This window comes from Neovison vison, chromosome 4 (genome assembly GCF_020171115.1).
Source record: "Neovison vison isolate M4711 chromosome 4, ASM_NN_V1, whole genome shotgun sequence".
NCBI classification, from domain to species: domain Eukaryota; kingdom Metazoa; phylum Chordata; class Mammalia; order Carnivora; family Mustelidae; genus Neogale; species Neogale vison.
In genome coordinates this window covers 161,535,084-161,607,172 of record NC_058094.1, presented here as the reverse complement: position 1 = coordinate 161,607,172, position 72,089 = coordinate 161,535,084, and the positions used below count along the sequence as shown (strand labels likewise).

General features: G+C 37.4%; 1 long non-coding RNA gene and 1 pseudogene across 1 annotated transcript; one reads left to right on the top strand and one right to left on the bottom strand.

Annotated features, from left to right (window-relative positions):
- Positions 1–2,362: 2,362 nt before the first annotated feature.
- Positions 2,363–4,198, top strand: LOC122904825 (annotated as a pseudogene).
- Positions 4,199–29,075: 24,877 nt separating this feature from the next.
- On the bottom strand, positions 29,076–58,486 carry LOC122904826. Its single transcript, XR_006384266.1, has 3 exons — positions 58,363–58,486; positions 57,436–57,479; positions 29,076–30,209 (listed from the first exon to the last, which is right to left on the bottom strand). It is a non-coding gene; the product is annotated as an uncharacterized LOC122904826 (long non-coding RNA).
- Between the last annotated feature and the right edge of the window lie 13,603 nt (positions 58,487–72,089).

Genomic DNA, 72,089 nt, shown 5'->3' with positions numbered 1-72,089 from the left:
CATTTCATTTATTGTAAAATGGTAGATATATAGGCTTAATTAAAAAATTTTTACAAGAAAGTTGCATAAGGGATGTCGTGTACTTCCTGGCAAAATGACTGATTGTTCTGTTTAAGAGATGTTAAGATCCAGATGGATCCAGAAGATGTCAACATGATGCATGCTTCTCACTCATTGTTTTATATCTACATTGGTAATTATATAGATTCATTATTTCATTAGCAATGACAAAACTGTGATATTCTGTCATTCCCTTTGCATTTACTAGCTAGAATTATCTAAAGAACTTTCCCTTACCAGACTAATTGATTACACTGAAATAGATTTTGTACAGCAAAGACCAGCTCGATGCTGTCCCTTTTTTTGGTTATATTTTAGAATAACTGGTTGGTTTCCAAGAAGCCTCTAATGGTGACAATTGTGTGTGTAGTACTTACATCATTATTAACTTGTGGATTTTCCTATTCTCGATGTATTTCAACCTTTTGCAGGCATTATTCTTTTGATGCACTCAAATAGACTCTTTCATCTTCTTTAAAAAAAAAAAAAAAAAAGATGTGCTTTGGGGCACATCTAAATGTCCTGGGTTAGCTTTATATATTTCTAACCCTCGACTTAGATCCACCCATTTTCCCAAGGAGCTTTGGTATTTTGGAGGAGTGAGGATGGGAAATAGTATTTAAAGATAAGAATCTGGCCACCATGGAAGCTCAGTCCTCCTTCCTTATTATTGTTGTTGCTAGGGCTTTTCCATGGACACAGCTAGAAATTAGGCATTTTTAGAAAAGATAAAGAATATTGATATGTTCAGTTTAAGTTAAGCTTATGGGACATTACTTTTCTTTTTTATATTTGTATTCCTCTTCCACTGATAATCATGGTTCCTAATAATATTAATAAACTTATTTGCTCAGTCATATAATATGCCTATAATAGCTTCAAGGCAACAAAAATATTATTACAACTAACTGAGTATAGTTCAAGATCACTTTGCAATTCATTTTGTCTTTAGGCTACAATGATTAAGGATTTACAGTCAAAATATTCTATTTTGGAGTCACAGTAATTAATTTTCTGTATGGTTATATAAACAAATTAGCATATAATTAGATTTAATTTTTTGTGATTTTTTAACATTTTAATTTTTTATATAAAATATGTATATGGTTTGAAAGGAATATTATAAAACCAGGTATATTTTTAAGTCTAACTTTAATTCCGTCTTCTATGTCCTGTGTTTCCTCCATGCACTTACAGGTAATCATTTTTGTTAGGTTTTAGTTTGTTCTCTTAATTGCTTTCTTTTGAAAATATAAACAATATGTGTACATGTATCCTTCCACCTTTTATACATAAATCAGCATATAAATGCTTGGAGAAGAGCAATGAATTAGGAGTTGGAAGAACTGTGTCTTGGTTTTGCCTGAACTAGCTACTGAATATAAGATTTTGGAACACTTAAATCATCCTGTGGTTTGGTTCCCTCATCTGTAAAACAAGAGAAATCGCCCAGATTACTTTACAGTATTAGGGCTCTATATTAGACAATCCCTATTTCTTGGGATATACAAATGCAGAGATGTAAAATTTACCACACACACAAAAATACAACTTCACCTCTTGGCACAGTTAGCTCTGTTTATCCTAAACTAAATACAGGGGCACAGTGGGAAAAATCTGGGCAACCAGCGACCTTAAATTGAGTTGAGGTATCTGTGTTCTGAATTTAGCTTTTAATTATGCAAATGGTTGTGTTATTACTATGTTTTACTCATGCAAAAATGGTAAATCACAGTCCAGTTTTCATAATTAGCCTGTCCTCTTCTCCCCTTCTTCCAGATAACTATTTTATAGTTTTTTTTTCCTTCACATTAAATTCATATCTCCTTCCTCATCCACATATCAATGGATCATCTTGCTTTTTTACATTTTCTGCACCCCCCCAAATTTGAGGCAAATTTCCAAAAACTCCCACCACCACAACTTCTTACTCATTTGCATCTATGCTTATTAACTTTCTCTTTTCTCCGATGCCATGGAGGAAAGTCTCCCTCCCACTCGCTAGAGCTGGCCTCCACATATGTGCCTTACAGCTTATCCTTTCACCTATTCACTGATCTTGCTTTTCCTCAAGCACCATCAACTTCTCACTCTCTATTTTTTCCTTCCAGATAAAAAAATATGCAATTGGTCCTCCTTCAGTGCCATTTTGTGGAAGCGAGACCCGCAAATAAAGGGGAGCGCCAGGGCTGCGGCAGGAGGAGGGGGGGGGCTGGGGAGGGGGGAATGGGGAGTGCAGCCAGCGGGCAGCACGGCCTTGGCCTATGTGACTGGTTGGCACCAGCATGGCCTCCAGCTGGAGAGGATTCAAGATGACCAACGAGGAACCTCTTCCCAAAAAGGTTCGGCTGGGTGAAACAGACTTCAAAGTTAGGGCATGAGATGAGTTCATTCTAAGATGGAAACCATATGAAGCGTATGTCCAAGCTTTGGAGGGCAAGTACACAGATCTTAACTCTAATGATGTAACTGGATTAAGGGAATCTGAAGAAAAATTAAAGCAACAGCAGCAAGAGTCTGCACGCAGGGAAAACATCCTTGTAATGCGACTCGCAACCAAGGAGCAAGAGATGCAGGAGTGTACTAGGCAAATCCAGTACCTCAGGCAAGTCCAGCCGCCTAGTGTTGCCCAGCTGAGATCAACAATGGCAGACCCAGCAATCAACTTGTTTTTCCTAAAAATGAAAGGTGAACCGGAACAGACTGAAGACAAACTGGAACAAGCCCAAAATGAACTGAGTGCCTGGAAGTTTACACCTGAAAGGTAAACAATTCACACCCCCCCAATCAAGACTTCCCCGACAGCAACGCTTTGAGAAAGCTGTGGTGGGACAGCCAAGTACCAGTTTCCACATCAAGACTCAGACTTTTTGAGCCCCCAAGCCACCTTCTTATACTGTCCAGCTTATAATGGTTAATGTAAAACTTAACCAGATGAACTTTGTGTTTCAGCTTTTTTCTCTTCCCCCGCCCCTTGCTTCGGAGGCCTGATGGTGTTGGACTATTCCGAAGAAGTAGCCACCACCGAAAAATTCCCCTTCTAGAACATGTAGACACTCGAGAAATGTTTCTGTGTGAAGAAAATAGAGGGAGAAACTGAAGTCTTAAGTCTGTGGCACACTGTGTCTTCAGATAGTTTGGAGGAATGAAAACCTAGAGATTTAAAATCATGAATGGAACATGTAAAATTCTAGTAAAATGTAAAAATGGAATAGGCATCGCTCTTAACCTTGAGCATAGTGACTTAGAGACACTGTATATCAGTTTTGCCAATAAGATGGTGGACTTCAAGACTGTTGTTGAACTTCTGGGTCAAAACTTAAATGAGCCAAACAGGCCAAAAGTTAATGGCGAAGGGTCGAATGCTTATCCAGGAGAATCAAGAGTTTGGAAGGCAGCTGTCCAGGGACGTATCACACAACTTGAAGCAGAGCTGGCTTAACAGAAGAAATATAGTGAGGAACTTAAAAGCAGTCAGAATGAACTGAATGACTTCTTCAACTTGATGAAGAAGCAGAGGGTCTGCAGAGCACCATTCTAGTTCTTTCAGCAACTGAAAGAGACTTGCCAACAGTTGGCTCAGTACCAACAGTAGCAGTCTCAAGCTCTGGCCCCCAGTGCCAGCAGGACTATGTCTTCTGACCTGAGGCCACAGGTAAACACTGCAGTCGGCTGGCCAACGGAACAAGTAATGGCAGATCCTCCCGGCAGAGGACGTCCGAGTCTGGATTTCACAGGGAGGGCGACTTTCCTTCTTCTCCAAGGAATGGTAATAAGGCCTCCAACAGCTCAGAGGAGAGAATGGGCAGAGGAGGTAGTAGTTATGTAAATCAACTCAGTGCTGGGTATGAATGTAGACCCTCCCACAGGCAGTGAAAACTCTCTCACACACCACCCAAATGACATAGACTCCAATCATGACCCTCAAGAGGAGAAAACAGTGAGTGGGAAAGGTAACTGTCCTGCGGGTTCCCGCCACGTTCAGAATGGCTTGGACTCAAGTGTAAATGTACAGGGTTCAGTTTTGTAATATTTTTTCCCAGCAAATTTTTATACAGTGTCACTTAATTTGGGAGAGGATGCTGTCCAGAAAATTAATGCATACTTTTGTCACAATTTGCCTTTTTTTGTGGGTGTGGTTCCCATTCCCCCCCCCCCTTTATTCCTTCCCCTTCTTTGCTTTAATACCTCTGCCACTTTGGAAAATTTTTTTTTCCCACTTTGGAAATTTTAAGAGTTAATTAACTTTAATGTTCCTAAAAGGACATTTTGTGTAGGGTCAAGTTATTTTTATGTGAGTTAATGTGAAATTGTAAATGGAAATCTTTCCTTAAAGTATAACACAATGATGTCTGTATGAATCTGTGTCTCTCCTAGAACCTGTGCTGTGTCAGGGCATTCTTACTCATGCTATTATGATACTTATGCACCATTCAGACTTAGAGTAGCTGGGGGTTTATGACTGCCAAGTTTGCCCAGTATAGTAGTTTTATCACTAAAAGCTGGACTTGTTGATGGAGTCCTCTAGTAGTTTCAGTGTTAATACAGTTTTTCTACCCTACATCTGTGCATTTTCTCTTTAGGAAACTGAATATTTAAGAAATGTGTGTGCATATTTAATCAGCTTTTATGAACTGTTGTATCCTATTAATGCATATTGCTCTGTGACTCCAGTATATCTTATCTGTACTGACCAAACCTAAATAAAGATTTTACTATAACCACCACCAAACATATGTGTGTGTGTGTGTGTGTGTGTGTGTATGCAATTACTTTTCCCTTCTAAAAACACTCTCTTAAATCACCCCCCCATACTACCCTATATCATGGTCCCTTTGATAGCAAAACTCCTTGGAAAAGGAATCTATATGCTCACTACCTTCAACTGCTTTCCTTCCATACTTTCTCAAACATACGGGAATCTAATTTTTGCTCGTTATATAATTTCTCTTTCGCATAACCAGATGAAATCCTCTCATCTCTACCTTCAGAATGAACTAAGAATCCCAGTACTTCTTAACTTCCCAAATGCCTTTAGCCTGGCTTACACCACTATTATTTCACACCTGTGATGTTAACAGAATCCAAACTGGTCCCCCTGTTTCTGACCTTGATTTACTGCTATCTATTCTCAAAATAGCAGCAAGATGTATATAGTTAAAACATATCCAGGTTTTAGCAGACCTTTCCTTTCTCTGATTAGTGCCCTCTAATGGCTTCCCACCTCAGAATAAAAACCAAAATAGCTATTATGAAGCTACAAGGCTCAGACACAGCTACATTCATACATGTAGCTTCATTCATACATGTAGAATGTAACTCACACAAAGCTACATTCCTGATTACTTTTCTGACCTCATATCCCACTGCCTTCTCTATTATTTCTCCCATTCCAGCTCTTTTCCCCAGGACCTTCCCCGCCCCCCCACGACCTTTGAACTTGCTCTTCCCTCTGCCTAGAAAGCTCTTCCTCCAGTACCTGCATTGCTTGCTTTCTCACTTCCTTCACATCTTTACTTTCCTGGCTATTCTATCTAAAACTTCAAACTTTGCCATTGTGTTAGTCAGCTCAGGCTGCCATAACAAATACCATAGACTGGGTGACTTAAAAAACAGGAATTTATTCCTCACAGTTCTGAAGACTGGAAGTTCAAGATCAAGGTGACATCAGGGTCAGTGTCTGCGAGACACCTCTTCCTGGCTGGTAGAAACGCCTCCTTGCTGAGTACTCACATGGCCTTTCCTTGGTGTATGCACGTGAAGAAAGAGTGAACTCTCCTGTCTTCCTCTTTTTATAAAGGCAATAATCCCATCAAAAACCACCCTCCTCATGATCCTATCTAAACCGAATTACCTCCCTAAAGCTCCACTTACTGAATTGATTGGAGGTGAATTTGGGGGGAACACAAACATTCATTCCATAATAGCTTTCTCCATTATATTTCATCGTCCCCGGTTTTATTTTTTCGTATACACTCGTCACCTTCTAAAATAGAATATATCTTGCAGATTGTATTCCCCATTAGAATTATACCTCCATGAAAGCAAGGATTTTCAACCTTTTATTTATTGATTCTCTAGTACCTCAAAATATGCCTGGAACATAGTAGATGCTCAGCAAATATGTGTTGAAAAAATAAGTGCCCAGAAGGCCTTAGAAGTTCAAGTAGGCCATAAATATAAAAGAGATGGAACCTTGTATGGGAGAATCTGCTCAACTCGGAAATAAATAATGTACTATGGGAAATCACTATATTATGTTCACATCCATAATTGTGAACATTTTAGCACTCAGTGAATTTTTGAATTAAATCCCTCTTAGAAAAGATATCTAATTGATAAAACTACAATGAATAAATTAGACTATCTGAAAAGGGAGTAGTGAAATAATTTAAAATCCAATGCTGATATGGGCATCTGTTTATTATAAAACAAAAGCTTTTTTTCCTTTACTTTAGAATAAACAACTGTGACAAATTGGCTCAATATTTCCTTTAGTTATGCTCATAATATATTTTAAGCAACATAATGGGCTTACATTACCCATCTTGTTTTCAATATCCATATGGCAACTGTTATGTAACTGTTCTTTAAAAATAAATGATGCTGTTTAGTATACAATGTATGTTGTTTGCTACTAAAACCATGATTATGTGAAAGAAAAGAATCATTAAATCAACCTAAGAAAAGTATTAAATGCTAGGAGAACTATAAATAGGAAATAGCTGATACTATTAAAGTAATGTCAGAAACACTTGACTTGAATTTATCAAGAAGGCTTAACTTAGAAGTTTTAAGTTGATAATAGAACACTTTTTCTGTTTTTGGAGAAATAGTTTATGAAAGTCACTGAAAACTAGTTGTGACAACACTGAAATCATATGATAGGAAATTATGAGTGAGGTAACCCAGTATGTTAGTTTGTTCCTCAAGAACCCAAATGAGTGTAGTAAGGAGAGGAGCTCTTGTGGTTATTAATGGCTATTTTAAATATTTCAGAAAAAGTAACAAAGGGATAGAAGTATTCTCAAAATTATTTTTCTTTTGTGGATTTCAAGCTATAAGAATTTGGGATACTATTTGTAGCCTGCTGAATGGGAAGAGCTTTATAAGATACTGTAATTAACACAACACCCTGTCAAGCAGTTAGAGACCACACTATAGATGTACCTGCATCTCAGACAGACTCCTCTAAGGGATCCTTGAAACACTCTTTTTAACTTAAAGGTGTTCGGCCATACTCAGTTATGGAAACATAGAACCTTACCATGTAGTTTAATTCCTTTTTAAACCATGTGCAAGTGCAGATCTTGCAGGAATAAGGAGCTTTCCCATGGTCACATGAGCCAGGTTATATGAGATCAGGACTGAAACCCGTCATGTCAACCAGTTAGATTCACACATACATATATGTGTAATTTTATTTATGCAGCCTAACTTCATTCACAATGGGGAGAGAGCCAAGTTCATACACATTTAATGATAAGTTCAGTGACATGAATATTTGGTTAGCATGTGATCTTCAACTGTTTCCTAGGGCACCAAATTTTCTTAGCAGCACTGAGAACCTGGGATGATAGTGATACACATTACACATTTTTTAAGGCTGATGAAAATGGTGGAGTCTTTTTTTTTTTTTTTTCCTTTTTTGGTAGCTGGCATTTAGGATAGATCAGAAGCAAATAATGACTCTGGCTGCAAGCACAAGTACTTAAAATTGTCCTATAAAGCTAGGAAACAAGAAATAGACAATAGCATATTGGCTGCCTCATTACCTCCCGCATACCAGCAGAGATAGGGTGGGAGGGGCATGCCAGGATATTGTCATTGACAGAACTTTTTAAAAATCAAGGAAAGAATAAAATAAGAAGTAAAGAGGATATTGCTAAAAGTATAGTTTATTACAATTTTCAGGTTTTCTATGTTTTAATCATATTTCTCTCTTTCCAAATTTTAGGACTATGCATAAGTCTTCTATCATTAACATCGTCTACAGATTATATTTTGCTTTTTATAATTTCTGAAGATAGCCCATTAAAAATCTAAATTAAACTAAAATTTAGTTTAAACTAAAGGGTAGTAGTTCATCAATATTGAATCTGATTTGGGAGACCCTTGTCTTCTTTTCCATGCACTCGTAAGAGAGCAATTCAGTAACTCCATAAAGATGAGCTTCTCCAGGTGGTGCATCTGCCTTTTGTATGTTAATACATTTTTCTGCTTATCAGAGACACAGTGATACGGGAAACAAAGGCAGAAGAAAAATGATTAAATGCCCTTACTACATAGAGCCCACTAACAAGTCTTTGAAACAGGCAGAGTGACATTCCTCTAGAGATTCAGGGGCCTCAACGTTAATACTTTTTTTTTTTTTTTTTTAAAGATTTTATTTTATTTATTTGAGAGAGAGAGACAGTGAGAGAGAGCACGAGCGAGGAGAAGGTCAGAGAGCGAAGCAGACTCCCCATGGAGCTGGGAGCCTGATGTGGGACTCGATCCCGGGACTCCAGGATCACGCCCTGAGCTGAAGGCAGTCGTCCAACCAACTGCGCCACCCAGGCGTCCCACGTTAATACTTTGTTAAGGGCAAAAGGCAATCCTGGTCCCAACCACCCCTCCCCGCCCCCCCCCACCAGGATCCTGTAAGTGTATTTTAATGTATAAAAATTCCTTTGGAAACTTCCTTTATCTCCAAACCCCTCAAGATATGTGTTGATAATCATCCCCCAAGCATATGGCCCACTGATATACATCTGAAGGGTCTCATGACTAAGGTTTTATTAGACAGTAATAAATGACCTTTTCCCAACAACAGCTAGCTCCCTCAAGGTCCTAGAAACCTTGCTTCCAAAATACCTTAGAGACTTATACTACCCCCAACCACTTCCCAACTTGAAAGTATATAATGAGCCACTCTTCATGACCTCTTTGCAGCTATTTCTGCCCATAGGTCCTGTCCCCGTGCTTCAATAAAATCATCTTTTGCACCAAACACGTCTTAAAAATTCTTTCTTGGCCATCAGCTTGGAAGCCTAATGTCTTTCCTACATCATATGGAGCCCAACACGCTTGTGGTTTGGGTCAAGGAAGTGAACTTGTAAAAGCACAAGAATATGGGTTGAATAGTGAAGGATCTTAATGATATCCAGCGGTGTGTGTGTGTGGGGGGGGAGGTGCTGCTGATGAAATTTGTAACCCCACTACACACCAGGCATTGTGGTGAGGGTCCTGAGAGTGGAATAGAAAACTGAATGTCAGCCCTATGGGAATGTCCTTCTGCACAGAAAAGGAGTCTAAGAAACCTGAAACTTGCTCCCATTTGTTCTTCCCCAAACCTAGAATGTCATAAAAATTCAGGTGGTTTGCTAGATTCAAATACAAATAACAACTCTATGGACAAAATAACAGCTTGTGATTTAAAAAAAGAAGAAAAGATTAAAAAATCCTTACTCTTTCAAAAATAAATACTTTAACTTTCAAGTTGAATTTAGAGGATGAGATATCAAATAGATACTCTTATTTAAAATATTTCTTGCTTGTTCATTATATTTAAGAAAAATAAAATAAAACAAAATTGGAGTTTTAATGAGACCACAAGTTTCAAAAGAAATGCATTTTGGAATGTGAGATGATCCATCAAGAATCATAGGGGAAACCACAAGGACTTTTAAAATACTAGAATGAAATACTAGTGAGGACTATTGAGCTTGCCCAGGAATTCTTTCTTGGTTATAATGGATATGCTATATTGGTTCTTAAACACCATTTCAATCTCCTTCTAATAGGCAGAGGCTGGACAAAAATCCCAGATGTGCTGGAAGTGAGGATTGCCAGATGTGACTTAAGTCCTGCCAATCAGATGCTCTCAAATGACACTTGCATTCAGAACTGATTTAACCTAAGAGCAAGGCGTAGTGTGTGAGACATTAATTTTGTGGATGTTGATTTAGCAAGATTTGCATGACTCTGGGGCCAACAGGGGCAGCAGCAGGTTCTTGGACTCAGATTACAGCTAAGGCAAGAGTGACTCTGGAATCAGGAGTTGGCTCTTGAATTCCCTCCCACAAGTCATAATTTTCTTGGCAGGGCAGCTCTAGTATGTGATTCTGGGAGTCATTGCTGAAGGCTCAAGTAGAGCCTGCTTCTACAGCTCTTTTAACAATTTTATAAATACTTTATTCTCTGTATTAAATTATTTTCTAATTTCCTATTTTAAAATTTTTTCCTGCTTAAAACAGCTAAAATATTTTCTATGCCTGCAGCTGAACTTCTACATGATAGTAGACTCTATCCTTATCATATGCTTTCAGTGTAGTTCTGCCAGAAGGGCTTAGCAAAGGACTAAGGAAACTGAAAATCTAGGTCCTTACCAAATATAACTGCTCTCTTCCTATAGTGTTCCCTCTAGAATCAGAACAACTACCACCTCTTTGATCTCTGGCAACTTACCTGACCTCTTTGTGTCTGAGAATAATAATGTCTACCTCATAGAGTTATGAGAATTAAATTATGGAAGTGTATAAGCCACTTAGCATAATTCCTAGTACATAGCAAGTTATCAGTAAATGAGATATGTTAGCATTATTACCTCTGTAGATCTTCTGTCATTTGTAATGATCCATACATGAGAAATGGTTTGCATACCCTTGAGGGAAAGAACTAGGCTTTATTCATTCATCTTTCTGTCTCAAGAGCCTATCACAAACCTTGATATTTTGTAGATATTTAATGTTTCCTGACTGTTTCTAAATAGTCCATGAGTTCACAAAGTTTTTTCAAAGTTCTCAAAGTATTTTATTCTTTTATTTTCTTCTGGGAAATTAGAATATGCTTAACCCTTCAAGGAATCTTACTTGAGAGGGACAGATAGAATGAAAAATCTAAAAGAAGCTTTGTATATTATCCATTCAGATCCAGCACCTCATTCATGATGCAAGTTTAGACCCAAAGTTCCTATTCTGTGCTAAAGTTCACAAATCTCTAAACCTGCAATCAGTTCTCTATCGTCGCCCTATTAGGTTTTTCTATGACATTACATTAGGTAAGATATGATCATTAAACTCTTGTCCAGCCCTGAGAGTCTATAATTTTAGGAGATGAATGTTCAAAAATTACATCATTTGGATGTATTCTTCAAACCGTATTAAAAACTTTCACACTTTTCTTAATGATGTGATTGTATCTTACTTTGATTACTGAAGACTGCAACAACTGCACTCTGAAATAACACAGTGACATCTCGGAGTCATTACAAGTGTGTAGGGACTTCCCCTGAAACTAAAGAGTTCCAGTGTTTAGAGGTCTTAGGTTTTCTTTTACCGTTTTGTGTTCAGTTTCTTTTCTCACTATGAGGCATTTCGCTGTCTTTCCTTGTCGCCATCAATAATCTGGTCTCCAGAAACTCTCGCCAATTTCCTACTAATCTTCAAAGGTTCAGAAAATCAGAAGTTAAAAAAAGAGTAAATTGACTAGGAGTGAGAGCTTATAGGATTTTTCCAGGGATGAATATGAATTTTAGTGGGTAGACCATTTGGTATTGGTTTTGGCCCCTTGGGGCTTGTTTCCCCCCTTATTCTGATCTCACTGGAGTTTTGATAATTGACATGATGACACAAAGAACCTTAGGATGTGTCAGAATAAGTATCAACACTGAAACAGCAACAAGATCAAATTCTGATAAATTAATTTTCTTTCTTTTCTTTTAAGATTTCATTTATTTATTTGACAGAGAAAGAGAGAAAGAGAGTGCACACAAGCAGGCAGAGGCAGAGAGAGAAGCAGGCTTTCCGCTGAGCAAGGAGCCTGATGTGGAACTCTATCCCAGGACCCTGGGGTCATGACCCGAGCTAAAGGCAGCCACTGAACCGACTGAGCCACCCAGGTGTCCCATAAATTAATTTCCCATGTAATGTAAAATGCTACAGTCACTTTGAAAAATATTCCAGCAATACCTCAAAAAGTTAAACAAAAATTATCATTTGATTCAACAATTCTACTCCTAGTTACACAACCAAGAGAAATAAAAAACATGTCCATACAAAAACTTGTACAGGCATGTTCATAGCTATCATTATCCCTAACAGCTAAAAGGTAGCAACAACCCAAATGTCCATCAATGATGAACGAGTAAACAAAATGTAGCATATCCAGATAATGGAATATTATTTGACCATAAAAAGAAATGAAGTATCAAGACATGCTACAATATAGATAAATGTTGAAAATATATGTTGATGAAAGAAGGAGGTCACAAAAGACCAAATATCATATTATTCCTTTATATAAAATGTTCCAAATAGGCAAATTTATGAGACAGATAGAGGGGCTATGGTTAGCTGGGGCTGTGGGCTGGGGTGGTGGAAGTTGTAAGGCAATTGTGAAAGTGATAGCTAAAAAGTAGAGAAGTTTCTTTTTGGGTGATGAAAATGTTCTAAAACTGATTGTGGCAATGATTGCCCAATTCTAAATATCCTAAGAGCACTGAATTGCATATGTAAAATGGGTGAACTGCACAGTATGTGAATTATATTTCAATAAAGCTGTTACCAAAGAAGTCTCCATGTAGCAAAATGATGATCGTATCTCCAGGTATCATCCATCTACTTCAAACAATATTTTATTCAACAAACTTAGAGTCAGTTCTTTAAAGCTTATTGTAAAAAGATCCTGAATGTAATAGTATTTTGAAGAAAACAAATGCTTTTCTCAAATTGCCTATTCATATAGTAGGGAATTTGGCAAAATATCACCACTCCAAATTATCACCACTGATAAATAGTAAACTTTTACATGAACGCCTTGGGTTCCACGTAATTTTTTGGTTTCATTACAAAAGACGTCACTCACTGAAATCTCACTTACAGAGTAACGCAAACAGGATTTCTTAAATTAAAGGCAGGAAGGCTCAATAGCAGAGAGATGATTAATCAGCACAAAAGAATTCCTAACATCCTGGTCAACTCTAGTTAAGTAAAAAATTTGCTTTCTTTTCTTTTTCATTGTTACTGTAGAGATCAGGCAACTGCAAGCACATGTGGTTTGGACAGGAAGCGTCTTACATTTCATCAGAAATAAAAGGCCAGAGGGCAGGGGCACTGAGTGGGGGGCAGGATTGCACTGCAGAGGCCAGAGTCATGTTCTTGGTCCCGTCAGGGGTGGCTGGCTGATGCTGGTGACTCATTTGTGTCTCAAAGGCCTACTTTCCCTGTTTGTTACAAGTTTTCAAATTAGGTCCTGGAAAAAGATGTATCAGCTTATTGACCCGAGGTGCTTTTCTGAAAGTCTCCACAACAGGATTCTCACCTTCCTGCATTGTTATTACAACTTTTTTTTTAAAACAAGACAATAAAATGACATTTCATTATCAGCTAAGTTTAATAGGGGAGGATAGGGGGAAAAATTATTAATGGTTCAATCTGAACTGTCTAGAAGCAAATAGTTACACTAAAAATAAGTGTGTTTTAGCTACAAATCTAGATTGTTTGAAAAAATATGCAAGAAGTTGATAAGAAAACCTCAAAACAATTACCTACACATCCTATTTTTATATAATATTGGATATTTTTCTTCATATGAAAAATTATGGCTGAGGGAAATGCTATCACAAGAAACCGTTTCAATGTGCATATGTATATCCATGTGTGTACATATGTTCATAACTCAGACACACGGTATTTATAAGAATTCAGCTACTGCAACAGGGCAGGAAGTGAAATTAGCAACATTATCAAGTGATCTAAATGTCTCTCAGGTGACAGGCTATTCAGAATTTTAAAAATTAAGGTAATTTTTAAAGTAAGAATTATAGTTTGCTAATAAAAGCTTCATATTCATGTTGATCTTTTGCAAGACATTCTTTTAAGTGATTATTTAAATGCTCAACAATGTAATGCATACCATTTTCTAGACTTCAGTCCTGTAACACTGGGTGTCAAGCTATTATGCAGAAGCATTCTGAGACACTCCTTCCATGAAATGTCTAATGCCATTGCACCATGTCCCATGCAGTACAGAGAATCCATTTTCAGTTTTAACCCTAAGTATAAAGTGAGTAATTTTTGACAAAATGGATAAAACACCCCTCTACTTGGTACAGCTCTAAGGATGCTCTAAGGCATTCTTGGTCCTAAATCCTCATCGCAGTTCCTCTTCCCACATCCAGCCTAGTGTGCTGATCCTACAGGAAAAAGGCACATGCCAAATATTCCACATATCTATTTTGTAATTATGTGGAGAACACTCGGGATGTAGAGCAAGAGAGTTCCATCATCATACTGACCACTTGGGGTTAAGAAGCAAAAACTGAGCACATGTTACAGGCTGGTCATATGGACCCGGGTCAGCTCCAATGACCTGTGACTCAAGAGAGGAGTCCATTCCATTAGCCACACTCTGGGAGAGGTGTCCACAGTCAGTGGTAAGCTGGTTCAGAAGAACTATCTTCTCCTGTTCAACTGTGAAGTTGAGGTATGAAGTTCCTGTTAGAGGATTCTATTTTAGCAAGGGGATTTGGCAATATAGTAGCAAATTCTTATTCTGTCTTTAAAAATCCTATATCAGGGACGCCTGGGTGGCTCAGTTGGTTGGGCAGCTGCCTTCGGCTCGGGTCATGATCCCAGCGTCCTGGGATCGAGTCCCACATCGGGCTCCTTGCTCGGCAGGGAGCCTGCTTCTCCCTCTGCCTCTGCCTGCCATTCTGTCTGCCTGTGCTTGCTCTCTCTCCCTCTCTCTCTGACAAATAAATAAATAAATAATCTTTAAAAAAAAATCCTATATCAGTGAGAGCAGATATTATGTGGAACTTTTATCTCATAAGGAGTTGTGGCATAGCTCCCTATTATATATATAATGTAAATGCTAAATGGCTGGGGAAGGGTGCTAAGAATGATCAGGCTATACTATTGAAAGTCTGATATTTCCTAGGAAAACATGCGTTTTTCATGTTACTTTATAATATTTAGACTAATTATATCAAGAAAGTCCTATTTATTTAGGTAAATTCACAAACAGTTGGAACAGTTGATTAATCCCAAGGGCTAAATTGCATAAATCAATCAATTTATGGGACAACTGGAAATGAGGTTAGGGCAGGAACTATGTACACATTAAAAGTGAACTAATGTAAACTGAAGTGCTTTAAAACAGTATACTTGCTCAAGGTAAGATATTATTATAATAATTAAAGAATATTATGGGTTTTAACATCATTACTAACTGATGATTTAATGTTAGATGCTTGCTAATAAGAATTATGATAAATACATATTTTTGTTATATGCAGACTTTCTTAAGGATTATGCAAATTTCCTTGGTCATGGAACTATTTTTAAAGATTTTACTTTTTTTTTTTTTTAAGATAGCACGTGAGTGGTAGGAGGGGTAGTAGAGGGAGAGGAAAAGAGAATGCCAAGTTGACTCTCTATTGAGTATGGAGTCTGACACAGGACTTGATCTGACAGCCCTGAGTTTATGACCTGAGTCAAAATCAAGAGCTGGGGGGCGCCTGGGTGGCTCAGTGAGTTGGGCCGCTGCCTTCGGCTCAGGTCATGATCTCGGGGTCCTGGGATCGAGTCCCGCATCGGGCTCTCTGCTCAGCGGGGAACCTGCTTCCCTCTCTCTCTGCCTACTTGTGATTTCTCTCTGTCAAATAAATACATAAAATCTTTAAAAAAAAAAATCAAGAGCTGGATGTTCAGCTGACTGAGCCACCAAGGCGCCCCAGCCATGGTGCTTTTCTTAAGTGTATAGAGAAACTTATTTTTTGTTTCCACTTGAATACAATAAAGATGTCCCCTAATCAATAAGCCCTGGGTCAGTGTCATCACTCATTAAAAACTTTTATAATTCACTGCTTAGGAATCAGCAATTTAAATTCTGCTATTCTGAAAAACTGTGGAGAAGTAAAAATCCTTTTTTGCCCCTATTCTTTTCTTTTCTTTCTTTCCTTTTTTTTTTTCCTTAGTTATATCTGAAACCAGTAACATCCTTAGACTCACGAGGCATCCAGAATATGATAGGACAGTGTGCCGAGGGACATGCATCTATTAACTCACTGGATCCTCATGCAAACTTGAGGCAGGTAGCAACTCCAGTTTACAGATGAGAAAGATGAACCCTCCAAATTATCTACCCTGATTACAAGTAGGCAGTTCACAGCTCTGTGAGTCTCCAGGTGAATCACCTCTTTGCTTCTCTCTGGATTTCTCTGTGCTGTAAGTACATTCTTTGCTGGAATATTGCCTTATAGTCTCATATATGGGAGAGCAGAGGAGGGAAGGGGAGCAGAGGGGAGAAGAAAATTGGTAAGAGATGCTCTGCTGTCAAGCTTCTGCTTTCAGAATTCTCCCTTATGTACTCCCCGATTTTGTCTTTGACCTTCCTGGAATGGATGATCTCATTCTTCATGTGTGATTCCTAAAAAAGTGTGATAGGCAGAACAATGGCTCTAAAGATAACCAAATCAAACAGGCTACGAAGAAGCTCTATGACACTGCTGTGGCCAAGGTCAACACCTTGATCAGGCATGATGGAGAGAAGAAGGCATATGTTCGATTGGCCCCTCACTATGATGCTTTGGATGTTGTCAATGAAATTGGGATCACCTGAACTGAGTCCAGCTGGCTAAATCTAAATACAGTTTTTTCATCATTAAAAAAAAAACTGAAGGAGGGAGGCAGAACAGATTCAGAGAGAATTTTGAAGCTGGAGGAAGGAGCCAATAGCCAAGGAATGGGAGCAGCCTCCAGAAGCTGGAAAAGGCAAGGAAACAGAATCTTTCCTGGAGTTGCCAAAAACAAACTACATCCTGCCAAATTCTAATTTTAGTCCAGTGACATCTGAGTTGGACTTCCAAAGAACTGTAAGATAATAAGTCTAGACTGTTTTAAGCTACCACATTTGTGTAATATATTATAGTAGCAATTAGAAAACTAATATGTAGAGCCAGTCCAGTGTTCATTTGGGTCCAGGGGTCCAGGGGGCAGAGAGAGCATCTATCAACCTCTCCCCACTCCTGTCCACTTGTATATTTTCTTAGAGATGGGTCACTTAGTTGAACCAAGGGAAAACAAGGGCCCATGGGGATATGCTGTGTTTCCCAAGTACAACCCAGAACTGCTCTGACAACGAAAGACCTACTCATCCTGAAAGGCCAAAAGGTACAGTTATGTGAGGATGCTTAGAGGACCCACACCAGCATAGAGTTGGATTCCTATCAACTATGTTTATAAGTAATACCATGGAAGAAAGATGTGAAAGTTAGGGTAATTTTTCCATCCTCAAAAGTAAAACTTCTCATGTAAATGTAAATATAGGTAGTCCCTGTCATGTAAATAAAGGTAAGATGGTATGGCAGGTTTTCAAACTCTGCTTAAGCCAGGGTAGCATAACTGTTATGGGCTTTGGAGTCTGAGCCTGATGGATCAGAGATCAAGACCCTGCTCCACCCACTAGCTGGGTGACGTGAGGGATCCATGTAGTCTTGAGAGAGTTCGAGCAGAGAGCTGACACTCAAAGGTTTCTAGTTACCACCTCACCCACTGAGTCAGGAATACTTACTATAAGAACTTTCTGAATTACTTTAAAATTTATAATGTACACATGATTTCTTAATGTTAAGTTCTTTCACACTTAAATGGAAGAATATAGGGGTTTTGTCTATAATGGAACAAAGAAAGGATGAGGAGGGAGAGTAGAAGAATGTAAGCGGAAAGAGCTGAGAAGAATTTGACCAGTTCTATATCCAGCTGTGGGAGAGGGCCCAGACCCCCAAGCAACAGAGTGGCTGCTGGCCTCAGCTAAAGGAGAGAAAAGAGCTGAGTTGCTTAGGCCTGTGACAGTGAACCAAAGCCTGGATGCATCTGAGAAAGAGCTTTGGATCTTTTGGATATCTGAATGGAGAAGTTACTTCTTGTAGGCCATACTCTCCTTATGGGCCTATCTTATTTCATCTATTCTTAACAATTTCCTGAACAACTGATCAGTTGGGTATTACTGATATTGGGAACCTGCAAAAACAAGTGAAAAAATAAAAAAAATTAAAAAAAAACTAAACTAAAGCACCTTCCATAAGGGTTCCCTGACTGAAGTTGATTGGGAGGGATACCTAGTAGGACCACAAGGAAGTTATTACAGAAGGGGGCAGAAGAACTGAGGACCTCTGCCACTCCTGTGGCAGAGATTTTGCTGAAAACTGAAACGAACTGGAGACAACAAAGCACATGAAAATTACTTTCCTGTAATTAAAATTAGAAAGGATTTTGTGAAGCCTTGAGTCAGATTCCTTGAATCATCTTTGGGAGGCCAGGAGCTTCCTATTCAAAACACTAGGGTCAATTTATACCATTTTACTGAAAAAGATTTTAAAAAAATTATTCCATGCTTTGAATCCTGGTAATGCTAACCTTAGTTTGGCTTGAAGGCTTGGAAATTCGCCTGCTTGTTTCAGTCCTGGGGACTGTATGGATCAGGTCTCAGTGCCCACGGCTCTGACCCATTGTGATTTTGGCCCTAAAGGGCAAGATCCTCATCAATGAAAGATCACTTCTGTACCCATCCATGTTCCTCAGTAGGATGAAGGGACTCTCAATGATAAGTGGCAGGCCATACTTGTGGTTAGAAGGGCAAGACAAGAGCAGCAGATAGGAACTGATGGGAACTAATGTCATTTAATAATTTTTTTTAACTTATGTTTCAGCGGGTTCCTTTCCTATTTTCATAGTGACCACTTCATCCATTTATGACTTCTCTTACACCCCCAAACAAATCTCACTGATATCAGGAGACCTAATCTCCTATCCCATGGGAAAGAGAGAATTCTTGATACCGCCCTTAATTTTCTATTAAATGTACACCAATCCCCAACCCTATTTTCTGCCCTTCTTTGGGCAAATATTTCTTCCTCTCTAATGGCTCCTCCTCCTCTGCTATCTACATGCTTAAAATTCTCATGCCCTACAACTAAACATTCTTTACACAAGTCTCCCTTCTCCTGAGGCCACCAACCTCACTCTCCTCTCTCCTTCATCAATACAGTTCCTAAAAGGAAAGTATCTTTTTGCTATTTTCTCACTCCATTTTCACTGCTTACCCCACAGAAATTCAGCCTCTGTCCCTTCCTTTCTAGGAAGCTCTTCCCACAATGGTCACTTCCATCTACTTCCCAATTACCAGACTAGTATGCTCATCTCCATCTTCACTGTATTTGATTTTGAAATAATTATTGCCACCACCATTTTGTCCCTGACATTATTTTAAGCATTGTCACCTATTCTATTCAGTCCTCAACATAACTCTGTGTATTAGGTGTTATATTCCACATTTTATACAGAAGGAAACAGCTTTGCTTGACACCTTTAACAACTTCCTCCATCTGGTCTATCTTCCTCTCTTAGGAAAAGGAATGGACAAAGGTAAAGGAGTGAGGGAATGAGAGCAAAAGCGGTCCCCAAACCAGGTGGCAAATTGTAGTTTTATGGAAACTAAAAGAGGAAACAACTTCCTCCATCTGGACTGTCTTCCTCTCTTAGTTTCTATAAAACTACTCTTTCCTGATTCTCCATCTGGTTTGGGGACTGCTTTTGCTCTCATTCCCTCACTCCCTTACCTTTGTCCCCTTTTTTCGCCCACTCAGGCACACATTTTTTCTCAATGATCTAAGTCAATCCCGCATCCATATTTTTGAGCCATCTCTGTTCCTGATCTATTATTTTCAACTGCATAATTAGTATTTTCACATTCATACTCAAGACACCAAACCTAACTTATCTTCCCAGTCACATTTCTAGTAAACATTTGTAGAATCATATCACATTTTAGGTATTTGTTTGCTGCCCTGGAGACATTCAGATGAGTAAAACACAGCCCTGTCCTTGAGGAACAGGGGATGGACTTGTAAATAATTATAGTACAAAATATAGGTATTATAGTAGAAGTATCAGAAGTAGGTCTAGAAGCAAGAGAAAGGAGCCTGTAGCTGTGTGATGGCTCAAAGAAACTTTCCCAGAAAGATGAAAACTTTTCATATGACTTTGAAGGAGATTTCTAGGAAGACAAGGGAAGAAAAAGATACTTAGTGCAAAGGGTCCAGTTTATGAGTATGCACAGAGATTCCAGAGAGAAGGGCATACCTAAGAAAACTTAGGGGTTGTTAGTTTGAATGCTTAGGGATGAGTATTCTGTACTGGGGTTGACAGTACTACCATTTATTAAATTATTTACCTGGTGTTTCCCTCCCCCAGTAAATACTATAACAATCAGTATTATTGATTCCATTTTCCATTGGACTATCATAATCTCCCTTTCTTCCCATGCTCACTGACTGAGTTAAGGTTCTTATCTTAAATCACTGTGGATGATTTATTGCTTGAGATCTAAGAAAAAACTCTGCCTGCACTGTTATCAAGACCTTGACCCTGTTCAAAAATAAATATGCTTAAAAATTTAGATACCCTATTATACTTACGTAAAATTGTACTGGTTTAAAAACATCACAATAACTTTTCTCAATATGCGAAAGACCCACTATATACTTCTTTTTAAAAAAATTCATAGAAGCTGTTCTTGTCCTCATACTTATCAATATGGAGTAATCAGCGTCAGAGACCAGGCAGAAGGAGTCTATCAAGTGGAAGAAGACTTAAAGGATCAATGAAGATGTCTCTGAGAAGCATTTTAGGAGAAGGATGTCAATGTGTCAATAAAAAGATTTGAAGTATGGTGATTACCAAAGAAACTTTGGAAGAAACTGGAAAAGTAAGATCTGTATTATTAGGAGAGAAGGGGAGAAAAGGAAACAGTGATGAAGTGATATATTTATGTACACAGGCTCCCAGCTGTGCCACATCCCGAGTTGAGATGCCTTTAACTTTTAATTCTCACCCTAAAAAATGGCTTCTGTGCAATAATATTTTATATCTCTGTATCTATAATTCATTTTCAAACAGATTTATAGATTTTGTTTGCTTCTCATTCTAACTTTATAGATAGGAATTATTATTATTTAGTTCACAAATGGAAGGAACTGTGGCAGTGTTTAAGAGGCTTGTTTGAGACGAAAAGAGCTGGTTAATAATCAGTAGATCTGGAATTAGGTCTATCATTGTAGAACTCACTATTACATGAGCCTGACTCCTAGCGATTACAGCAAGAACTAAAATTAAGTACCAAATAAAGGTTTATTGAAGTCTGATCCTGAAAAATTTTGGAAATCAATGTGAAATTTGCAAACAGGCTAAGATATATTTTCAAAAAGGTGTCTGAAAATTGTTAGTCTCAATTTTTTTTTCTTAAGATTTATTTATTTATTTTAGAGGGGATGGGGAGAGAAACTCTAAGCAGACTCTGTGCTAAGTGTGGAGCCTGACGGAAGCCTCAGTCTCACGACCTGGAGACCACTACCTAAGCCGAAACCAAGAGTTGGATGCTTAAACAACTGTGCCACCCAGGCACCCCAGCGCCAATTTTTGATTATATAATTTTGTCTTCTGTGAATCTGTTTGTTCAGGCACACTCCCAATCTCATATAGCCAGCTTATTTTCTTCATATAGGAACATATTTTAGTTTCTATCACAGTGCATCTCCTGATTTGGGATTTGGTATATTTGTTTATCATATAAATACTACAGATCTTTAAAGACTTTTTGTATTGTTTACTTCCTGCCAATAGATCTCTTTTCCTCTTGGAAGCATTTTAAAAATTTAATACCTTTTGGGTGCCTGGGTGGCTCAGTGGGTTAAGCCGCTGCCTTCGGCTCAGGTCATGATCTCAGGGTCCTGGGATCGAGTCCCGCATCAGGCTCTCTGCTCAGCAGGGAGCCTGCTTCCCTCTCTCTCTGCCTGCCTCTCCGTCTACTTGTGATTTCTCTCTGTCAAATAAAAAAAAAAAAAAAATCTTTAAAAAAAAAATTTAATACTTTTTTAAGAATCAGTTTGAATGAGTATTAAAAGGAGAAAAATGTGTGTTTCTCACAATTCCTCTTCGTGGGCTGGAGTAACAGAGTCCTGGCTAAGGGCTCAAATGCCCTCCTAGAATTTTTAGGCAACTTCAAAATATCCAACATACATTAAAGAATAAGAAAAGGTTAACATCAATGATTCTTTAAGTGTATCTTGTATAATTTACTAAGACTTCTGAGATTTCATAAATGTACTTGGTACAGACTCTTGTGGGTACTCTTTCAAGACTGGAACCACTGTGGCCGAACCCAAGTCATGTGGCAGTCTCATTAACCTCTCTTTCACTTGCGGCAGAGGTAGATGAGTGCCCCTCATTGTAAGAGTCTTCCAAATGGCAAGTCATTCTTCAGTCTTTAGGGGAAGACATGCTACCCAAGGTAAAGAGGGGCCTTTGAGCCTTCTCTTTGAGCTTACTAAAATACTCTTTTTTGCAGTGGGAGGTGAAGCCATCAAGGTAGCAAACAGACACAGAGGTATTCTGTTGACAGAGCTTCTGAACTCTCACAAGCTTAGTTATCTTTTCTAGCAATGCACAATTTCTGACAATACATGTATATTATCTAGAATTTGTTTTATGGCTTCATTGTGGGCAGGGGTATCATTTTTGCTGTGGCTTGTCAGTTTGACCTATTTGAGAGGGACTGCTGCTCATCTTTCTCTTCTTGGGATTTTTAGAAAGCTCTACCCTAACTTTATCCATATTTTCGGGCAACCTGAAAACTTGGAAAGAGGGATGTACTAAACGTTGAGGTGGTGCTTACCTCTCTCGACCTTTCCTTTATCCTACTATATATAGCTCTACTTTCAGAAAAAAAATACCTCAAAAATTTACTTAAAATATTTCACTTTTAAATTCCAAGTCAAAGGATTTGATTAGTATGTACCTGTCATCCATCCTGATTTTTTGAGGAAAAAAACTGGTTCTTTTCCTAAAATGATAGTACTTGACCACGGTTTGCAAAATTATATTTAGTGATAAAATAATCCTAAATTGACTATAATTAGGTTTGTGAGGTCATCCCTAATCCTGAGAAGAATGTCAAAACTGAATCTGCTACCAGGGAACACTAACATTTCTTAAAAGGATTCAGAAATTTTTAAAAAATGCATTATGATTATTATTATGATTGAAATAGTTCTTGAATTTGGCCCCACTAATATATATATATATATATATATATATATATATATATATATATATATATCTCCTTCTCTCTCTCTCTCTCTCATGCATGCACGCACACACACACACACACACACATATTTTGGCTAATTCTCTAAGTATTTATTCTAGGAAAATACATAATATGGTGATGACCACATAGAACAAAATTCTTCCACAATATTTTAGACACAATAGGTATTACTACTGACAAGTATGGTGGGGATGGGGATTGGATGAAAATTATGGAACTTAAGTAACATTTTTAAAAGTAAATTAATTAATTTTCGAGAACACAAATAACCTGAGAATAACTCAGTTAACCCTTCAGGTTTGGAAATGTAGCAGTTCTTCTAACCAACTTTGAATTAATCAGCTTGCCAACTTAACTACCACTCTCCATTCCTTTTGTAAATCATACCAACTGATGTCCATGGCATATAACATCCTCATGGATTACTAGGTCACTCTCTGGCCTGCCCATATATTTCTGCTACTTCAAAGTGAATCATATACTTACTAAGAGTAAGCTGTGGTTCTTAGTGCCAAAACTGTTAGTGCTAAATATGTGTGACATTGAAATTATGACAATTAGTATAAATAAACGAATAAAAGTTTATTTTTGAATAAGTTTGAAGAGTTCTGGTTTCTGTGGAATCGAACTTACATACTTTAGAAATACTCAGTTCAAGTGAATTGTTTATATAGGTCTTGTCATATTAGGTGTGGATAGGAACACTGAAATATGGGGTGTGATTAGGAAAAGTTTTAAGATATTTCACAAGTGTCTTAAAGAGTTTTGCTCCACATTAGAGAAAGTGAAACTAAAACTTGAAGATGATACATGACTGGTTTGGGAAAGAAATATGTGGAACTCTGATCATCTGATCCATGCTTAATAAAAAGGCATTTGCTCTACTGAAAAGATTGGCAAATGGACATATATTTGTATTTTTAAAGTTAAAATGTTGAAGATGTATGTATTACTTGTATGCCTACTCATTCAAAACTGCTTTTTGATTAACTGAACAACTACTGGTTCCAATCATGTTAGATAAGTGAGCACCTACCCTACCTGGGTTCAAATCAATATTCCATAAATAAGCAACCTTGGCATTTATAATATTTCTTCCTGGTATTTGTAAGGTCAACTAAGGTGGATGGGGAAAAAGATTAGTTATCTCAAGGGACAGAAACTAATAAAATTACTGCCAGCACAACACAAAGAAAATAATTATTTTTGGAATTTACTTAATAGGGGTATGAAGATTACTTCAATCAAAATGACTGCAGTAGGGGTCCTGGGATCAAGTCCCGCATCGGGCTCTCTGCTCGGCAGGGAGCCTGCTTCCTCCTCTCTCTCTCTGCCTGCCTCTCTGCCTACTTGTAATCTCTCTCTGTCAAATAAATAAATAAAATCTTTAAAAAAAAATGACTGCAGTAAATGCTGAGCCTCCCTTCAAAAACTGGAAAAGAAGAAACATAATGAAAAGTAAATATCTGAAACACAAGATACATGCTTTAGAGAAAAGAGAGAAGAGATCAAAGAGAAAGAAACCTAGAACATAAGAGAGGAAGGTAATGGAGTAAGGGAGAGAGAGTAAGAGGGGAGGAAAGAGAGGAAGAGAGCATGAAAACATGAAGAAAATCAGAAAAAGAGAGAAAGAGATAGGACAATAAAATGCATATTCAGATATTCTTTTTTTTAAAGATTTTATTTACTTATTTGACAGATATCACAAGTAGGCAGATAGGCAGGCAGAGAGAGAGAGGAGGAAGCAGGCTCCCTGCTGAGCAGAGAGCCCGATGCGGGACTCGATCCCAGGACCCTGAGATCATGACCTGAGCCGAAGGCAGTGGCTTAACCCACTGAGCCACCCAGGTGCCCAGATATTCTTAAAGATCTTAACTGCTCCTCGATTTTTCTGTTTTTGTTTGTTCTGCTAGAAACTCATTTATTTGTCAAGACTGGGTACAGGAGTTATTGACCTTTTCAGTAAAATCACTATTAACATTTTTAATGGAGCTCTGAGCACCCAAATTATAAATCATCTAACATTATAAGGAAATGTACAGTTTTGTGAGCCGTTCCTTATTGTCTCATCAATCTAGAAAAGCACAAGGGTCTATCTTTGTCATAGGTTAGATTCTCTGGGAAGTGGTCCCTGAGCTGGAGATTAGCACGCTGACAATTAATTAGAGAACCTTGTCAGGGTCAGCCATTATGGAAGGGAAGAGGAGGAAGCAGGACTGGGGACTGGGTAGAGGGAGTAGTTGGACTGTGGTCCAATTACAGGAAGGTCTACCAAGGGATGTAAGACTTTCTACTACCTCCATGTCCCCCTCAATGATTAGATACAGGCTACTGCAGGAAGGAGTATGATAGTGGCAAAGCAGTTCTCTCTGACTGAGGGCAATTCCCACAGAAAACTGAAGCTGAGAGCTGTCAACTGGCAATATTCTCAGACACTGAGGGCAAAGTCCTTCAGTCCTGAAGGCCACCTAGCATCCATAACAGTCTTCAAATTCTGCTTTGGTGTCAGTGTGGTTTAGTGGGAAAATCGTAGTCATTGGAGATACTCCTGGTTTCTAGTACTAACTTTATAATGAGCCATGTGGTTTTAGACATGCTATTTCACTTCTCACGGTCTGTTTCCTCATTTTAAAATGCAGGGCATAATATCTACTACATGGATTCGGTATGGGTGGGTGTAGGACAAAAGGAGTTAATGTTTATAAAAGACTGACAAATAGTAGATGCTCAAAAAAATATTGGCTTCCTCCCACCATTTTCCAATAGGGCAAAGTGCTTTAAAAAAAACAGTACATTTTTCACCTGGATAATTTTCTTTTTACATGCTCCCTATTCCATCCATTTGCCCTTTGGAGAAAAGAAAGTAACAATATGTGCCAAAGCATGTAATTTAACATGCTGCTTTTTATGTTCCTAAAGAAGCAATTTTTATATGAAGTTTTTCTAACTAGGTTTCATTTATTTCAGGGAAGAAAAAAAGTAAAATAAAAGAAATAGCATTTTTCTTTTTTCATTCACTGAAATCACAGAGAGATTGAAAGAGAGACAGAAAAAAAGTATTTGTTACCACCTAAGATGTTTTGTAACCTCCTTCTCTGCTCTTAAGTATCTAGGGCTTCTGGCACATTACCCCACTCAAGCAACATCCCTTCCTCAAAGGAGTTTGTGTCTTTTTGACCAATGGCTAAGCCCTGCCGAACTTGAAACAGATATTACAGCAGTTCTCAAAGTTTGGCCCCTCACTATCAAACCATAATGGGAGACTATGAGAGATTGTAAATTCACAGTTCACAGCCCAGATCTATTGAATGAGAACCTCCAGAGGTGGTGCCAACAGTCTGTAGTTTAACAAGTCTACTAGCTGACTTTAATACACACGGAGGTCTGAGAACTACTGGAACAGTGTACCAATCAGTGTTCCGGCGAGAAACAGCATATTCAAGTTAGGATAACTCAAGAAAGGTTTGCTAATAAAGGAAGTATTTTTAAAGGTTGGCCAGGGAAGCACAGCAGATGGTGGGATACCTTGGAGACTGTAACAGCAACGCCGTTACCTCCAGTGAAAGGATAAGGGGAGTAAGAGGTTACTAGAACTCAAAATGAGAGGATCCCTTGAGAGGAGCTGACACCTCTGGCACATAGACCAGGTCCCACAACAGAGAGCTTTTTCCTTCCTGTTTTCTGTTGGAGTTCTCCACCGCTGAATCCAACCAGAAGCCTGAAAAGGTCAGCCTCCCAGGATGGAGAGCAGAATGGCGAAGGGTGGAAGGGTGGAAGTTAATCTAAAATGGGCAAATGGAAGAGATCTGATGCAAGTAATAAATCCTAAATGTCAATATTAATTCTTATTCATTTAGAAGTTCTGCTTCCCTTAATTGTAGCTTTTCCAAACAGTTACTTCTGACTTACTTTAGAATTAATTGTCTTGTGACTCCCTGTGGGTATGCTTTAGTTTTATTTTTAAAAATTCTTATTGGCAAGAGTCTGAAAAATATGAGAAACTCTTGAGGCTAGTAATAAACTTGGGCTCGAACTGCATCATTTTTCTCTTTTCCTGGTGCTTATTTATCATCATAGGTATTCCTTCATTTAAAAGAGAAAATACGCCTGTGGCAAAAAATGAAAAGTATTAGTAAGGCTATAAAGCCATAGGACTTTCAACATGCTGATGGATATTGGCACAAAAATCTTGGAAACCAGTTTGATGCTACCTAAAACACTTGAACCTACACCCACTGACCCAGCAATTTCCTTTACATCCTATACCCACTGACCCAACAATTTCACTTACATTTATCCTAGATTAGTTCATATCTGCACAATTAACAAGGTGGCATTGTCTATAATAACTGGAAAATTAACACATCCTCCAAGTTCATCATCAAAAGTAGATTGTTAATGAAAAAGCAGCAAAAATAAATTGGCAATGTAGTCATACCAAAGAACTGCAACAAAAATAAATGAACTGCAGGTGAGAACATCAACACTGGATAAAGCTCTCAAATGTCTTCTTACATGAAAGAAACAAGTCAATAAAGCATACATATCATTCCATTTACATAAAGTTCAGAAGTAGATAAAACCAAGCTATATATATCATTTAGGGATGCATCTATATATGGTAAAATGAATAAGAAACAATGTAGTGGCTAAAATAAAAGTCAGGATTCTGGTTATACATGGTTAAATAGGTGGTTATATCTTGCAAATCTGTTGAAACACAAATAGCCATTTAAATTTATGTTTTTTAAAATTTTTATTTATTTTTTACTTTTTAAGATTTTATTTATTCATTTGACAGGGAGAGAGAGAGCGAGAAAGAGCACAAGCAGGGGGAGTGACAGGCAGAGGGAGAGGGAGAAGTAGGCTCTCTGCCAAGCAAGGAGCCTGATGTGGGTTTCCATTCCAGGACCCTGGGATTATGACCTGAGTGGAAGGCAGACACTAAACCAACAGAGCCACCCAGGCACCCCACCATTTAAATTTACATTGGCACAGTGGCACATTTAAATACCTTTGTGGTATTTCACCTTGATGAAGGTACACATCGCTTCTCGGCCTTTTGGCTAAGATCAAGTGTAATGTGTTAACTTTAGATTTTTCTGGTTCTTGGGGTGTTGGGGCGATACCCTATCTTCTGTAATTTCTAGAAGTGATCTTCTCCTTTGATTGGCAACTATTTCCAATGGGTATATTTTACCCCCTTTACTTATTTCCTTTTGGAAGCTGACTTCCAGAGAAAGAGCCACACTGATTTCCTACCAGCAGTTAAATAAATCAGCTCAAGTGTAAATAACTTTTTGTTCATGTAGAGTTCTCACAATTATCACAACACTTCTTATTATGTAAATTTTCACAAAATTTCACAGAAAAAAGTTAGGGAACATATAATGAATTTCCATGCACTCCTCACTCAGCCTCAATAATTATCAACGTTTTTCAAATGTTTTCTTCTTATAATGAAATTTAGATTTTAATAAACAACACTGACTTTCTCGAGTGCTAGTTTATGTGTAGAAGTAGAATGAACGAAGTTTTGAAATTTAATGGGTTTGAAATATGTTTCAGTTCATTGCTTACATCACTTCTGCGATTTGAAGCATTTTTAGTTATTTTTATGTAGTAGAATGAATTGCATTTTTAATAGTATCTCATATGGTTGCCTGAGGTAACACATTCTCACACTGAATTATAATTCAGTGAGAAAATACATTATTTTTTCCTAAAATCAAACACCAGCATTCTGGATGGAATTAAGATTTAAGGCCTGAAATCTAAAAATCATTATTTGGCTGATATTCAACAGTTTCTACTGGGTGGTAGTTGAGATATGATTATAACTATTAACAGAAAAAAAATTAACTTTCCTCTATGTACACATTCTCACTTTTGTTATGTTAACTTTATACCTTTGGGTTATTAGATATCAGGTATTATATTTCCACATAATAATATCAACAGATCTTTTATACCTCTCAGTCTAAACACTTCTAACTTGTTTCAAGTACAAGGAATGGAAAGAAATGCTCCACTCTCCCACTGCAGATAGTTATCCTGCAGAAGAATGAAGTGGACCAAATGTGAATCTTAAAAGGCATTTTAAAATTTTAATCACAACAGTGAATTAACTAGCCATAGTAATTACTGAATTGAACCTATATATTATATGATAATACTCAGACATTCCCTAAATTTAATTCAGGAGCAGAGGACAAAAGAGCACTCACAGTGTACTCTCAGAAATGCAATGAAAATAAAAATAAAGTTGCTTTTTGATTATTATACAATAAATTCTACTTCATATACACAGTGGTTGCACATATAAATGATCAAAGAAGGCTGGGGCTCAGGTTTTGGATAGCAAAAATCACCTAGTGTTCTTACTCACAAGCTTTATCAAGTACAAAACAGATATGAGAAGAGCATCAACACAGACACCCTGAGTGATCATGTCCTCCCTACCCTCCTTTCGTTCCTCATGAGGATGCACCCAGGTTGGTCCATGCCCTGCTCAAATCTATGCCAGGTCTATGCCCTGCTCAAGAAGAGGAATATTCTTAGTCTAAGGGGACCAAAAGGGAGAGGTACACTACACTTTAAGCTTCATTCCTGAAAAGGTCACGCTGATACCCATGTGATTACAATTCTATGTAGGACAATAATTCTGTTATTCATCAAAATCATGGCGCTCAAGCTTTCCACATTGCAAGTCCTGAAATCTTGCTGAACATTCTAAATGCAAAAATATCTCTTAATTGCAAATGCTGGAAGTTAAACACATTAGACAAAGAAATGCTACCTGCTGTCACAAATAACTCCAAACTATGAAATAGCTCAAACACGACAGAAGTTTAGTTTTTACATAACTTCCAAAACTGGTGTTCCTGATTGGTAGGTAGCTCTTGCTCGTGTGGTGATTCTGGGCTCTGGGCTTGTTCCATTTTGTGGCTTTATCTCCAGCCCATGGCTTCCAAGACTTCTGTGTTTATTTCATCAAGCTGGCAAATAGGGAAAGAGCATGGAGGAGTTTTTATGAGCCAGCCCTGAAAATCCATCACTTTTGTTTCCAGATTCTACTGGGTAGCATTAAGTCATGTGGCTACCTGCAACCTTAGTGAATAGCACAGAGAAAGAGGAAATGAGTTCTGTGGACAGCTGGCTAGCTTCAACCACAATTACACACTTCTTTCTCTGTGCCTATTGAGTCCAGGTGTTTTCTATTTACCTGTACTTAGGGGCTTTCCACGAACAAAGTTGGCCATGGCCTGCCAGACAACAAAGTTAAGATATTCATTCAACTTTATGTAATTAGTTCCCCATGGCTTTTGATGTCAAGGACTAATAATATCTAATTCTTCTTGAAGAAATTGTTACATTTAAGGAAGAAATAGAAAGGGCACTAATTTTGGAGAACTAATGTAGCAGCTTAATATTTGCTCATTAGAGTCCATCATTGCCAACAGATTTTGTTCTTTGAAATAATTTTCATAATTACTTGACTAAATTCCTCCATGAAAATAAATGGTGACAATTAACTCAAATTTTGCTTTAGGATGTAGATAATTAGTGAGTCTGTGTTTTCCAAATGTCTCTGTCAAGAGGGCAGAGATGAGAATTCCAAATTCTCTTCCTTGCAAAAGGGCAGCACTGAACTATACACAGAGCTGATGCTCGAATTATGAAATCTGAATGGCACCTGGACACTCAATTTCCATGTGATTTTAGAACAGTCACTTCACTGTTCTATATAACAGGATGCCACTTACAAAATACCTCTTCAGGTATGTTCTGAGGATCATATTAGGATGATATCAATAAAAATATTTTTGGAAACATAGTTGCTATTTGAGTTCTAGATGATATTTCTTCAACTTTTTTTTTTTTTTTTTTACTTACTACTGAAGATTAGAATAAGGGACAAAAAATGATACCCTGGTTAAAGAGACCACTCACTCAGCCTCTAGCTGATCTTATTTTTATGAAGACTATTTACTTCTGGCTATCTTCTGAATGCTACTTGGCAGTGCCTTAAAATTTCCTCTGTGCTTAAAGTGTTAGGGATGGTGCCGACCTTATTTTTATGAAGACTGTTTACTTCTGGCTATCTTCTGAATGCTACTTGGCAGTGCCTTAAAATTTCCTCTGTGCTTAAAGTGTTAGGGATGGTCTCGTTGTCTCCCCTATGACTCTTCTACTGGAAATCTGGGCTTGTTTTACCATCATGAGCAGAGGTATAAGCTCTTCTGACTAACCTAAGGCTTCCTGTGAAGGTGCACAGAATCCCATGCTCCCTTTTGTGCTTTGAGAGTCACCAACAAGAATGTGAACATTTTAACTTAAACCTGGAGATACAGGCACATTCAGAAACAAGAATCATATATCTGGAGTTATTAATAACAAGTAAAACTACTTCATGCCTTATGGAGTAGAGCTCTATCTCTGGGGAGGAGAATTTAATGATTTTCCTTCTGAGAATCACTTTTCTATTGATCTCTTTACATAAACATTTACACACACACACACACACACACACTTTTTGCCTTGGGGAAAAATCAGATCAGAGAAACAAAATGTTTAATGTACTAACACTTGAAAAATGAATTAAAAATATTAGAGTGCAACAACTCCTTTTTATGGTTCACAAAATCCCCAATATCCTTAAGAGTATCCATAGTTAATACTTTTAAAAATCCTTGAGTTTACACTGTTATATTAGTTAGGTGAAATTTAAATAACTCTACTAACAAGATTGAAATATTTTTTTGCTTTTTTAAAAAAAATTTAATTTTCTCAAGGAATTAATAACTGGTTTGTCTCAGGAATGTTGAAACTATTCACAGCATTATTGTGAAAGGAACTGCAAAGCCAATAAATAAATAATACGATAAGAGGAATATTTTGCGTCGATTTTGCTTTTGGCTTTTCCTTCTTAATACTTGCATTACTCTCAACTGGGATAAAACCCTTGCCCCAGCTTCTAGAACTCTTTCAGCAGCCAGTTCCTGGAAACCTACTGTGTGCTAGACACTCTGTGGGTTACCACATACATAATACCAAAGTCATCTGTAAGGACCATTCTAACCTGAAGCTTAAATTCTTCCTACAATGCTCTCAGGGCAGAATCAATCCTTGACAGTGTTTAATATGAGAAAAGAAAGAATACGTCCAAAAGTGAAAAAAAAATATGATGATGCCAAAACTAGTCCCCAGATTTTTCCTAAAAAAAAAAAGAAAAGAAAAGAAAAAGAGAAAGGAAGGGAGGGAGGGAGAATGGATTCAGAATCTGAAAAAAACAAACAAACAAACAAAAAAAAAACACTGCCCTGAGAACTATGTCCTTTATCCGCTGATATTTTTGAAACCAGTATTATTAACCATCAACATCATTGTCTAAATAGCTTTCATAAAAGTTAATAGTTTAGAAATAATAGCTGACAGTTAAATGTCACAATGTGAATTATAGAACCAGTGTAGACTTCTGGATATTTTCTTTCTCAAGCAAACCGCACCTTTCCCGTTGAAAGGAAAAGAAAAAAGATATAATCCAATGGATACATTTTTTCCCTTTAGGCAAAATGTCTCATAAATTGAGGTTCATTGAAATGTATACCTAGATTTTGGTGTCTTCATGAACTATAAAGGCCTAAGATTATTGCCTCCAAAAGGAAAAGGAAATTAATTAATTCTAACCTTTTTAGCTGTGACTTCAATTTTCTGTGATTTCTAATTTCATTATGGAGGATTATATTGAAAATCATCCCAATATCCATTACACATTTCAATATCCATAAATTATGCTATTTCTAACTTCAGGTCAGTTGCTAATGTGTTTATCTTCTCCTTCTTGATACCTCTAATCAGTTGCCTTACCAGACTTATCAGCAATACTAACAATGAGTCAAGGTCATGTATTATCAGTCTCTGTCCCTGTAATCCAGTTCTGAGTGAGACAAGAAATCTTTAGGACACCAGAACAAACTGCCTTCCTCTCAGTAACTCTTGCTTTGCTTCTCATATTGGCTGTCCCCTGGAGCTTAGTAGAATGGATTCAGCCTTCTGTATGGGAGAGTGATCGAGTTATAGCACCTGTCACTTATTATTCAGGAGGTTATCTATCTAGCTACAGTATTTCCCCATTTTTCTCACAATCCCATGTACTTCCCGTCAAAACTGGGCCCTTGGCCAGGCAGGAGATTATTCCTATATGCAAGAGGACACTTTCAAAATCAAGGCTATGCAAGCTGCAATCTTCACACCAGGCAGTGCTCTGTGAAATTGCATGAGAGCATCTTCCAGTGTTGATCACTGGGCTCTACTATTATCCCCTAAGACCTGCATGTTTTCCAGTATTTGTACTGTCTCACATGATGGGCAGGGCTGTAACTAATATTAGATATAGCTTGCAGGTATCGCCCACTTTTTTTAAATTAAATTTATTTATCTTCAGCATAACAGTATTCATTATTTTTTCACCACACCCAGTGCTCCATGCAATCTGTGCCCTCTATAATACCCACCACCACCTGGTACCCCGACCTCCCACCCACCCCACTGCCACTTCAAACCCCTCAGATTGTTTTTCCAGAGTCCATAGTCTCTCATGGTTCACCTCCCCTTCCAATTCTCCCAACTCCCTTCTCCTAACTCCCCATGTCCTCCATGTTACTTGTTATGCTCCACAAATAAGTGAAACCATATGATAATTGACTCTCTCTGCTTGACTTATTTCACTCAGCATAATCTCTTTGAGTCCCATCCATGTTGCTACAAAAGTTCGGTATTCATCCTTTCTGATGGAGGCATAATACTCCATAGTGTATATGGACCACATTTTCCTTATCCATTCGTCCATTGAAGGGCATCTTGGTTCTTTCCATAGTTTGGCAACTGTGGCCATTGCTGCTATAAACATTGGAGTACAGATGGCCCTTCTTTTCACGACATCTGTATCTTTGGGGTAAATACCCAGTAGTGCAATGGCAGGGTCATAAGGAAGTTCTATTTTTAATTTCTTGAGGAATCTCCACACTGTTCTCCAAAGTGGCTGCCCCAAACTTGCATTCCCACCAACAGTGTAAGAGGGTTCCCCTTTCTCCACAGCCCCCCCAACACATGTTGTTTCCTGTCTTGTTAATTTTGGCCATTCTAACTGGTATACGGTGATATCTCAATGTGGTTTTAATTTAAATCTCCCTGAGGGCTAGTGATGGTGAATATTTTTTCATGTGTCTGACAGCCATTTGTATGTCTTCATTGGAGAAGTTTCTGTTCATATCTTCTGCCCATTTTTTGATATGCTTGCCTGTTTTGTGTGTGTTGAGTTTGAGGAGTTCATTATAGATCCTGGATATCAACCTTTTGTCTGTACTGTCATTTGCAAATATGTTCTCCCATTCCGTGGGTTGCCTCTTTGTTTTGTTGACTGTTTCCATTGCTGTGCAGAAGCTTTTGATTTTGATGAAGTCCCAAAAGTTTATTTTCGCTTTTGTTTCCTTTGCCTTTGGAGACATATCTTGAAAGAAGTTGCTGTGGCTGATATCGAAGAGATTACTCCCTGGGCTACAAGGATGGTTCAACATTCGCAAATCAATCAATGTGATAGAACAAATTAATATGAGAAGAGAGAAGAACCACATGGTCCTCTCAATTGATGCAGAAAAAGCATTTGACAAAATCTAGCATCCGTTCCTGATTAAAATGCTTCAAAGTATAGGGATAGAGGGAACATTCCTGAACTTCATCAAATCTATCTATGAAAGACCCACAGCAAATATCATCCTCAATGGGAAAAAGCTTGCAGCCTTCCTGTTGAAAGATCAGGAACAAGACAAGGATGCCCACTTTCACCACTCTTGTTCAACATAGTATTAGAAGTCCTAGAAACAGCAATCAGACAACAAAGAGAAATAAAAGGTATCCAAATTGGCAATGAAGAAGTCAATCTCTTTGCAGATAACATGATTCTTTATATGGAAAACCCAAAAGACTCCACCCCCAAACTACTAGAACTCATACAGCAATTCAGCAATGTGGCAGGATACAAAGTCAATGTGCAGAAATCAGTGGCTTTCTTATACACTAACAATGAAAATACAGAAAGGGAAATTAGAGAATCAATTCCATTTACTATAGCACCAAGAACCATAAGATACCTGGGAATAAACCTAACCAAAGAGGTAAAGGACCTGTACTTAAGGAACTACAGAACACTCATGAAGGAAATTGAAGAAGACACAAAAAGATGGAAGACCATTCCATGCTCTTGGATCAGAAGAATAAACATTGTTAAAATGTCTATACTGCCTAGAGCAATCTATACTTTTAATGCCATTCCGATCAAAATTCCACCAGTATTCTTCAAAGAGCTGGAGCAAATAATCCAGAAATTTGTATGGAATCAGAAGAGACCCCGAATCGCTAAGGAAATGTTGAAAAACAAAAATAAAACTGGGGGCATCACCTTACCTGATTTCAAGCTTTATTACAAAGCTGTGGTCACCAAGACAGCATGGTACTGGCATAAAAACAGACACATAGACCAGTGGAACAGAGTAAAGAGCCCAGATATGGACCCTCAACTCTATGGTCAATTAGTCTTCAACAAATCGGGAAAAAATATACAGTGGAAAAAAGATAGTCTCTTCAAAAAAATGGTGCTGGGAAAACTGGACAGCTATATGTAGAAGAATGAAACTCGACCATTCTCTTAAACACCGTACACAAAGATAAACTCAAAATGGATAAAAGACCTCAACGTGAGAAAGGAATCCATCAGAATCCTAGAGGAGAGCATAGGCAGTAATCTCTTCGATATCGCCCACTTTTTTAAAAAATATTTTATTTATTTATTTGAGAGAGAGCGCATGAGACTGGGGAGGGTCAAAGGGAGAAGCAGACTACCCCCCGAGCAGGGAGCCCATTGTGGGACTTGATCCTGGGACTCTAGGGTCATAACCTGAGCTGAAGGCAGGTTATTATTCAACTGCTTATTAATCACCTGAGCCACCCAAGTGCCCAGTGGCTCTTTATATGTACAGTGACTAATTTACACAGGGTTGGGTACTATTTCAGTAGGAAAAACATAAATAGTTCCAATGCCTGGGGCCCAGGGAGAAAACTTATGGTAAGGAAAGAGTCTGACACAATGAGTGGTATTCTGCGACAAGGTCTGAATATTGGAGAGGGAAGATGAAGCACCCAGGAGTGCCTGAGTGGCTCAACTGGTTGAGCATTGGACTCTTGATTTCAGCTCTGGTCATAGTGTCAGGGTCTTGGGATGGAGCCCCCTGCAAGGAGACTTGGGGTTGATGTCCAGGCTTATCAAAGAGTCTGCTTCTCTCCCTCTCCCTCTCCCTTTGTCCCCCGTCTCTCTCTAAAATAAACGAATAAATCTTTTTTTTAAAATCATCTAAACCAAGTCCTTCCCCTAGTGGAATAGCCCCCAGGGAGAAATACAATTTTAAGGTGAGAGCAGACCTTCAGGTCCAACCCTTAAACTGTGTAACACAGCAGAGAGGGGAGGTTTTTCTTTTCCTGTCTCGAAGCAGCCTAAAAATTGTCTCATCACTACCAGTTTGGGAAGCAAATGAGGCCAGCATGGAAGAGTTTACAGTAGCTGTAATTAGAGTCAAGAGGCCTCTTCTCACTCATGGGTATGTTAAAACACTCCATGGGAAGTTCTAATAATTATTACCTATAAAGAGTGGACTGTGCCAAGATGATTCATCCATCAGCTTGTCCCCCCTACCCCATTTCTACACATTCCCATTTCTGATGATCTCGTCCCCAGCCTTAGTCACCCACCCTACTGACCAAGACATTCTTGTCTCCTTGTCCTTGTCATTAGCAATTACTGGTTTCCTATAATGGTCAGTGAACTCTGTTTTATTTAGGACTTATTCCTTCACGAGTACCATTTTCACCTGCTCTAGAACTCTGCTGTTCCAGTGACTATCCCTCTCTTCTTTCCCCTCCCAATTCAGCATATACAAAATCTCCAATTAAAAAAAAAAGGGTACTCTTCTACCCTTTTAACAGTAGGTCATTGTGAGTCACTACCACATTTCTCTGCTCCTCTTTATGGTTTACATCTTTCAAAAGCAATGATGCCCATTTCCTTATATAACACTTTCTTACCCGAGTCCAGTCCTCATCACTCCACAAAACTGTTTTCTTTTCAACTTGCAAATGATTTTCACATTACCAAGCACTGAGGTTAATTTTCAGCCCTCATTTAAATTTGCCTCTGACTGTCACTTGCCATTATTGCTCGCTGCCTCCTTCTTGGAGTACCTCTGAACTGTTGTTGCAAGGCATTGTTCTTTTTGCTTCCTACTGCTTCCTATCAGTCTCCTTGTTTGATTTTTCTCCTCTTCTTGATACCTAATGTTAAGAGAACTATCTTCTATTTTCAATTGTCTTTTGTTTTCTATACTTATTCCCAGTACCCTCCTTCTTTTCCAATGGCTTTAGATATCATTTATATGCCTAACCCTCAAATTAGTATCCCCAGCCTAAACTTCTCCTTGAGTTGATTATAGAATGTCTACTGGATCAGTATATACAATGTATAACAGATACCTTAAACTTAGCAGGTGCAAATTGGTTTCTGGATTTCCTCTCCTACCTAAACTTGTTTTTTTCCTCAGAGTTCCCCATGCCATTAAATGTTACTAAACAGAACCACTGTTTGTGGGTCCTAGTTGTGTTACAAATACCAGCAGAGACAGAGGGATGTAAGTGGTGGTTGCACCCTCCAGTTTATTTATTCGTAATTGTGGCACCAGCTTCTTAACTACCCTCCAGCCATATGTCATGTTTCTAACCAATGGCTGCACCTGTGGAAGAAGACAAACACTTTCCCACAATGTGATAAGGCTAAACCCTCCTTGTTTGTAAGCAATCAATTGTATATCATGGAACCAATTCACACTGATCCTGATTTTGTTTGTCCTGTGTTCTGCCTTAAACATGTGACCAAGTGGTCAGTTACAGCCCAGATATTTAAGGAACAAGTAATTTTCTAATTTATACCAAGGAATTAAAAATGGCTCCAGGGGCATGTTCTGAACACTTTTGGTTTTTTGTTTGTCTCTCTTTTTTAATGTTTCCTTTTTAGTTCTCTCTCAACCCATTTACTGGAGTTCTGTTTTTCCATTTGAATTTTTCTACTTAGTATAAATTTCAGAGTCAGAACCTCCAGGAGTCCTAGTTCTTCTTAGCTCTAGGCTTATTCTCAGGACAAGTCAGTTTGCCACTGTATTTAACAAGGTATGTATTTATTTGTCTGCCATCTTGTTGCTTAAAGGATTTGGGAGATGTTCATCTAAAAGTCTGTGAGGACCATACTGGTCCTGAGGGCTTTTTGTGTGTATATTTTTTGTTTTGTCTACTGGCTCTGCCACGAGTATTTTAGTCTGTTCGTTCACCTGCTGTATCAAAGTAATGACAAACCCTAAACAGCAATAAACAGAAAATTAAGAGCTTGAAAAGCATCTGGAAAATATATAACACTCTAGATATACAGAGTTTAATCTTCTGATGAAACTGGAAGAGAAACAGTACCTTAGGAATTTTCCCTGTATATTTCCATTTTAATTTTTCTCTGTGAAATTGAAGAACTAATCACACTTTATATGTAAGCTAAAACGAAAACCCTGGCATATTTATGGATATTGAAGCCTAGCTAATTTTCCTTTTATTTTGCTATGTTTATTAAGCAACATGTTAAATTTAACTTAACCAACTTTATACAGCAGGTTTCTATGTAGAATTATTTCAAAATGTGAAAAAGAATAGTTTCTTTCTTCAAAGAGCTTAAACCAGAGAAAAGGATTCACATTACTAACTATAACATGTTGTATTTCTACAAAAATACTTAGTACAGGCCTAAATATTTCTCCACCTAGACTTTATGTGTCATCAAAATCTTCTAGTTCCCGATATCTTAAATTTTATTTTGTAATTCTTAAATTATTTGCAAATATTAATAGAGTACAACTTCAGAACATTGGGATGATTTTCCTATAATCAAGAACTACTATAGACTTAAAATATGTCTGTATTTGAGTTTTTGATCAAGCTGGTACCCCAAGCGGACAGGTTTTTAAAAAAAATTTTAATGCATTGATAAGCTTGCCTGGTTGCTGCCAATTTCCTAATGTCAAAGTGATAGCAATAGCCCAAAATCTGATGAATACTCAGATTGAATTATTCTCCTAGTTTAAATACAAAATTTCTCTTCCAAAATTATAATTTACAATTGAAAAATATGTCCTTATTTTACTTGGCTTTTAAGTATATTTTAAAATATGACTTTATGATGTGACACAGAAAAATTGTGGCAGACTAATTTTTTTTAAATGTTGCAGGCTAATAAGACAGCCACAACCAATCATATTAATAAATGCCAATGCTGGGTTTATACAAAATGTTGAATTCAGATGGTGTCATGGTACATTGTATATATTAATTTCCACAGTTACTACAATATAAAAAATAAGAACCACTTTCATCAAACATTGTTTTAAGCACTTCCCATGAATTAATTTCTCTAATATTGTGGTATAGGCAGAGTAATAGCCCTTCAAAAATGTCCACATCCGGGGCGCGTGGGTGGTTCAGTGGTTTAAGCCTCTGCCTTTGGCTCAGGTCATAATCTCAGGGTCCTGGGATCGAGCCCCGCATCGGGCTCTCTGCTCAGCGGGGAGCCTGCTTCCCCCTCTCTCTGCCTGCTTCTCTGCCTACTTGTGATCTCTCTCTATCAAATAAATAAATAAAAATCTTAAAAAAAAATGTCCACATCCTAAATCCCAGAACATGTGAATGTGTGACATATGACATATATAGCAAAAGGGACTTTGCAGAGGTAAATTAAGATTATGGACCTTAAATAAGAAGATTATCTTGAATTATCTGGATGGACTCAATTTTATCATAACAAGCCCTTAAAAGCAGAGAACTTTCTTTGGCTGGAGATCAGAGAGATGCAGCAGAAGCAAAAGAAATTCAAAGTATGAGAGAGACTCAATCCACTATTGCTAGAGAGAACCACCTGGAGAGGTGAGAAGAAATGGGTACAGCCTGTAAGATGGAAGACTGACCCCCAGCTGACAGTCAACAGTAAATGATGACCTCAGTTCTGTTAGCTGCAACTAACTGAAGTTGCCCAACAATCTAAATGAGCTCAGACACAGATTCATCCCCAGAACCCCTAGAAAGGAACATAGTCTTACTGATGTTGCTCTCAGGAGACTCCAAGCAGAGGATTCATTGAGTCAAGCTCCACCCAGAATGCTGACCCAGAGAGCCACAAGATACAATAAATGGGTGTTCTCTAAGAAGTGCACCCATTTATTGTATCTTGTGGCTCTCTGGGTCATCATTCTGGGTGGAGCATGACTCAATTTGTGATAATATGTTATGGCAACGTTAGAAAATGAATACCAATTTCTATAGCAGCTTGTGAATTGTTACTATTATCCCCATTTTACACGTTAGGAACCCGAGGCACAGAGAAGTTAGGTAAGAGATCAAGAACACCCCATGGTAGGAGAAATGAGCCATTACTTAACAGATTGTATTAAGGGTTTGTCACAGCCAAAAAAAATCATCTTTGTAGTAGTCAGAAATATATTTTCATTGAAAGAAGATGTAATGTGTGAATTGTGTCTTTTGCATCTAACCTAGAACAGTTAATTAATAGCAGTATACAGTAATTATTAGTAAATTTACTAATAAATATTTGTACATTTTCCTCAAAAAATATTTTCAACTTCGTGTTTACTTTTTAGAGATGCACAATTAAGTTGCTGGGCCTATCAAACTAATGAACTGATGGCCAAATAATGAGAACTCCTTACTGAATCAAAGACATAATAACTGAAGATAATAATTGAAATAACAGTTTATCATGTTCAAAACCAAAATTAAGTGGATAGACAAAGCATAAAACATTCAAATAACACAACACTTGAATTGTTGTAAGATTTAAATGTGGTTGACCACAACATGAGGTTCATTGTTAATTGTTATAAAGTGAGTATTTAAATCTGCTTAAACGTCCTAGATTTTTGGAATATAAATTAAACATTGTCTCTTTACTTTACAAATTGACTTGTGAGAATTATGTGCAAATATGAGCCCTAAACAGTACATCTGGCCATAAGAACAAAACCCAGCACATGCTTCTTATAAAGTATCCTTATGAAATTCAAAACTATGTAAACTATATATCAACAAAGGAGACCACAAAAATGATGGTGATTAAAATGCTATAGAGAGGGGTGCCTGGGTAGCTCAGAAGGTTAAGTGACTACCTTTGCCTCAGATCATGATCTCAACACAATAAAAAAAAAAATTGACGGCTTTGATTATGTATTTAAGACATTTAAATGAAATAGAAAAAAAGGAAGCCTCATTTACCTTTAAACATCTGTAAGTTCAGATATTTTGTTTCTAAATTAAAATGACATAGAGACCTAAATTAAAATGGCTAAATTAAAATGGCATCAGTTAGTTTTTATACATGACCTAATGTTAAAATCAGGCAGACAAAAAGCAAAAATAATACAGTTACCTTGCTAAAATTAAGTCTCAAATTCTAGAGGTTAAAGATATATATGTCACAAATGTATGCATGTATTTTATATATTCTATACATAAATCTACATATCCCCCCAATAAAAACTTAATAGTCACACTTAATTTTAACCAAGTGGTCTCTTACAAACCTTGGATGTATAATTTAAATATATTTTTACTTCGGTTTAGATTTATAACTGCTTCTGTATGTGCTAAAAGTAAGAATGAGCTGTCTTCTGACCATAGATTCAAGTGGTATGGTGTAACATAGCTGTGTCTAGAAACCTATGAATAGCATGGATTTGGCAAACTCCGCTCACAATTAAAAAAAAAAAATCAGTTGGCTTATAGCATTATTAGTCCAATGGTTCCAAATATGGTTGTACAGTTCCAAGTGAATTTAAAACAAAATAAAACAAAACAAAACAAAACACGGATCATCCTATCCTTAAGTACGCTAACCTCTTTTAAGAACAACTTCCAAATTCAGGCTAAATAAAATCTCTCTTAAAATTCAGATAAAATGGGGTGCCTGGGTGGCTCAGTGGGTTAAGCCGCTGCCTTTGGCTCAGGTCATGGGATAGAGGCCCGCATCGGGCTCTCTGCTCAGCCGGGAGCCTGCTTCCTTCTCTCTCTCTCTGCCTATCTCTCTGCCTGCTTGTGATCTCTCTCTGTCAAATAAATAAAATCTTTAAAAAAATTTTTTTTTCAGATAAAATATCTCTTAAAGTTTTTGTGTAAAGGTTTCACCAATCCTTTAACTTCTCTCTCCTAGGCCTTTAACTCCTTGTCTTCTAGCCTCTCAAGAAAAGACAAGGTGAGGGGCGCCTGGGTGACTCAGTGGGTTAAGCCTCTGCCTTGGGCTCAGGTCATGATCTCAGGGTCCCGGGATTAAGACCGCATCAGGCTCTCTACTCAGCAGGCAGCCTGCTTTCCCCTTTCTCTCTCTGCCTGCCTCCCTGCCTTCTTGTGTTCTCTTTGTCAAAAAAAATAAATAAAATCTTAAAAAAAAAAAAAAAGACAAGGTGATAATGTCAGTTTTTTTTGCCTTTTTTTTTTTTTTAAGGAAAACATGGCTTAAGTCACGTATTGCAACAAGCATTTGTGTCAAACTTCCTGCAATATGCTTTGTTAGTTGCTGGAAGAGGTGATAAAGGGAGGTTGTAGGCTTCTTCCTCACGTACCTGAAAATCAAGTGCTCTAAAATGTCTGGAATTGGAAATCCAGATAACAAATATTGGTGTTGCTATCTATTCAAATATAATTTTCACTATTTTTTCCATTCTAACAAATCCTAATATCTTGTGTAATTCTCTGCAATAAACCACCAGCATATGAAAAAACATTTGTGAATGAAATAGAATGGTTTTATGAACGCTAAAAGTTCTAGAGGCTTAAGTTAAACTCATGCTTGCAATGAAAGAAAAAGTCTTACTGAATTAAATCATTTAAGTATACTGGAACTATATTATTTTTCTGATTATCATTTTAAAGAGTTCAAAATTTATCTTAGGAATAAGAATGTCTGTTATACCTGCCAATATATTTTTCCTATAAAATTTAATACTCGAGGGCGCCTGGGTGACTCAATTCAAGGGACTGCGTTTGGCTCAGGTCATGATCCCGGAGTCCCAGGATCGAATCCGCATCGGGCTCCCAGCTTCATGGGGAGTCTGCTTCTCCCTCTGACCTTCTCCCCTCTCATGCTCTCTCTCACTCTTCCCCTCGCAAATGGATAAATAAAATCATTTAAAAAAATTTAACACTTTAAATGATCTGTTAACTCCTTTATATTTCACTTGAGCCATTCAAATTATGTTAGTGAAAATTAAATTACTCTAAAACGCAAATTTATTCAGCATTTAATAAGTGCATTCTGCTGTCTTTCATATTAAATGATGATATATTGAATGATGAATAGGGATTTTCTTGTTGAGAAATTACAATTTTTCCCTGAGATATAATTTTTAAAGGTTTTTACCTGGCTTTAAAAGTCACAAACCCTCTTTCCTTTTTTTTTTTTTAATTTATTTGACAGACGGAGACCACAAGCAGGTAGAGAGGCAGGCAGAGAGAGAGAGAGAGAGAGGGAAGCAGGCTCCCTGCCGAGCAGAGAGCCCGATGCGGGACTTGATCCCAGGACCCTAAGATCATGACCTGAGCCGAAGGCAGCGGCTTAACCCACTGAGCCACCCAGGCGCCCCCTTCTTTCCATTTTTAAGATGATAGCCCTCTTTATGTTTTACCATCATCTAATTCCAAGAACAACTCTAAAGTATTATACAAACTTTTCAGTAATGTTTTAAGTAAGTTTCTCTCATTCACACAGATTGTCTTATTTACGTATTAAGACAATTCTCAAAATTTGAAACAGTACTGAATCAATTATTCTTTTAAAAATATAATAGAAAATCTAGACTTTATGATCCTCGGAAAGAAAAAAAAGAGTAGACCATTTGTAAATAGTAGCAATTTGTTCTCTTCTCTCAGCTATTTACAAATATTTGATGACTTCAGCTCATCTTGAGGCGTGTTAGCAATTAGAGAAATTCTAGAGTATCTTAAAGCAGATATTTCATAATCTCTTATTGTTTTATAGTATCCCCAATCTAAATGTTGACCACCACAGACTTCAGAAATACTGAGTCAACTATGAAACAGACCCATATGAGTCTATGTATATAAGGAACTAAGAGAACTCCTGGAAGGAATGTCATCCCAAGAAATCAGATGTGAAAAGACGGACAAATCCTTAGTCACTGAAGGGAAAGGCAAGTCTGCATTTACAGTGTCCACATCCCAACTCATATCCTGTAATAACATAATGGTTAATGCCTGAAGGAATAAAATGGAAACCCCCACTAAAGAGTGTAACAAAGAACACAGTTCTCTTTTTTGGAACTAAAGGCAAAGTTTTGTCAACTGCAGGGCTCTTGTGCCTTCCTGTGGTGCTGCGCACAATCTGGAGAGATTGGCATAAGAGATTTTTCACTCTTCTAGTCCTTAAGGAACCTCAGTGGTCCTGTGTTGTGCTTCCACAATGTGGGAAACTCTTATAAAGTAAATGTAGTGATGCTCAACTTTAGGAGGTCGGAGCAAAAGATAAAAGAAACAGGAACCCCACATGGCAGCTGACCCCATGGTGTTGGATTCATGGGAACTCACATGAGGCACTCCCAGTAATGCATGTGGGGGGGAAGTCAGGGGCTGGGTCTTCCAGTAGGTTTAGATGGATTTTATTTATGACCATTCTCTGTGCCTTCCTTATAATAAATTCTCAATAATTACAGATTGAATGTAGATTGAATTGTAGATTTAAAGGTAATCTGATAATATTCAACAGAAGTGGAAGAAAAAACTGGAATATAAAAGATCAACTGTAATCCTTATTTGTATAATTCTCCATTGGCTACCTAATCTGTTTTTAGGATTTGAACATTTGAAAGGCAAAATTAAAAGGATGCAATTTTCAGTCATTTGATGGTGGAACAAAACTCTCCCATATTGTAGAATTCAAACGTTAATTTTGTCATTTTAAAGTAAAAAAGTTTTAAAAATTAATGTACATGTTGTGAAAGATGTATTGCTTTTCCATTTTATATCTAGGATGATCTCCTAAATATCAAGACTATATATTTACTTCTTAATCAGGATAATTTCCTGGTTATAAAAGTTCTGAATATAAAGATTTTACTTTGTAGTTCCTTTGCTCTGCGACAAAGTTTAATGAATTCCGATGTTTAAAAAAATCCTAAAAAAAGATGAATATGATGTCAATAATGAAGAAAAATGATGCATTATCAAAAAATATCAACACTACATACTTTTGCAGCTGCCATACCAGCTTTTTCAGCCCTAAGGAATAATCCCTGATGAAATAAATTAATTGATGTGCATTTTTGTTTAAAACCTAATTAGTTTTTGTATGTGTGGGAAAGCTCATGTTGAAGAAATATATATTTGATTATATCACTTTCTTGCTTCATATCCCTTGGTGACTCATTACTACCACCTGTTGTAAGTTGGTTTCCTCAATTTAACAGACTTGGAAAATAGTTTTATTATAAGCAGGAGTTTTATTAAGGAAGAATTTTAGGATCTATGCTTATGGAAAGGAAGGGGAAAATAGCAGAATTAAGCAGAGGGAGAACTGAAAATGTTAAGTTGTCTCAGCGGGATCTCAGGGTCTCCGCTGAGGAGTTCTGAGGTTGGGATAACACTTTTGTGTTGGGGTCAAAGAACGAGGCCTTATCCACTTGTGTGAATCAATCGTGGAATGTGGGACAATGTGAGAAGGGGGCACGATCTTGGACAAGATGGCTTTTTCCACATGAGGCAATCCCCTGAGGGGCCAACAATGGATTGCTAAGGGCTTTCTCTTAGTAGCTTTTCCAGCAGCTGGGGAAGTTAAGTTATTTATTCTTTAAGAAGGATCTGGGCTACACACTACAGCATCTACATACCACCTAATAGGATGAGCTCATAACTCATGAATCTAGCTCACAATCCCAGGCCAGATCCAACCTACCTTTCTAGATTTATTTTCTGCTCTTGTTCTACCTCTACCCTAAGTGCCAATCAACTGCCCTGCTCTGTATGGTTCTCAGCTGTTGAAAACAATAACCAAGGCACACTCCTTTCTCACACTTCAAAACCCCATATACTCCTTAATCAGAGTTAATGCTTCTTCTGTGCTTCAACTATTAGCATTTACACCATATTATTATCTATTTACTTATGAACTCCTTAAAGAAAGGTAGCTGTTTTTCATTCACCATACAACCAATACTTAACACAGAGCCAAGTATACAAAAGTCCTATAAACATTTAGTGACCAAATGAATAATGAATGAGCAATAATTCACAAGATCAGAGGGGAGGCAGATGTAATTTATTCCTTTCATGGAAACTGATTATCTTCTTAAACATGCCCAATTTATTAAGGGCAAAAATCAAATCTAACAGAACAACATTTACTCCAATCCTGATATATGTCAGAAACTAGAAAATACAAATGACAGATATATTCCTTGTCTTTAAGGCCCCCATGATCCATTTGAAGAGACAGAAAACAAAAAATATAGAAATTAAGTGCTACAGCATGAAATAGTATTTACTACAAAAACACATGAGAAATCATGGACAGCCAACCTATTTAAAGATTTACTTATTTTTGAGAAAGAGAGCACATGGAGAGGACGGGCAGAGGCACAGGAAGAGACAGTCTCAAGCAGACTCTATGCTGAGCTCTTGATCTCAGCTCTGAGAAGCTCTGAGTTCACAACCTGAGTCAAAACCAAGAATTAGACTCTTAATCAACTGTACCACCCAGGTGCCTCTTGGACAGCTCACCTATTATAATTGGGTATGTTACAGAAAGATATTTATGAGTTTTTTGTCCAGAATTCTGGACACATCTTCCCAGGAAACAATATTGACATATTAATCAATTTCTCTAGACAACCTATATAAATCTGTTTATTAAAATTAAAATAAGCCTTAGTACTAACAGTGATATATGTAATGTAGTAGCACTTATTGTAGCATTTTTATTTGTATGTCAAATTCAATTAAGCAATTAATATGTTCAAATAGTCAATAAATGTTTTGATGAGCATTCACGACATGCCAGGCAGTGGGTATAGCTGTGAACAACTCAAATAAGTTCCTTATCATCTTACAACACACCGTCTTATGGGCAAAGGAGACACTGAGTGGGGCTTATAATCAAGGGAGACGGTGTTATGAAGGGAGCTGCAACATGTTATGGTAGCGCTCAACAAGACGCTGGGACTTAGGTAAGACAGCATTAGACTGAGGTCTTAAGGGCAAGTTAGATGTGAATTAGAGCTTAGAGGGAAGAAGGAGGAGGGGTGGGTTCTAAGTAGAGGGACGATCATGTATAAAGGTCAAGACATGGGGGGAAATATGCACGTAGAGCCCATCTGAGTAGCAGATAAACCTGCAATATGGCTAGAGTACTGGAGATAAAGTCAAAGAAAGCTACGTGTTGAAAAGATACATAAAGGTTATATCGTGACAAGGTTTGTAATGAGATTGGTCTTTGTCTTAAATATCATGGAGAGTTAAAGGTAAGCAGTAATACTCTCGGATTTGCATTTGTAGGTTCCTCTGGAAGCAGTGCAGGGGAGGGGTTGTAAGGGTTAAAAGTGACCACAGGGAGACAGATGGGTAATACTGCCAATGAAATTGCACAATAGCCTGGCCTAAGATATTGGCAGAGGAGATGGACTGGAAGAGGATGGTAGCAAGTTTGTGGAATAAATGATGATTTGAGATTTATGAATTGGGGGAAGTAAGAGAGAAAAAAAGAACTAAGGATGCCCAGGTCCCTCTAAGTTCCGATATGGTATGCCTGCAACACACCTGATCCAGGCAGTATGAAAGGGCCTTGATACTGTTCCTGTTTAGGCACTGGCCACAGTGCAGGAAAGGAGTCCCTGGGAAGACTGTGTGGCCACAGCAGAGGCAAGGGTAGAAAGTGAGCCACTGTAGGCAAAGCAGCCTGAAGAAACAGAGTAATTGGGGGGAGGAGGGAGGGCGGTGCTGTACCCAGAAAGGAGAATTCCTGGTCATGCCAGAACAGAAAACACAAAAAGAAAGAGAAAGAGGGTGGGGGGTGTTGGGGAAGAAAGAGAGAGAGAGAAAGAGAAAGAGAAAGGAAGGGGAGGGGAGAGGAGAGGGGAAAAAAGAGCCCCTGACATCTGAAACTGATCTGATTATCACAGGTAGACTTTAATGTTATTACAAGCTGGTCTCATGTCCACAGCCAGGTCATTCTATTCTGTCGGACATAAACAATCTCTAACCTCAAATGAGGTCACCCTGAGACAATGATAAAATGAAACAGAACAAGACCACTTCATGATTTTGCCTAAGCACAGACAAAAAAACATGGTTACTGTGTTACCCACAGAACTCCCAAACCCAGAAATGCTCTCTTTTTCTAACAGCATCCAGTCCAGGGCAAACTTTTCTTCCTTATACCTTCTCTCAAATCACTCAATCCAAGACCAAATCCTTTACAAGATTCTTTGTAACCCCCTCTTACTGAAGTGTCCCACAGTTCCCCGTCCCATGTGTTCTTTCCCACTGCAATGAGTAATCAACCCAACTAGAAAAAGGTGGTTCCTGGTGGTCTTTGGCTCAAGGCACTGACAGTATTAAGTTAGGAACTCATAAACTGTCACCTGTTTGCCTAAATGTGATGCACTGGCACACAACAAGAATGGCACACCACAGCCACACAACAAACATTTATTAGACAAACAAGCAAACATTTACAGAAATGAAGAGGAGACCACTGCAATTATCTACCTGCTTACAATCCTTTCTGACCATTCTCTTGGTCTCGAATTTTGATCTAATCCTACACTGAAAAAGAAAACAGGGGAAAAAAATAAAACAAAAACAAAAGTACAAGCACAAGCCCCAGAGGATTTATGAGTAATGCTACTTTAGTCACGACAGTCTTTATTTATTTTTTCCCTTTGCTTTGATTTTGCTCAGGGAACTTTTAGCTTTACTCATCTTTAATTACCTTGATTTCATGCTTAACTCTGGCACAGAAGAGATCTGTTTGTAATTTCAGATGAGAGAAAATGAAATTCCCCTCAGCAAAGTCCAATTTTAAAATTCAAGAGGAAGAACAATGTGCCAGCTCACAAAAAGTATCAACTTTACATTTCAAGGTAATTCAGCAGTAATGCAGTATTAAAGAGTTCCAGTTCTGTTTTGAAAATAAAACAAAGCAAAATAAAATCCAACAATGAGAGAGAGAGAGAGAGATCCACTTGGTTCTCTCTCTTTTTTATTATGGTAGGAACATTTGACATGGAGTCTACCCTCTCAACTTTTAGTGTGTCATATGGTATTATGAAGCACTACAAGCACAATATTATACAATGAATCACAACTGGACTCAGTCACAATTGGAACGTTATGCCTGTTAAACAGCAATTCCTCCCTTTCCCCCATCCCAACCTCTGGCCACTACCATTCTACTCTTTGTTTCTATGAGTTTGCCTATTTTAGGTACCTCATGTAAGTGGGATCATTCGTCCTTCTGTGACTGGCTTATTTTACTTAGCACAATGTCCTCTACTTCATTCATGTTGTCACAAATGGCAGGATTTCCTTCCTTTTATTTAAGGTTAAATAATATTTCACTGTATGTATACACTACATGTTCTTTATCTATTCATTTGTTTATAGACTCTCAGTTTGTTTCCACATCTTGGCTGCTGCAATGAACATGAGAGTAGAGATCTCTCTTTGAGATCCTGATTTCAACTCTTCTGGAAACCCAGAAGTGGGACTGCTGGATCATATAGTTCTATTTTTAGTTTTTCAAAGCACCTCCATACTGTTTTCCACAGTGGCTGCACCAGTTTACATTCCCACCAACAGTGCACATGGGTTACACTTCCTCTCATATCTTTGTCAACAATTTTTTTTTTAGTAATAGCCATCCTAATGGGAATGAGGTAATATCTCATTGTAGTTTTGATTTTCATTTCCCTCTGATTTGTGATGTTGGGCATCTTTTCATATACCTGTTAACCATTTGTATGTCTTCCTTGGAGAAATGTCTATCCAAGTCCTTGACCCATTTTTAAATCAGGTCACTGACTGATTGATTGATTGCTATTGAGTAGAGGAGTTCCTTTTACATTTTGGATATCGATCCCTTAATAACTATAAGGTTTACAAATATGTTCCCCATTCTGTAGGTTATCTTTTCACTTACTTAATTTCCCCTTATGATGTGCAGAAGCTTTTACTGTCTCTAGAAAGTGGGTTATTCAGCAGATATTAATATTTTTCTTTAGTTTCCTACATTTTTCAAGTGTTCAAAAAAGAACAAGACTCATTTTGTAATTAAAAAAATAGTAATTCATAGCAATTAACACAAGCCAACTCATGAAGCTAAGGAGAATGGAAAATGTGGTAATTGTGTGAGCCTTGATAACAATTATTTGAGGCAAACGGGAAGATATGGACTTACCATATGTGGTTGTGTATATAAATCATGTTCACCAAGACCTTTTCTTTTTCTACAGTTTATTTGCTGGTAATTAAGTCAATGGCCCAAAGACCAAGAAACCACCTCCTGAAGCTTTTGATAAATTTCAGTTTACCAACTTAATTTTCTGAGTTTGAGAAAGGAAGTAATGAGAAAATGGAAATATGCAAAAAGTTACCAACTCTTGTGCATTATGGATGATAGCATTTAGCAGTTTCTCTGAAAGGCAAATACAGAGATCATATTTTGCATTTTTAATACACTTCCTATATTTGTTGAAAAAAAACTAGTATAAACAGATGCATCTCCCTAATGAGGATGCTACAACTGATACTCATCTTTACTGTGAAGAATCCAAAATTTTATGAAGAATATAGAAAACATAGCTGAGGGCAGAGACATGGGTTTTTTTTTTTTTTAGAACCATAGCTAAGTTTCTCTTTCATGACTGATATATTAATCAGATTAAGACTGTGATACTGATGAATAACATAAAAAATAAAACAATGCCTAGGCTGCATGGATTAGAGGACATCACTGTAGGGCTGCAGGCTTTGTAATTCAAAACTGGAGATAATAATGTTGGGCACAGTGATGTTCATTTTGTAGGATTCTACACCAAAACAGTGGCATCCCAATAGGGTGATGTCTGCATTCTACTCTGTGATTTTTCTACCATATTTTCTAGCTATACAACAACTCAACCTCAAATTCTCAAAACTCCTTTTTATCTTCTTTAAATATTTATGTAGCATTCAGCACTTTTTGGAAAGCTGTGAGTCTATATCAAACAAATATAGGGTTGTAAGCTAAAAAGCTGGAAACCACTGTCCAGGGGGATCAATTCAGAAAGTAGTATGTCTTTATATAAATTGGAAAAGCAACATGACTAACTTGCTATTGCAGGCCAAAGTGATGTTGATGTCAGACCACGGAAAATCTTAAGGGTGAAGGGGATTACAGAGGCACAGATGCAGTGAATCATCCATATTCAAATGAAAGCTTCTAACTTATGTGTAACTAATACTTTTTAAGAAGGTAGAAAGAGGTTTAGGGATTTTTTTTTTTTTTGTAGCTTCTGCCCAATGTTCTCTGCAACCATCTGCCAGTAAATAATGATTAATTCTACTTGATGTGGGTATTGCAACTTGATCAGAATTATAAAATGATACATATCAAAGTGAAAAGATAAAATAATTAGAAGAATTAATAAATAATCCAATTCCAAAGCTGAAATAAAGTTGAAGATATTGGAAAATTTTTTATCCAATACAATCAAAATCTAAACTTTCACTTATTTCACTCTACCATGAAAGGTGTTATCTTTGTTGTGGGGTATTCCTGTAGGACCCAAGAAAAGACTGAGTTGTGAAACCAGTGAACTTTTCTCTCCAGGATCCGTGTGCATTGACTGAAATACTTGGAAGTGGAGGGACCTTCCGGTAGGGGACACTGGTTATGGTGGTGGGGAGGGAAGAGGATGTCTATAAAAGAATCCATATAAGACCACATCTGGTATAAGAAGCCAGACTCAGAAGCAGTTCCAACATGAGAATTGTTCCAGGTTTTATGAGGTTATTGGTATTTGCATGGATCATACCTTGGCATGCTAGCTGTATGTGTGCTCTGGAGGTAAGGCTGAGTATGTATACATCAACAAAGTGTAACACCTCAACATGGAGACTAGTGCCTAGGAAAATGGCATGCTTTTCTGCTTATGCTAGGTACGGGAATACAAATCTATTTATCAGCTATGTAATGAGGCAGGGCAGAAGTGGAGTGGGAGGAGGTGACTTCTCAATTCTGAGATCTATCTTGGAAGGAGGCAATCTTTAACAAAGGGCTATAGGAAGATAGCATTGGGAACCATTATATCCATACTATGAAGGTATCATAAAACGAGATTTATAGTTACCAACTGATTTACTAACGCATGATAATATTGAATAACACACAAATAGTTTCTAATATTTACCTCACTTCTTCCAAAAAAACTACATATAACATTTAGGTACAAATTTCAGAAAAATAATAAGATAACTCATGTAACCCCCCCCCAAACAAATGGAATATACCAAATATAGTGTTTTCTTGCTTTACTTTTATTTTATAGCACAAGTATGGTATCAAACTGGATATGTTCTTCCCTACTTGTCGAGTATACTCCTAAGGGAGTTATTGCTACATCAAAGGATTGTTGACCACGCAGAAGGGAAGGAAAATTGTTTCCTTGGAGACGTGCTGATTTCTATTCCCACCAGTACTCCAAGGGTACTCTTCTTGTCCCACATATTTTTCAACAGTGGCTACTGTGAGATATTTTATTGTTACCCTGGTTTGTTGGAGGTGAAATGGTATTTCATGATGACCTTATCTTGTTTTCCCTTGATTACTAATATAATTAAGTATATTTTAATTTGCTCTTGAACCATTCATGTTTCCTCCTCCATGAACTGCCTTTGTCTTTTTTCTTGGTTTGACTTTTTATGGTTGATTTACAGAAGTCTTTGCTATGCTCTGATTCTAGTCTTTGACAGTTATACATTTTGTAAATAACTTTCTGCCAGTAGGAGTCTTGTATTTTTATTCTCCTTATGGGGTCTTTGATGATAATCAATGCCAGATATAAATTTTAACATATTTTTCAGTATTTTCCTTTATGTTCTGTGCTTTTCTAAAAGGTCTTAATGAAATCTTTCTGTGACTCTCAGGCACAAGATATTCTCCTGTATTGTCTTGTAAACATTTTAGAGTTTTCTTTCCACATGTAGGTCCATCTGGAACTGAATTTGGTGTATGGTGTGAGTTATAGTCCTAGTTCCTTTTTTTTTCCCATCTATAAAACCAATTTGTTAAACAGTCCATCTTCTCGGGGTGACTGTTGGCTCAGGCATTAAGTGTCTGCCTTTGGTCATAATCCCAAAGTCATAATCCCAAGGTCCTAGGATCGAGCCCCACCATTGGGTTTCCTGCTCAGGGGGAAGCCTGCTTCTCCCTCTCCCAATCCCCCTGCTTATGTTCCCTCTCTCGCTGCGTCTCTGTCAAATTAAAAAAAAAAAAAGTTTACAAAATAACAACAATAACAGCAGTCCATCTTCTCTCCTCTGATCTGTCAAGACAAATATCAAGCTACATATGTATGTTGTTCTGTTTCTGGACTCGCTTTCTTGTTTCATTGCTTCATTTCATGGGTTAATATGGCACTACTAAATTTTTACGTCTTTGTAAATATTGCTGCCTCATAACACTAGTTCTGCCGTTTTTGGTTTTTTAAGATTTTACTATTTATTTGACTGAGAGAGAGAGAGGGAGAGAGAAAAAGAGAGAGAGAGAGAGTGTGTGTGTGCATGTGTGCATGTGCGCACGCGCGCAGAAGGAGAGCTGCAGGCAGAGGAAACAGGGACCCCAGGATCATGACCTGAGCCAGAGGCAGACAGACAATTGACTGAGCCACCCAGGCACCCTTCAGCCTATCCTTCTTGAGAGACAGTTCCTCCCAATATTTTCAACTCCACATTGAGACGTCATTGTATTATTACTTTAAACACTCAATGTCATTTAGTTTTCTCCTCAGCTTTACCAGTTCATCATTATCTCTTGAATTTCAGACTTTGCTTCAGAGATCATTTTCCTTCTTCCTGAAGCATAATTTTAGAATATCTTTGAATGAAAGTTTGTTAATGGTAAATTCAGTTTTTGTTGTTGCTACTAATGTTTGAAAGCCTCTTTATTTTGTTCAGATTCCAAATAAAAAACAATTATTTTTCTGGATGATCAACTCGAGGATGACAATTATTTTCTCTCAAGACTTCGAAGATTTTTTTTTAATGTTTCTCCAGTTTTATCACTATTGATGTAATGTCAGTTAAAGTGTCATTCTTGTGGGTAATTTGGAACAATTTAAAATTCATGTTTACCTCTGGCTTTTTGGCCATAAAATTACTCTGGATTCCCATTTGTATGGGGATTGTCTAAAATCTGTATGGACTGCCTACAGTTACATGGGTATAGGCATTTTCCATGGAGAGATTTTTATCTGTCTATCCATCTATCTATCTACTTCACCTGGAGCCAAAACTGAGGTAAGAATATTGAGCTCTTCCCTCAGCTTCATCATTTTTTTGCTTGCTGATTTCCAACAAGAGTGCCACTTTTTTACAGTTTTGGTCTCCACTGTAGCCTATGGGTTTGACTGAATGCACAGATCTTCAAAGCCCCAGCTTCTCAACCACAAAGGAATTTTCAGATATCTCCATAATAAACGCTTGCTCCAGTCCTTATTTATCTTTCTGAATTCATGATTCCTTACAGCTCTGGTCTCTAGTGATTTCCCCAACTCTCCCAAAAGCTCAGCGATGCTTTTAAAAAGACACTATTTACATTTTATCAAGCATTTCAGGTATTCTACACAGGGAATGTTTCTTCAGATAACCAAATCAAATATTTGTAAGAAGCAGAAAACTCAGATATTTCCAAACTCTTCTTTAATATCCTTGAATACTCCTTTAAATTCAATATCTTCAACCCTCTCCCATTAAGGAGACTGTAAAACTTCATTTCAGTTACAGGCCCACAGGCACCTTGCTTCTGCTAATATCTTAATTCAATACCAATTCAATATCCCACCTACTAGTCTTCCTAATCTTTACAACCATTTACATTGTTTGTTGTTTATTCAACTGACCTCTGCATCCTTCTACTTTTCTCTCCCTTGGATTTCTTTGTCTTACATCTTCTATTGACTTTGAGTATAATTGATAGAATCATCAGATAAAGATCAAACTACTGCCCTAATAAAGCGTTGGCTCAAAAGAGGAAAAATGTATACAAAAATGTAAAACAACATGTGTCTTTCTGAGGTCTACCTGGAAGTAGATAAAATATGATAGGAAATGGGCTTATATTATTTTTGTTCTGTACCTTTTTGAAATGGCATCAATCCCCACCTTTCTGTCATGCCTCTACATCTGCCACCACCAAGGACTGGTTGAGTGACAGCAAAAAAGTAATAGCATGGAAGACAGAACTTGAAGCTTCCAAGATGAGTGGAGATGTGCTAGTAAGCAGTAGTTGAGGATACATCTGAATACACATGTATGGGCAACGCATGTAAAACATGAGCTGTACAACCACAGGAGACAAGCTCTACAAAGCAGAGATTTTTGGTGGTTTTATTTCTAGTTCCTAGCACATAGTAGGTACTCAATAAACATTTGCTGAAGGAATAAATAAATCAGTGAAAACAGTATTCAATTTGAATTTAGGAGGTTTTGTTTTCATATTTTGGTCTGATAATATTGCAATATATAATAGTAATACCACAATATAACACAAAGTATAAATCAGTCTAGTGAGATTCACCTTTATTAATTTTTTTAAAAATTTATTTTATAGAGGGAGAGAGAGCGAGAGCATATGAGCTCAGGGAGGGATGGGCAGAGGGAAAGGGAAAGAGAGTCTTAAGTGGACTCCCTGAACTTAGAGCCCCAAGTGGGGCTCCATCTCCCAACCCTGAGATCAGGACCCTGAGATCAGAACCTGAGCAGAAACCAAGAGTCAGACGCTTAACCAACTGCGCCACCCAGGAGTCCCTAGTTAGAATCACTTTTAAAGTTTATTTTGTACAAAGAACACTGGGAAGTTAATAATGTATTATATCCTTGTTTTTCTGCATTATCCATGCCTGAAGTGAGCACAGTCATTGAGGCTATGCTACTCAAAACAGACATTAATATTTATGTGGTAGCAGCTACCAGAAGAGCAGACATAGTGCCCCAGGGAAATAATTTGCTTCCTTTGGATCAGCCTTGCATCCCAGATCCTCATCAGTGAAGAAATGCCCCAGAATCTCATTTGTTAATCGCCACTCAAAACCCCTCACACTTTTCCTCTCCCTCTTATTCCAAGCTTTCCATTATTTTTTCCAGGGTTACATCACCCTAACCTTTAAGTAAGGCAGGTGCTAATGAATGTATTACTTTTTTGAATTAGCTGAAAATGTTATCACAAAGTGTACATGAAACTTCCTTTATGTAAAAGTGAGCTATAATTATAGGTTATTAAGTATACATTGGCTGAATAATTATGTATGTTTTAAGTGTGTTAGGAGAGGTTGCTTTGTAAAATAAACCCCATAATGAGTTTCGGTAAATTTTAAAATAGACCTATAAAGGTCTTTAGAACACAGAATAATCATCTGCTTTTAAAAATTTGGACTTTCATGCTTTGGAAATTACCTAAAGTGGAAATACGTCTACAAAATAAACTTAAGGGTTTTTTGTCAGCTCTTAAGAATAGCATTTCTGGGGGTGCCTGGGTGGCTCAGTGGGTTAAGCCGCTGCCTTCAGCTCAGGTCATGATCTCAGGGTCCTGGGATCGAGTCCCGCATTGGGCTCTCTGCTTGGCAGGGAGCCTGCTTCCTCCTCTCTCTCTCTCTCTGCCTACCTCTCTGCCTACTTGTGATCTCTCTCTGTCAAATAAATAAAATCTTTAAAAAAAAAAAAGAATAGCATTTCTGTGTATGTCATTTAAACAAGTATTTATTCTTGTTAAACAATATTCTCTAAAGAAACCTAGGAGAATTTTGGATTCCTAACCTGGTTCATGGGCTTCTGGGACAGGATCCTCAATTCAGATGCTTCTAGGAGTCAGATGGATAAAATAAATGAGTAAAGTAGGCTACTGGTAATATGATAAGGAGTATTTCAGACTAGAAAACCAAGAGGTGTATGGTCTAGCTCAAGATCTCCTGTCAACTGTCACCTTACGAAAAAGTTGGCAACTTTTTGGCAACAGATGTTGCTTCTTAAGAAAAACAAAAATCAGAATTTAATGTGAATTTCCCTACGTGTAAAGCATTGAGAAACAAAATCACAACACGGCAAAGTTATGATAACCAGGCCCTTTACAGAGGAGAAGACCCAAAAGGACAATAAACTTTTGAAAAAGTGAATTTGAAAGAAACAAACATTAAAACAACAATGAGATGTCATTTGGTCCCATCAGATTTAAGGGTTGCCAAGGAGTCCAGCAAATGGAGCTCTCATTCATTTCTAGTAGCACTGTAAGTTGACACAATCACTTTGAAGAGGCTTTGGTGATATTCAATAAGATGAAAAATTCACACACTAGATGACCAGCAATTCCACCCCTGGATTTATATGCTAGATAAAACCACACACACATTGGTACATTAAAGATAATATATGAATATTTGCAGCATCATTACTGAAAATAGCAAAAACTAAAAACAGCCCTAAATATCCTGTATAAAATGTTTAGAAAAATATGCTGCAACACATTCTTACAACAGAATATTTCTAAAATATGTTACTAAGCAAACACAAATCAAGAGGTGTAGAAGGCAATGTACAGGTTATACAGAAAAGCTTAAAAACCTGGAAAATATATTTTTATTTAAATATAAATATTTATATGCAAATATTATATATAAATATATATATATAATAATGTAGAGAACAAAGGCAAAATAAACAAAAAAATTTAACTTCCATATAACTTACAATCCATTGACAAGTCCTTGAGAGAGGCAGAATGACCTTCTTCCAGGAACTCAACTGCCTCAACGTTAGTAGTTAGCTAGAGGCAAAAGACAACTTTAGCTTGACAGTAGCCAGACCTCCAGGATCCTTTAAGTCTTCTTTAACATATGAAAATCCTTTTGGAAACTTCCTTTATCTCTATCCTCCCCAAGATATACGTTAGCAATCATCCTCTAAAGATAGAGTCCACTGATATACGTCTGAAGTGTCTCGTGACTAAGGGTTTACTAGATAGTAGTAAATGACCTTATCCTAATAGCTAGACCTTCAAGGTCCTGGAAACCTTGCTTCCAAACTCCTTAAAGACTTCCATTACCCCTAACTCCCTCCCAACTTGAAAGTATGTAATCAGTCATCCGTCACTATCCCAGAGCAGCTCCTTCTGCCCACAGGTTCTATGCCTGTGCTTTAATAAAACCACCTTTTTGCCCTGAAGATATCTCAAGAATTCTTTCTTGACCATTTGCTCCTAAACTCTAAAATTTTCCATCCTATAGTATGTATTGAAGGGAAGGAAAAATTCTGCTTCTACCCTCAAGTTTTTCCAGCTGGACTAAGATTTAAATTTACAAGACCATTAACGGGAGAAAAAAAAAATCAAAGTTTTGTTACATGCACATGGAGGTTTAATAATAAAATTGAGACCTAAAGAAGTGTCTTTGTTTAGACAAAGAGACAAGCTATCTGTGAGAAATTGACAAGACAAAGAAAACTCTGGGAGCTTCAATTAGTAAGGAATGCTGAACAGAATTTGGGCAGGGGTAGTAAAAAGTTACAAGGTTGTTTTTAGAGCTTCTCAGCTCTAAATTTCCCATCTCTGGAGATAGGGACATCTCTATCTTCTAGTACAGGGATGGTTCCTTTCACATGGGAGATCTATTTCCTGTTTTAGGGGGACAGAAGAGGGTCTTAGTGTTCTTGCATAGGCTGACTCTTAAGTAATTTTTATTTAAAATAATCAATATGCCAAAATGGTACATTTTGAGACAGTGTGTTCTTAGCCCCTAGAGAATATACAAACATATAGTACAAAAAATTATTTACATATACTTACATATGAAAATATGCATAATAATAAAAGACATTAATTTCGAAGTGGGGGTGGTGACTTCTGAAGGGAGAGAAAGAGGAATGGAAGCTGAAGAGTACACGGAGGTGTCCAATTACCTATAGTGCTACAGTGCACTAAAAAACATAAAGATTCAATAAAGCAGAAAGATTATATGAATTTTCACTGTATTTTCTATTTTATTTTATTTCTTTTTTTAATTTGAATTCAATTTAGCTAATCTATGGCATATTATTAGTTTCAGGGGTAGAATTTAGTGATTCATCAGTTGCACAGAATACCTACTGCTCATTTCATCACATGCCCTCCTTAATGCCCATCACCCAGTTACCCCGTCCCCCTACCCACATCCCCTCCAGCAACCCTGAGTTTGTTTCATATAGTTAAGAATCTCTTATGGTTTGCTTCCCTCTCTGTTTTTATCTTATTTTGTATTATTTTTCCCTCCCTTCCTTTCTTCTATGTTCTTCTGTTTTGTTTCCTAAATTCCACATATGAGTGAAATCATATGGTAATGTCTTTTTCTGACTTATTTCGCTTAGCATAAAACCCTCTAGTTCCATCCAAGTCCTTGCAAATAGCAAGGTTTCATTCTTTTGGTGGCTGAGTAATATTCCATTGCATGATGTAAGTGTGTATGTATATATACACATATACTACAACTTCTTTATCCATTCATCTGTTGACATACATCTGGACTCTCTCCATATTTTGGCTATTATGGACACTGCTGCTATAAACATATTCTATTTTTTAAAATATTTTATTTATTTATTTGAGAGAGCGAAAGCATAAGTAGGGGAGAGGCAAAGGGACAAACAGACTTCCCACTGAGTGTGAGCCTAACACATGGCTCAGTCCCAGGACCTGGAGATCATAACCTGAGCCTTAGTCAGATACATAATCAACTGAGCCACCCAGGCACTCCATCGTATTTTAAATAAATTTTTAAATAAATCTAATGAAATATTTCATTAAAAATACTTATACACCAAGAAGCCCTGCTCAAATAAAAGAGAGCATATCTCAAATCCTACAACTACACTGGCTATGCCTTTTTAGTCACTTTTGCTCATTCTTCTCAACTCTTAGATATGTCAGCAGTTTCATTCTCCAAAGCTCTGCCCTGAGATATTATCTCATTGTCTACAGTAGTTTCTTACATACTTCCATCTCTTCTCCTGAACTTAAAAGCCATCTCTATGCTGATGACTCTTAGATTTATATTTCTGGCCAGAATTTCTCCCCTTAACTCCAGACTCAATTATGCAACTGTGTACTTAACATCTCCACTTGTACATGGTTACACATCTCAGATCGTCTATTACCCAATTTCTGGCTCTCACTCTCAAGCCTGCTTTCTGCAGCCCCTCCCATCCCAGTAAAAAGCAATTCCATCGTTCTGGTTTCTCAGGTCCCACTTAGAATTCTCTTTCTCTCATACCTCATATCCAGCCAGCGAGTTAAATGTATGATTTGACCTTCAAAATAGATTCAGAATCTGGGCACTTCCTCTGCTACAGTCTGGCCAAAACCAGTACCAACTTCTGCCCAGCTTGCTGCAACAGTGGCTCTGATTACTTCTATTCTTGCACCGCTTCAATCTATTCTCAACATAGCAACCTTTCAAAAAAGTTAAAATCTATTAAAATGTAGGTTAAGCGTGTTACAGTTTGACTTGAACTCTCCAATGGCTTCTCACTTGAAGTAGGTAAAAGCTGAAGCCTTTCCATGGTCCACAGGCCCTACAGGGGATAGTCTCTCTCTCTATTTTTGTATTCATTTCCTACTTCTTCCACTCTCTGCTATAGCCACTGACTCACCACCACTCCTCCCCAAACCCAAGGCTGGCACAATATCTAGAGGTTTCTACACTTCTTATCCCCTTTATTCTACTCTATGTATCTTCAAAATTCACATCACTGACCGAAGTACTACCTACTTTACTGTCTTCTTTTTATTGTATATCTCCTCTCCTATAATTTAAGTTCCATGAAGATGGAAATTTTGTCTTTTATTGCTATATCCTCAACACTTAAAACTGTGTCTAGCACAGAGTAAACACTGAATAGATACTTGTTGAATTTACGTGGTGCTAAAACAGTCATTGGAAGTGTGAAAAACTCAAACACAATCAAAATTTAAAAATTTTCAAAATAATATAGATTGGAATCATGCAGATCCAATTTTTACAGATATTGTAAAGACCTGAATTTTGAAGAACAAGATCACTGTATAGAATAGGGAGTTATTTGTTCCCATAGAAAGTAAACCAGCATATTTTTTTTTAAAGATTTTATTTATTTATTTGCCAGAGAGAGAGGGAGAGAGAGCGAGCGAACACAGGCAGACAAAGAGGCAGGCAGAAGCAGAGGGAGAAGCAGGCTCCCTGCCGAGCAAGGAGCCCGATGTGGGACTCGATCCCAGGACTCTGGGATCATGACCTGAGCCGAAGGCAGCTGCTTAACCAACTGAGCCATATTTTAATTGATCAAATACTCAGTATCTGTTAACTTGGATGACATAGACACTTAGAGTAGGATATAAGGTAAAGCTAATTTATGACACCTACACATAGGCCATATTTTATTCTTTGGGTAGAATAATAAAATCATACCTGAATACTCTAATCTCAGCATGGGTCTAATTTATACTGAAATGAAGAACCAATTTAATTGTCTTTGTAAAAATTAACTGTCCCTAGTTTTTTAATAGCCTCTAACCATTTTTTGGTAACTATTCCCCATGTCTCTCTCTTTGAAATATTAGCAACATACTCTTATCTTACTGATATTTTAAATTACAAATATAACAAATCCAGAGAAAAGGGCATAAATACAAATAGGGAGCTTCACAAGTTCTTGAAGCAAAGCCCTGGTGTATCTCCCTAATATCCTGTTCCTTTCCTGTGTCTACTCCCAGTCTTCAGGTTTTAATATTTAAGTCTCTTTTCCTTTATGCTAATGTGTTACCTTTCCTTCATCAGGATTTCCTCAAAATTGGTCCCTTCTAGGGAAAGAGATACATGTTCTTTTAAGGCGGGTTTGAAGTTTCTGTTTCTTTCCCTCAATGCATCTCTCCAGGGCCTTGGACATTGAAAGAGCTCAATAAATGTGCTTTGAATACAAGGACAAATGGAGTTGTATTAACAGACAGTAAGGACACAGGGATACATGAGCCCCTGCACACCCCCAAAATAATGAACTGGAATCATTGCACATGTAGAAACAGATGCGGAAAGACTGTATGATGATCAACTTTCCCCCGTCCCTATTTTTTAATGCTTAATTTAAGAATGAAACATTTGATATTGAAATGTTAGATTTTATAAAGATGTAATCATTAAAATGAACAAGTTAATGAGGCAGAGGAAGAATGAAACAAGAGCAAGGCTTTCAGAGCATCTTTGCATCAACAGCCAGGCCATGATGGGAAATGTTCCTATACCTCGAGAGACAAGGAATGCAATCAAGCGCCAAACCTTAAATGGCTACAGTCTAGTGTGATAATTAAAAGAACATAGGCTATTTCTTTTTTATTCATCCCTTTCTGAGTTGCCCATTTGGATTGTAGTATCACTTGTCCCTGTAAAGAGGACACAAGCAGCCAGTCCTCAGCCATACCAACAGAACAACATCCTCAACATCTCCACAGAGTACAGCCGCTTTCTAATGCTAACAATGTACTACTGTTTCACATGCAGAGAATGGACAAATAATCCAAAAGTGCTCATTGCCTTGCCACATAAAGTTGATATTGGAATTTGATGGATTTTATCCCAAAGGAGAAGTAATGCAAAAAAAAAAAATTATTGTGGTATATGTCCCATCCTAAATTCCTCACATCTAAAGACTTCATGCCCAATATCTATGCACATTTTATAGATGAATACTGCTGGCAATCATAAAAAAGTGGTTCCTTGGTTGAAGATCTTAAACTATTAGAAGATGGAAGAAAACATAACTATATCCTGAATTCTACTAAGCAGAAAGACCTAGTCATCAAATAAAAAAGATCTAGTTACTTTTAATGCCTGGGCTTCTTAATGAAGTTTTAAGAAAAATCAAAATTATTAGAACATGTGAAATGAAGGACAGGTGACAACTATTTGAAATCACATAAATAAAAATACAAGGATTTTTTGTGATGTAGTAATACCCCTAACAATTATTTTGTGACTCAGAATTTTATCATCAAATTCATATGATCAAGGCAAATCTTCCATTCTCATTTGATTTTGGGTTATTTGTCCATCTCTTCACATGGTTCCTTTTACTTTCTAAAATCTTCTACCAAAAAAATACCAAAGGCATTTAGAAAGTTTATTAATCTCTTAAATTCATTATTCATTTCTAAGTGAAAATTAAAACAGAAACCAAGAGGACATCAAATTAAGAATACAAAAGAGACACAGTCCAAAAAAGAGGATGTTGGTTAATAAGAAAAATAAATTTAGATCTGATTAGAAATTAAAGAGCGATCCAAATGTTCACTGATGTGAATTCCAAGATATCACTTATTTAGTATTTTTGCTATGAAAAGTACTGAATGTCAAATAGGACACTATTTGACTGTTTCACTGTTCTAGGAGCTGAAGATACCAGCTCATATTCAAGCAGGGCTTGAAACTTAGTGGTTTAAAACAACTATCATTCCCTGCTTCCCCAAGAGTTATCGCAGGGGCTGGGTGGTTCTGCTAATTGTGATACTTAATTATGTCAGCTTTAAGTCAGTGAGGTGATTTTCCTGATTTGGGAAAGACATGTCTGGAATCTTGGATGGGACAAGTGAGTTCACTTGGCTCTGCTTCATGTGGTCTCTCATCTTATAGCAGGCTAGCCTGTTTTTATTTTCATCATGAAGACAAGGCGAAAAGCCAAAGCATCCAGGACTTCCTGAGACTATGCTTAGAAGTGGCATTCTACACATTTTCTTCTTCTACCTTCCATTGAAAAAAAAACAGGTCAAAAGAGCAATTAAGTCAAGTCAAAGGGTAGCGACATTAAACTCCAGCATTTGACGGGAGGAAATGTAAAAATACTTTGAAAAGAATGTGCACAGAAGAAAAAGTGAAAAATCGGGGCCACACAATGGTTTTATTTGGGGATGGGAAGAAATATAAAAGGAAGGGAATTTGGCTTCAAACCAACTCAACCAAGATAGCACAGTTTGCCAAGTGAGAAAGGTACAGAATGCAGAGCACACAGAAATCTTGCCCAGCATTCAGGAAACAATGTCTTTAGTATCATAAGGAGAAGCCTTAACTCAGATATCACCAGCCTAGGTAATCAGCAGCCAGTGATGGGGCAATTAAAAGGTACGTAGTGCTAAATCCTAGTGTTAAGCTCTACCTTTAGAGTTATCTATGACCAGCATGGGGCTGGGCCTATTGGTAGAAAGTGGAGTTGGCATTTCTCTGATAAACCATGTGGTTGGTTTTTTGTTTGTTTTGTTTGGGGGTGGGGGTGGAGAATGGGTTTATAGTAAAGTTTTGACTTGCTTAGAGGGTCCTGGACACCTGGAGTTGATCTCTTCTAGAACACTCAATAATTTCAAAACCATATTTTTATTTGACTCTCATCAATTCATACTTCCCTTCTGACAAAATCCCCTTGGTTTCCTCCACTATATATAGAGTGATTTGTTGTGTTCTCAGCATAGGTGCATCTGGCTGAGAGCAAATATTCAATAGCAAAAAGAAATGAGAGCCAGACTTAGCCATTCTCCTCTGATTATATTATGACTCAGGAGGATACCCACCAGTAGTTTTATTCATTATTATATATTAAAATCAAAGGCCTTTAAGATGCAGCAACAGAGCTGCCCAAATTGAAGCCCATCCTTGTAGAAGTTTTCATAGTATAATACACAGGCAATTTTAATAAACCTATCTCTTTTTTCTTCCCCAAAGGACTGACTAAAACTTCAGCATTAACTTGACACCTCTTGGAGCATCACTAGCTCTCTTCTCAATTTAGATCTTTTAAAACTGGATTGGGCCCACCATGGAGGATTCAGTCATCAATTGTAAAGAGCCACCTGTTGTTCTATTATAGTGCAGAGTATCTGTCTCTAGAACACGGATCCTTTTTCTCCTTTTCTTGCCTCAACGGATTTCTCATAGCTCCGACAGTCTTTATATTTTTCTGGATCAAAACCTGAGTAAAATTCTAGTAACTGTGGCCTCAGAAATGGTGTCTTTTCAATCAGTCTCTCCCCTTATAATAAATATCAGTGAGAAGATATTCAGAAATTGGAAATATAATCTGATGGGACTTCCAATGTATGGTTCATATTCTTTAAAAAAAAAAAAAAAAAGCTTTAGAGGCATCAAAACTCTACTGCTATACCTGCACCTCGATTGCTTTTAATTGTAAGATTTAAAGAGCTATTAAATTCCTTCCTCTAACCCCTTATCAAATTTCTTTCAGCATTACGATCCATCTCAAACAGTAGAATATTCTGACATTACTTCATGAAGGAAAAGAATCAACAGATCATAATAGAAAATGGGTTCTGGAAGAGTCAGGTTTGAGTCTGTGAAGTTATTTAAACCTCCCTAAGCCTCGTTTTCTCTGTATTTGAATGAAGTTTAAAATTGTATAGATTACATATGACTGTTATGAGAATTAAATGAGATAGGACATGTCCCATTTCCACACTGAGCATTCACTACATAAACATTACAACAACAACAACAACAACTACTACTACTACTACTAGTATGAAGAAGCAACTCGATCTTCAACTCTGTCTTAAAAACAAATGATATGACACTGGCTAGAGAAGCACTTACTATAGCTCTTACCTTAGTCAAATACTGTTATACAAGCACTTTCTATATATTAGCTCATTTATTTTTTAAAGATTTCATTTATTTATTTGACAGAGAAAGACACAGCGAGAGAGGGAACACAGGCAGGGGGAGTGGGAGAGGGAGAAGGAGGCTTCCAGCAGATCAGGGAGCCTGATGTGGGGCTCAAACCCAGGACTCCAGGATCATGACCTGAGCCGAAGGCAGATGCTTAACGACTGAGCCACCCAGGCGCCCCTATATTAGCTCATTTAATACAACAGTGCTACAGGAAATGACTATTATTATCCCCATCTTACCCAAAAGGAAACTATGGCACAAGAGATTATACAATGAAGCTGAGGCTATACAACTAGGCAGTTACAGGGTAAGGATTCTAACCCGGGGCATATGGTTCTGGAGTTCATATTTTCAACCATGATATTATGTGGCTTCTGGAGAGAAACTGTCAGAGAAGGAGAATGCTGTAGTTACTATACATTTCTCCAGTGGCTACACAGCTCTAATTAGGCATATGACTTGTTGACTGAGTTGGGTATTTCAAAATACTTTCCCTTCCTCCTTTAGAATATAAAATCCTCAGGGGTAAAGACAACACACATTGTTTTCCTTATGTTTGTAGTACAACATTCTGTATGCTGCAGGTCCTCTGCAGTTCTTAGTGTCTGGCTCTCTGTCTTTCCTTTCCCCACAGGGCTTCTAGGAAATGTATGTGGGTCCTGGGAGCTGAGAGTTGAAAAGACCCTGAGGTTTGGCCTCCCCCACTCCCTTGCAAAATTCTCATTAACACTTCTCAGGCAATGAAGCACTTGTCCATGTAAAAGAATCCCAGCATTCTGGAGAATAGTACTCATTTCTGGAAACTTTTGAAACGATGGTATTCAGAGCTGCCAGCTTCCTGCTTGGTAGTGAGTCCCAGCACTGCTGAGAGCTCCACTGGCCCGGACAGCAGGTTCCCTGGACCAAGGCTCAAGATGTCTCAGAAAGTTGACGGGTAAGAAGCAACCCAAAGGGAAGCCAAAGAGAACTCAGAGTGAAAAGAGTACTGAACAGTCTTTTTCCATCACTAGAATATCACATCACATTTGAAAATTTTTAGAAATGTTTTAAAATTATACTTTGTAGGCAAGCAAAATGTTTTCCTTATAGAGGATTGGAAACACTGTAAGAAGCTGCAAAAAGTGCATTAGTTTAATAGTCAAAGGGTTTAACATGAAAACAAATACCTTGTCATTTACGACCCCTATAGCTCTACAAGAAGTAAAACTCGTGATATAAAATTAATATATAAACAGTCATATCTTAGTTTGGACTTTTCACTGTAACATATAACATGTATAAAGTACGTAGTTTTCTTTTTTTTAAAGATTTAATTTATTTATTTAATAGAGAGAGAGAGACTATAAGCAGGCAGCGCAGCAGGCAGAGAGGGGAGGAAGCAGGCTCCCCGCCCAGCAGAGAGCCCGATGCGAGGCTCAATCCCAAGACCCTGAGATCATCATGACCTGAGCTGAAGGCAGAGGCTTAACCCACTGAGCCACCCAGGTGCCCCTAAAGCATGTAATTTTCTTGATCGCATAGGCTGTCACCCTGATATTTAAAGCCAGTTTGGGCTGTTCTTCTTAGCAGTCAGGGGAATATGGGTTCAAATCCAAGTTCCACTTCTTACTAGGTATGTGACACTAAAAATATTATTTAGCTTTGTCTTAACCTCAGGTTTTTTTTTTAATCTCTACAAAAATAAGTTCAGTGATATATCTCTACTTCTTAGAGTTATTTTGAGGATTAACTCAGAAGTGACATATAATCACATTGGGGAGGCTATGTGCTAGGGTGAGATCTGTGAAGAGTGTAAACCTGGCAATTCACAGACCTGTACCCCTAGGGCTAATAATACATTATATGTCAATTTTAAAAAAGTGGCATATAATCATCTAACACCTAGAAGTTGCTCAATTAAAGAATATTACTATATTGACTGATACTTAGGTTCTGGTCATTCACTAGAATATAAATCCCATGAGGATACACACTTTGTTTCATTCACTGATACATCAGCATTTAGAACATCGTAGTTTAAAAAAAAAAATGATGGGGAAAAAAATTTTGAGAAAGAGGGAACCCAGGACCAGTGGAAAGCTCTCCATATGTAAACAGGTCCTGGAACAGCAGGGGAGAGTGGTGGAAAAGAAAACTGACGGAGAGTTTTGACTTGAATAGGATAGGCACAGGGCTGGGGTCTCTCATGGGCTTCTCATCAAGGAAATGATATACTAAAATCCAGGTCTGAAATAACTTGAGAAAATTCGAGCTTTACCACAGGTTTACACAGTGAGGACTGGATCCTCTTCTGTATTAGCTGAAGAGATGCAAAGCCTCTGTGTAGAGTTACATATTAGTGTCAACTTAGAGCTAGTTTCTAGTTCACATCATATGTTATTCTTACCTTGTATCTCTTTTTCGTTCACTCCCCCACTCTTTCCTTCTGATTTTCTTCTGCATTTCTTATCAATTCATTGTATAAATTATCAGTCCTTATCCTCCTATAGAGATGGTGAACCATTTTGTCTAGTTGATGCTCTTTAGCAAATGGTAATGTCAGAAACATCTGGGTTTGAGTGAAACTGGCTTACTCTCCTGCTATGTGGAAATTTTAGTTTAATGAGTCAGTAGGAAAAGAAAACCTGCTATAATGCAATTCTTCTTTCTTTGTCTATGATCTTTGGAAGATCTTCAAACAGAAGATAGTTTGAAATAAAATGTGGACCTCTCAACAATACAAAACTCATTCTCCAAAAGGAATTGCATACACTCCCCAATAATTTTAAAAGACATTTTTACACATCTGTCTCAACTCATTCTTGCAATACAAAGATGGGTGCATCTGATTATTAATGAGGGACAAAGAGATTACTAGTAACATAATTTTTATGAGCCCAAAAGACTAAGTTCTGTGGGTTTGTGGTCATATATTATTGAAAGTTAGCAATACACCAGAAGAAAATCACAAATATGTCTTATTTAGAGAGAGTCTGGAGTATCCCTGATTATCTGAGCCTAAATCTAAGTCTGATCTCTTAATTAATGGAAGTGAACTGAATCTTCATGGAGTGCTGTGGTTCCATGAGACTCTCTTAATCCAGTCTTCAAGATACCATAATATCCTTCTTCTTATTTATTTATATAAACATTTGCATTCATTCTTCACTCTGATCTGGAACCTGAGGGAAAAGAGAGCCAAGAAGATTTGGGCCTTACCCTCTGATTGTATCACAAACTTAACATACTTTCAGTAATTAGAGAAGATCTAAGTAAGAATTACCAGACTCTAAAGAGTGAAACAATCATAGAGAGAACTTTGTAGGTTAAGTAATAGGAGTATTTATGGACAAAGTAGGACTTGAGACAGGACTTGACAGTGGCTAGTAGGAGTGAAAAAACAATGGGAAAGTGGAAGCACAAAGTAGCAAGAATTTCATGAAGAAACAAGTTCCACAACCGTCAGGGAGAGTGGTAAAAAAATAACACTAAATGACAGTTGTAACTTGAAGAGAACAGGCATGGGGTTGGGTCTCTTACAGGTTTTTCTTCAAGGGAATAATACGTTAAAAGCATTCTTTATTCAACAAATAGGAACTGAGCACGATTTTGGACAAGTCATTTTGCCTGGTGCTGTGAGGGAAAGATGAATTAATTAAACTCTTTGACCTAGAAAAGCTTAGAATTTATCAGAGCTTATTTAAGAAGTTTTGTTTTAGAAGAGGTATTTGAATGGATATGTATTTTAAAAGACCACTTCAGCAAGGTTTGGGAGAAAGTCTTATTATTAAGTTAAATGTAAACCCTCTTAAAGCTTTCATTAAAAATTCTTCTCCACTTTTGGTTCAAATCCACTTAAAAGTCAATTGCAGCACTGATTGGGACAAAAATATCTCTGGTTCTGAAAAATGTCTCCAAAGACTGGCATTTAATTCTGTCCATTCTCAGAGTTCGTGATATGAATTCTATGGGTAGATATAATTTCTGGATTTAGATCCTCTTAACCTGATAGCTCTCTCTCTCTCTCTTTTTAAGGGACTTCAAGATGCTCATTCTGATTCTGGCTATGACCTGCCAGGATCTCTTACCCAAAGCAGATACTAACATCTGTTGTTTTCACTGGGGATGCCTCATACTGCACAAGTCATATTACTTGTCAAGACTGGACAAGTGACTCGCTGTGTTTATCTTCCTCCTAGCTTCGGAAGTTATGTTGCTGATACCGAAATGTCAGTTCCTTGACCTTTGGATGCACAGAGGAGCCTCGGAGGATATTCCCAGCATTTGAAAGCAAGTTGTGAGAATTTGGTACTGGAAAGAAATACTACTTGCAGTTTAACAATCTTTTGGGTTAGTACAGGACTGTTTTAAAACAGCACTTGTGTGTTCTTGGGAGGTTTGGTTGAGAAAATTTAGAGTACAATGTAGGTAAATGTAATTATTCCTCAGAATTACTAAATTTTCAGGGATAAGAGGTCTGAAAATAAGTTATTTTCTTTGGGATTACATATTTTTGGACTTTTGGTACACATACTTGAGAAAGTACCTTTAGTAGTGTTCTTTAATGTTACAAAGAAGCCCGTTTTCTCAGGAATGCTTAGCACTCTGGACCGTATTATTCTAGCAACATCTTGATGAATAGGAAAACATTTTTACATCCCACAAACTTGAACTAATTAAAATGAACATGGGTAAAAGGCAAATGCAATTTTAAATAGTGATTAGCAAAATTTATTTTCCAGGGTGAAAAATGAATATGGTCAAGGAAATGAGGCTTATCAGGTCTTTCCACTTGCCTCACAAATCTTCTATGAATTAATAATCACTGACATTTTTATGAAACAATGTCATTTTCAGTACTAGTCTCTGCTTTCTGCATTATGACCACCTTTATAAAAGCTCGCCTCAAAGTGAGAGGAATTAAAAAAGAGTCTTTACAGTATTCTTCAAATAATTACTAGGGAAGCAGCAAAGGGAAATGAAGGTCCAACTTATTTTGCCCTAAAGAATTCTGGCAATTGACATAAAAGTAATATAAATATATTGAGGAGAGAATATAAATGCCATATAATTATACAGAATCCAAACTAAAGGAATAATCAGGGAACTTTGAATTGGAGAAACAGGATCTGTGACAGTCATTATCTTAAAAAAAACTTCTTATAAGGAGGTGCCTGGGTCTCAGTTCAGACACCCAATCTTGTCATGATCTCAGGGTCATGAGATGGAGCCCCATATCAGGCTCCATGCTTAGCACAGAGCCTGCTTGTCCCTCTCCCTCCCACTCTGCCCTTCCCCTAGATTGTGCTCATGTGCATGCTCTCTAAATAATTAAAACAAAACAAAAAAAACCATATTTTTAAAAAAATTCTTGTTAGATAAGGTAACACAATAGTTTTCTATTTCCACTAAGGCCCAATAAAACTATGACAATAGAACAATGTCAAACTTACCTGTCCATTAAGTATAAAAGCAATCTGAAGCAAAAGTACATCTCTGCTGTATTTTTTTCTAAGAAAAAGTGATAAACTTGTATTTGACGTTTGAAATTATTTTTCACAATCAAGAGGAACTTTGGTGTAAGATTCTTTATTAATCACAATGCATGATATATTCAATATTATATTCATATTCTTTCTAAATTAGTTTAATCTACTTAAAAGCCTTTTAGGACTTCAGTAATAAACCATACTCTTGAAACTAAAAACACAGTTCCATATAAGAGAAGTTCTATCTAGTACCCTTGGTTCCAAACAGAGAAACTTA